General features: G+C 42.4%; 3 protein-coding genes across 5 annotated transcripts in view; 1 reads left to right on the top strand and 2 right to left on the bottom strand.

Annotated features, from left to right (window-relative positions):
• The window catches only part of GLTP (glycolipid transfer protein), a 23,562-nt gene extending 8,105 nt beyond the window's left edge, over positions 1-15,457 (bottom strand). Inside the window, exons 1-2 of the mRNA XM_060784762.2 lie at positions 15,294-15,457; positions 2,433-2,494 (exon numbers count right to left, since the gene is read on the bottom strand). Coding sequence (XP_060640745.2) covers positions 2,433-2,494; positions 15,294-15,396 — 165 coding nt within the window. The 5' untranslated portion in view covers positions 15,397-15,457. The remainder of the gene's footprint in view (positions 1-2,432; positions 2,495-15,293) is intronic.
• A 14,842-nt stretch (positions 15,458-30,299) lies between these two features.
• On the top strand, positions 30,300-59,100 carry TCHP (trichoplein keratin filament binding). Its single transcript, XM_067473603.1, has 13 exons — positions 30,300-30,407; positions 34,239-34,429; positions 37,025-37,238; positions 37,583-37,639; positions 37,719-37,787; positions 43,961-44,134; positions 44,284-44,396; positions 50,247-50,313; positions 50,686-50,861; positions 52,170-52,251; positions 56,310-56,495; positions 58,409-58,552; positions 58,699-59,100. The coding sequence occupies exons 2-13, from the start codon at positions 34,239-34,241 to the stop codon at positions 58,729-58,731; spliced, it is 1,506 nt and encodes a 501-aa protein (XP_067329704.1). The 5' UTR covers positions 30,300-30,407; the 3' UTR covers positions 58,732-59,100.
• A 2,711-nt stretch (positions 59,101-61,811) lies between these two features.
• Positions 61,812-72,089, bottom strand: part of GIT2 (GIT ArfGAP 2) — a 46,550-nt gene continuing 36,272 nt past the window's right edge. For all 3 annotated transcript variants that reach the window (XM_060784765.2, XM_060784767.2, XM_060784766.2), the window contains exons 15-19: positions 71,552-71,803; positions 71,284-71,366; positions 70,061-70,249; positions 66,878-66,941; positions 61,812-63,039 (exon numbers count right to left, since the gene is read on the bottom strand). In XM_060784765.2, coding sequence (XP_060640748.2) covers positions 62,824-63,039; positions 66,878-66,941; positions 70,061-70,249; positions 71,284-71,366; positions 71,552-71,803 — 804 coding nt within the window. In that variant the 3' untranslated portion in view covers positions 61,812-62,823. The remainder of the gene's footprint in view (positions 63,040-66,877; positions 66,942-70,060; positions 70,250-71,283; positions 71,367-71,551; positions 71,804-72,089) is intronic.

The following is a 72,089-nucleotide window of genomic DNA, read 5'->3' as shown; positions in this document are numbered from 1 at the left end:
AGCCTGAAGAAGAGAAGGCTGAGAGGAGATATGATAGCCATGTGAGAGGAAGCCACAGGGAGGAGGGAGCAAGCTTGTTTTCTGCTTCCTTGGAGACTAGGACGCGGAACAATGGCTTCAAACTACAAGAGAGATTCCATCTGAACATTAGGAAGAACTTCCTGACTGTGAGAGCCGTTCAGCAGTGGAACTCTCTGCCCCGGAGTGTGGTGGAGGCTCCTTCTTTGGAAGCTTTTAAGCAGAGGCTGGATGGCCATCTGTCAGGGTGATTTGAATGCAATATTCCTGCTTCTTGGCAGGGGGTTGGACTGGATGGCCCATGAGGTCTCTTCCAACTCTTTGATTCTATGATTCTATTCTATGATTCTATGATTCTATGCTCAATACGGATTCTTAGAGCACAATGGTCTGACCATGGAACCTCCAGAACGGAGGTTAGGGTCACTTGGATTCCATCTCCGAAGATCAGATCTAGTGTGTGTCCTGCTTGATGTGTAGGCCCAGCATTATAAAGTGAGAGTCCTAATGTTGCCATGGTCGACATTAGGTCTTCAGCTGCTGAAGAAAAGGAGCCTGCATCAGCGTGAACATTGAAATCCCCTAAGACGATGAGCCTGGGAACCTCAAGGCCCACTCCGACACAACCTCCAGCAGTTGTGATAGGCTGTCCACTGGCACGGTAGGCGCACGGTACACCAGTAGAAAGGCTATACTCTCCTGTGAATCCCACACAAGGCCAACACTTTCAATCCCAGAGATGTTCGGAGGGGGAGCCGCCCTAAGAGATAAATTATCACGTGCGAGCATTGCCACTCCACCCCACCCCCTGTCTCTCAGTCCGCATCTGATGAGTGATAACAAAATCTGGAGATGATAATTCCTGAAGGAGGACCTCATCGCCCTCCTGCAACCAGGTTTCCGTAATGCATGCTAAGTCAGCTCCACATTCATAGATAAAATCCCTGATAGTGTTGATCTTATTCCGCACTGACCTAGCATTCACCAACCCCAGAGTAGGAGGGGAGATATTTGGAGACCTGTCATCGGTGTGCCTAGGGATAGCACGCAGGTCAGAGGAGGGTCGAGTCGTCAGATGATATAATAATATAATAATATAATAATATTGTAATAATAATAATAATAAACTTTATTTATACCCCGCTACCATCTCCCCAAGGGACTCGGTGCGGCTTACATGAGGTCGAGCTCACAACACATCAATAATAAAACAATAGCAAACAAACAATACAAATCAGTTAAAATACATCTCATAAACAAAAATAAAATATAAGCAGTACAGTAACACAACAAGCATTTAAAACCTATAGCTGGGCCAAATGTAAAATTAAAATTTAAAAAAATAGTTAAAAAATAATGCTGGGCATGGACAAGGATATAACTGGGATGGAAATTTTCGGAAGGAATAGGGCGTGCAAATCAATCAATCCTAAATCAATAATAAAGTGCATTTTGATTCACAATAGGGTGTCATTGCATACACCAACCATTAGGTGGAGACATGCATAATAATATTTAATAATAATAATATAATAATATATAGGTGGCAATAAAAATAATATATAATGCAATATTATTTTAAATAATACTAAAATAAGAATAGTAATAATAATATATAATATACAATGCAATTAATATTTGATTGCTTGCATTGACGACAAGGTAGCGATATTATTATTATTATTATTATTATTATTATTATTAACAGTAATATATAATGCAATAATTCGAAATTGCTTGCATTGACCACTAGGTGATGATGATGATGATAATAATAATAATAATAGTTATCATTCAAAATAGGGTCCCATTGCTTGTGACAACCATTAGGTGGGGATATAAATAATATAATGTAATTTAATAATAATAATTCAAAATGGAATCCCATTGCTTGCAACAACCACTAGGTGGCGATAGGAATAATAATGATAATGATAATAATGATAATAATAAATTATAATATATAATATATAATGCCATATAATAATAATAATAATAATAATAATAATAATAATAATTTTGCATTGACCATTAGGTGGTGACATGAATAATAATAACAATAATACTAATAATACAGGGTTAGTCAAAATGAATAGGCCAATTCGGCTACAATTAATTTTCTTATTGGCCTATTCATTTTGACTAACCCTGTATAATAATATAATGTAATACAATAATAATAATAATTCAAAATAGGACCCCATTGTTTGCAACTACCACTAGGTGGTGATAATAATAATGTAATATAATAATAACTCCAACATATATATCTCATTTGCTGTGACATACTGTGTTTTTGTGTCAGTAAAATAATAATATTATAATAATTTGAAATAAGATCCCATTGCTTGCATTGACCACTAGGTGGCGATGATGATAACAACAACAACAATAATACTTCTTTATTTTATTACCTTAATATTTCCAGATAAATCTGCTTTGACTGGCGCATAGACAATTGGTGTTCCCAAGCAATCTATAAAAGGCAAGAGAATAATTCTGGGGTGAAGTAAAAATATAATAATGTTATAACATAAATGTTATTTTATAGTATTATTATAATATTATTATGCTTTATATAGTATACTAGCTCGGATTATTTGAAAAGGGCATTTGATGGCTGGGTTATTTGTTGTCTGGGTTCAGTGCTTTCTGAAGAAGTGTGAACTACAACTCCCATATACCAAGGTCAATCGTTGTTTGTTTTGGGAAGTTTGATAATATCCCTCCGGGGACTATAAATAAAAATTTATTATTATTATTATTTGGTCCAGATCCATCATTTGTGCGGGTCTCAGTGGTCTGTTGAAATTGGAGCTGAATTGGGTGAAGGTATTGCAGAACCCATCATCCATGGTCCACCCTCCCCGAAGCCACACCAGGATGTAAAGAGGGTCATGGGGTTCAATATGCAAAGTTTGGTCCTGGTCCGTCATTGGTGTGGGTTTCAGTGGTCTCAGGAAGTGAGTGAAGGTACTGCAAGTCCCATAATCCATTGTCCAACCTCCCTCAAACTTCAACATGACATGAGTGGGTCATGGGGGGGGGGGGGAGGGTTGTGTTCCAAGTTTGGTCCAGGTCTGTCATTTGTGGGGGTTGCAGTGGAGGGCACGAACTCAGCCAAAAATGTCATACTGAGCATCTACTCGCCAAAGGCGCAGCGGAAAAGCCAGGTTTTGAGGTTCTTTTTAAATGTTTCCAGTGAAGGGGCTTTCCTGATCTCCCCATGTAAATAGTTCCAAAGTTGGGGGCCACAGAAGAGAAGGCTCTCTCCCTTGTGCCCACAAGACGAGCTTGTGAGATTGGTAGAAGCGAAAGCACCCCTTATTTACTTATTTATTTATTTATTGAGTCATCAGCAAATAAGTCAATTATATTACATTTCTAACAGAAAAAAGCAAACAAACAGACAAAATACAAACATACAAAATACAGAATACAAAATTTGTGACTTTGGTAGTTGATTAGATGTCCTTTGACCAGTATCTGGCCACTTGGAGTGCTTCTGGTGTTGCCGCAAGGAAGTCCTCCATGGTGCATGTGGCAGGGCTCAGGTTGCATTGCAGCAGGTGGTCAGTGGTTTGCTCCTGTCCACATTCGCATGTCGAGGATTCCACTTTGTAGCCCCATTTCTGAAGGTTGGCTCCGCATCTCGTGGTGCCAGAGCGCAGTCTGTTCAGCGCCTTCCAAGTCGCCCAGTCTTCTGTGTGCCCAGGGGGGAGTCTCTCATTTGGTATCAGCCATTGGTTGAGGTTCCGGGTTCGAGCCTGCCACTTTTGGACTCTTGCTTGCTGAGGTGTTCCAGCGAGTGTCTCTGTAAATCTTAGAAAACTATTTCTAGATTTAAGTCGTTGACATGCTGGCTGATATCCGAACAGGGGATGAGCTGGAGATGTCTCTGCCTTGGTCCTTTCACTATTGGCTGCTACTTCCCAGCAGATGTCAGGTGGTGCAATACCGGCTAAGCAGTGTAATTTCTCCAGTGGTGTAGGGTGCAGACACTCCGTGATAATGTGGCATGTCTCATTAAGAGCTACATCCACTGTTTTAGTGTGGTGAGATGTGTTCCACACTGGGCATGCATACTCAGCAGCAGCGTAGCATAGCGCAAGGGCAGATGTCTTCACTGTGTCTGGTTGTGATCCCCAGGTTGTGCCAATCAGCTTTCATATGATATTGTTTCTAGTGCCCACCTTTTGCTTGATATTCAGGCAGTGCTTCTTGTAAGTAAGAGCACGGTCCAGGGTGACTCCCAGCTATTTGGGTGCGCTGCAATGCTCCAGTGGGATTCCTTCCCAGGTAATCCTCAGAGCTCAGGATGCACCCCTGACAGATGGCCATCCAGCCTCTGTTTAAAAGCTTCCAAAGAAGGATCCTCCACTACACTCCGGGGCAGAGAGTTCCACATGCATACACACATATACACACACACATACATATTAGGTATTATTACGTATTAAGGTACCCATACGGAAATGCCAGAAAAATGCCAGCGATTTGATCAAGGAGGAAGTTTACAAACAAATGGCCTCTTCGAGGAGAAGATGGGGCAGTGCTGACAGGGGATAGGGAAAAGGCAGAACTACTTAATGCCTTCTTTGCCTCGGTCTTCTCACAAAAAGAAAGTCATCTTCAGCCTCAGCAAGATGGAGTGGATGATGGATTGGAGGACATCTAACCCCAAATTGGGAAACAAGTCGTCCAGGAATACCTGGCCGCTCTAAATGAGTTCAAGTCCCCAGGGCCAGATCAACGACACCCCAGAGTATTGAAGGAACTAGCAGAAGTCATCTCGGAACCATCTTTGGGAGTTCTTGGAGAACGGGAGAAGTTCCAGCAGATTGGAGGAGGGCCAATGTGGTCCCAATCTTCAAGAAGGGAAAAAAGGATGACCCAAACAACTACCGTCAATACCAGGCAAGATTCTGGAAGAGATTGTCAAGGAAGTGGTCTGCAAACACTTAGAAACAAATGCGGTCATCGCTAATAGTCAACATGGATTTATCAAAAACAAGTCATGCCAGACTAATCTGATCTCTTTTTTCGATAGAGTTACAAGCTGGGTAGATGCGGGGAATGCCGTGGATGTAGCGTACCTGGATTTCAGTAAGGCCTTCGACAAGGTCCCCCACGACCTTTTGGCAAGGAAACTAGTCCAATGTGGGCTAGGCAAAACTACGGTGAGGTGGATCTTTAATTGGTTAAATGGACGAACCCAGAGGGTGATTCTCCCCAATGCTTCCTCTTCATCTTGGAAAGAAGTGACAAGTGGAGTGCCACAAGCAGGGTTCCGTCCTGGGCCCGGTCCTGTTCAACATCTTTATTAATGACTTAGATGAAGGGTTAGAAGGCAGGATCATCAAGTTTGCAGACAACACCAAATTGGGAGGGATAGCCAATACTCCAGAGGACAGGAGCAGGATTCGAAACAATCTTGACAGATTAGAGAGATGATTGGCCAAAACTAACAAAATGAAGATCAACAGTGGCAAATGCAAGATACTCCACTTAGGCAGAAAAAACGAAATGCAAAGATACAGAATGGGGGACAATGATGCCTGGCTCGAGAGCAGTACGCGTGAAAAAGATCTTGGAGTCCTCGTGGACAACAAGTTAAACATGAGCCAACAATGTGATGTGGCGGCAAAAAAAGCCAATGGGATTTTGGCCTGCATCAATAGGAGCATAGTGTCTAGAACTAGGGAAGTAATGCTACCCCTCTATTCCACTTTTGGAATAGTGTCCATTTCTGGGCACTACATTGTGTCCATTTCTGGGCACTACAATTCAAGAAAGATATTGACAAGCTAGAATGTGTCCAGAGGAGGGCGACTAAAATGATAAAGGGTCTGGAGAACAAGCCCTATGAGGAGCGACTTAAGGAGCTGGGCATGTTTAGCCTGAAGAAGAGAAGGCTGAGAGGAGATATGATAGCCATGTGAGAGGAAGCCACAGGGAGGAGGGAGCAAGCTTGTTTTCTGCTTCCCTGGAGACTAGGATGCAATGGAACAATGGCTTCAAACTACAAGAGAGGAGATTCCATCTGAACACGAGGAAGAACTTCCTGACTGTGAGAGCCATTCAGCAGTGGAACTCTCTGCCCCGGAGTGTGGTGGAGGCTCCTTCTTTGGAGGCTTTTAAACAGAGGCTGGATGGCCATCTGTCAGGGGTGATTTGAATGCAATATTCCTGCTTCTTGGCAGGGGGTTGGACTGGATGGCCCATGATTCTTCCAACTCTTTGATTCTATGATTCTATGAAATCTTTCCGTAGCCGGAACAGAGCACAAGCCTCCAAGATGCCAAAGATAGGACAAGCCTATATCTACCTCTATCTATGTACAATTGTCTGCCTTTTCAGTACGGCATTGAATGTTTGCTGCAGGTGTATGTTCTGTGATCCACCCTGGGTGAGACGGGTGGAATATAAATACTGTAAATAATAATAATAATAATAATAAATTGTTTCTTTCTGTCTGCAATTGCATTATAATGGCTGCCATTGTTTAAAGAAGACAAGGCGACTGATTGTTTTAATCGCAATGAATGGTAACATTTGGAGGAAGATTGGAGAAGTTACTTGGAAAAGTTACTTTTCCTTAATGGCCTTTTACTGAGGAATGAGGCTCGTCTACATGGCCTTTAGGGGAACCTTTTCCAATACATTACATTAAATAATAATACTTTTAAATTATAATATTATATTACTATATTATTACTTTAGAGGAGAATAGATTACATGTACTTTAGGGGCCCCTTTCCCAACAGATTAAATTATTGTTATTATTATTATTATTATTATTATATTACTATATTATTACTTTAGAGAAGAATAGACTAGATGGCCTTTAGGGGCCCCTTTCCCAATAGATTAAATTATTATTATATTAAATTATATAGATTATTATTATTATTATTACTTTAGAGAAGAATAGACTAGATAGTCTTTAGGGGTCCCTTTCCTAATAGATTACATTATTATTATTATTATTATATTAAAGTATCTATTATATTATATTATATTTCTTTGGAGGCCCTTCAGTCAGTATTATTATTATTATTATTATTATTATTATATATTTCTTCAGAGGACAATAGACTAGATGGCCCTTAGGGGCCCCTTTCCCAATATATTTTAATAATTATTATATTAAATTATATTATTATTATATAATATTTTTCAGAGAATAGACTTGATGGCCTTTAGAGGAGCCTTCCCCAATATATTACATTTTATTAGTTATTATTATTATTATTATTGTTATTATTATAATATACTGGCTTGGGGACCCGGCGCTGCCCGGGTTATCTGAGAAAGGATTTGTGTATTAAGGTTGGTCTTTATCAGTTATTTATATGACTCGCAGCGGTCTCAGGAAGTTAGTGAAGGAACTGTGAGTCCCATTATCTGTGGTCCATCCCCCTCCAAACTGCTTCAGGATGGAGAGTGGGTCATGGAGGTTCTGTGTGCCAAGTTTGGTCTTGATTGGTCATTAGATAAGTGTTGCAGAAGTCTTGAGAAGTGAGTGGAGGTACTTGAAGTCCCATCATCCATAGTCTGCTCTCCCCCAAACCTCACCAGAATATTGAGTTGGCTGTGGGGGCTCTCTGTGCCAAGTTTGGTCTTTATTGGTTTTTGGATGAGTGTCACTGTGGTTTCAGGAAGTGAGTGAAAGTACTGCAAATCCCATGATCCATCGTCCATCCTCCTTCAAACAGCACCGGGATGTAGAGTGGGTCATGGGGGCTCTGTGTGCCAAGTTTGGTCTTGATTGGTCATTAGATTAGGGTTGCAGCAGTCTTGGGAAGGGAGTGGAGGTACTTGAAGTCCCATCATCCATGGTATGTCCTCCTCGAAAGTGCACCAGGATGTAGAGTGGGTCATGGGGGCTCTGTGTGCCAAGTTTGGGTTTGATCAGCCATTGCCGAGGGTCTCAGTGGTCTCAGGAAGTGAGTGAAATTACTGCAAGTCCCATAATCCATTGTCAAATTCTTCCAAACCGCACCAGGATGTAGAGTGGGTCATGCGGGCTCTCTGTGTGAATTGTGATCCTGATCCATCATTGTTGGCAGTTGTAATGGTCTCAGGAAGGGACCATGTATTGCAAGTCCCATCGCCCATGGTGCATCCTCCTCCAAACCGCAGCAGGATGTAGCATGAGTCATGGAGACTCAGGGTGCCAAGTTTGGTCTTTGTTGGTAATTGGATGAGGGTTGCAGTGGTCTCAGGAATTGAGCAAAGGTACTGCAAGACCCATAATCCATGGTCCATCCCCAGCCAAACCACACCAGGGTGTAACGTGGGTCATGAGAGGTCTAGGTGACAAGTTTGGTGTAGATCACTCATTGGATGAAGGTCACAGCAGTCTCAGAAAGTGAGTGATGGTACTGCAAGTCCCATCAACCCTGGGTCCATCCTCCTCCAAACTGCAGTAGGATGTAGAGTGAGTAGGGTACTGAAAATCCCTCAGGCCCTTTCCTTTCTCTTCTCATCCACTTGAGAATGTTAGAATGTTTTTTTGTTTTGTTTTTTTTGTCGTGTCAGGAGCGACTTGAAAAACTGCAAGTTGTTTCTGCTGTGAGAGAATTGGCCGTCTGCAAGGACGTTGCCCAGGGGACGCCAGGATGTTTTGATGTTTTACCATCCTTGTGGGAGGCTTCTCTCATGTCCCCGCTTCTCTCATTAACCCTCTTTGCCACCAGGGGCTGCTGTTGAGGCTGGCCAATCAGAACCATATGCAAATTTCCTTCTCTCATGTCCCCACTTCTCTCATTAACCCTCTTCGCCACCAGGGGCTCCTGCTGAAGCTGGCCAATCAGAGACCATATGCAAATAGTACCACAGTGGCAGCCAATCAGAAAGGTGGCACATACTCCTCCACACACACACACATACAAACACTCTCTTTTATCTATATATATATATAAATGCTCTGTGCATAATGGGTACCTTAAAAACAAAAGAACCAATGAACGAAATCACACCAAATTTGGCAACAAAACATCACACAGCACAAGGAGTGACCATCACTCAAAAAATGTGATTTTGTCATTTGGGAGTTGCAGTTGCTGGGATGTATAGTTCACCTACAATCAAAGAGTATTCTGAACTCCATCAACGATGGAATTGAACCAAACTTGGCACACAGAACTCCCACGATCAACAGAAAATACTGGGTTTGTTGGGCATTGACCTTGAGTTGGGGAGTTGTAGTTCACCTACATACAGAAATCACTGTGGACTCAAACAATGATGGATCTGGACCAAACTCTACACGAATACTCAATATGCCGAAATGTGGAGTTTGGGGAAAATAGATTCTTGACATTTGGGAGTTGTAGTTGCTGGGATTTATAGTACACCTACAATCACAGAGCATTCTGAACCCCACCAATGATAGAATTGGGCCAAGCCTCTCACACAGAACCCCCATGTGGGCCACAGCAACGTGTGGCAGGGGACAGCTAGTTATATATATAGATAGAAATAGATTATTTCTTAAGAGAAGGAAAAACTAGATGACCTTTACGGACCCCTTTCCCCACTCTGTTTGGATTATTATGGACTTCCATTGAAAGACATTGGACTATCCTTCTTTGCAGCCCTTCAGACATTTATTATTATTATTATTATTATTATTATTATTATTATTATTTAATATTCCCCTTCCTAACTATAATATAATAATAATTGTAATTATTATAATTACACATTATTATTATTATTAATCTTTCAGGTTCCCTTTCCTAAATGTATATTATCATTAACATCATCATATTTATATTACTATATAAATAATTTATATATATAATTTATATATAAAATTATTAATTATATTATATTATATTACAATATAAAATTTCTTTATCTTATCACTATTATTATTGTTATATTATATATTAATAGTATTATATATTATATTATTTCTTTTTAATTATATTGTATTACATTTTATTATTATTATTATTATTACTAGCATCATATTTCTCTATATTATTATTATTATTATTATTATATTTGGCTGGCCATCTATCAGGAGGGGTTGAGTGTTGTCTTTTGCCTTTTCTGTTCTTATTTTTCTGCAAAATAAGCCATTGCCTCAGGGGTTCTTCTCGTTCCAATAATAACTGGTTCTTCTTGTTTCGCTGCTTGCAACAATTCTCTAAATGAAGATATTGGGGCAAAAAGCAACAGGCTTGAACCTGAGCCCGGCACAAAAAGATTCCCAGAAATAGTCACAGAAAAAATAAGCATAAAAATATTCTGATAAATATTTGCAAAAATATGCACAAAATAATCATAAAAAACATTTCCAGAAATATTCATTAAAATATTTACAAAAATATTTGCAAAAATATGCATAAAATAATCATCAAAATATTCACACAAAATATTCCCAGAAGAATTCCGAAAAAACAATCTTGCAAATATTCCTAGAGATATTTACAAAATAATAATCATTAAAATATTCATAAAAATGTTCGCATAAATATCCCCAGAAATATTTGCAGAAATATGCATAAAATAGCCATTAAAATATTCCCAGAAATATTCACAAAAATATTCACAGAAATATTCAAAAAATAATCATAAGAATATTTGCGTAAATATTCAGAGAAATATTTGCAGAAATATGCATAATATATTCACAAATATTCATTAAAATATTTACAAAAATAATCATAAAAATCTTCCCAGAATTATTTACAAAAAAAAATCATAAAAATATTCACAAAAATAATCATAAAAGTAATCACAGAAATATTCCCAGAAATATACATAAAATAATCACAAAATTTCTTCACAGTTTTCCTGTCTAGGATATAATTGATCAATGTATTCATTATAATGAACACACTAATTTACTAATTAGAATTAACACTATTAACACTAATTAACTCATTATAATGAATGTTAATTAATTATAATGAACACTATTTAACTACTTAGAATTATAATTAACACTGATTAACTAATTAGAATTAATACTAATTAACACTAAATAATTTTAATGAATACTAATTAACTATTAATAATGAACTAATTTTAATTAACTTAATAATGTTGATTATAATGAGTTAGTGTGAATTATAAGTATAAACATTATACATTAAAACCAATTATAATTAATGCTAATTAATTAATTAAAACTAACACTAGTTAACTAATTATAATAGACAACAATTGAGTAATTATACTTGACAAAAAATTAACTAATTATAATTAACAAAAATTAACTTGGCGTGAACTTCTCCATTTCTATTCAATTTCTCGTTATGACAGAGATAATATTTCTAATTATGACTCTTTATAATTAACACTAATCAACTTCATTTCTCCCAGTTTCTCATTATGACTGGTGATCTTGTTTCTCGTTAATCAGATGGATTAATAATTTGTCAGTTTCCGACGCCACGAAACCATAGAGATCTCCCTCCTGATGGCCTTTCTTTCTTTCCTTCCCTATTAATTACAAAGACAACAAACAATAATCTATTATTAATGGTGATTTCCTTTTTTTAGAAAGATTTCAAGAGTTAGGAGCCTCTCTAGGCATCTCTAGGTCCTACCAGCACAACTCTATGGTCAACTTCCACAAGAGTCGTGCTAGAGGACCCAGAGATGCCTAGAGAGACCATTTCCATATCTCTCTCTTGAATTGGCCATAGAATCGCACCGGAGGACCTACAAATGCCAATGGAAAGGGTTTCCTTCTAGGAATTGTGGGTTCTATGGTGTGCTTCCATTGAAAGTTGACCATAGAGCTGCGCTGGAGGACCTAGGAAGGGGGTCGAAGCACAAAAAACAAATCGATGCAATAAATAATGAAGCCATTAATAATAATAATAATAATAATAATAATAATAATATAGAAACATTCTCTCTAGTCCTCTAGTGCAAATCTATGGTTGATAAACTGAAATAAGTAAAATAATTACCGAGAGCATGGGTAATAAACGGTTAATAAACCATAAAGCAATAACTGAAATAAAAAATAAAATGAAAATAAATACTAGAATAATAATAATAAAATAACCAATTCATTAAATAAATAATGACAAATCATAACAAAATAAAATAAATCACAAAACGCTTTCTAATAATTAAATCCTAAAATCAAAATAATAAAATAATTTTAAAAACCCAATAAATAAATAAATAATCCAACAAATTAATAATAAAAAATAACATAACTAAATAATAATAATATTTTATTTATTTTAATTTATTTAAATAATGTATTTATTTATTTAATTAATTAAAGCGTTACTTAATTGGCTCGGGGGCCTCGATGGCGAAAGAGCGTGGGTAATTAAGTGGATAATTCACCGAATCTTACGGATTCCGGAGGGCAAATCCTCCTCCGCAACGAAGGTGAGGCATTAAATGAAGCAATTTACGCAATTAGGTGGTAATTAGAATTAGGCAACTTGGGCGAAAGTAACTTCTCATACAGGGTGTGGCCCATCCATATATAGATATTTCAAAACTCCCCAAATTCCCACCCGTAAAAGGCTTTCGGAAAGGCAGCGTTACAGAGAAGCGCAGGGAAAACAGTATTATTAACAAATACACTTCTATGACTACTACCCATCCCATCATCCTTAGGGAGAAGGCTTAGTTTACATATTATCGCCAGGGCAAACTACAAAGTCCATCATCCATAGGAAGAAAGAGCGTGAAGAAAGAGAGTAAATCTGCAATTTACTCTCCTGGAAACATAAACTTGCATCTAAATCTGCTCAATAACTACAAAACACATCATTCCATGGGAAGAAAAGTTTGTAAAATTATCCGTAACTACAAAACTCATTGTCCTATTGGTGGAAACATGCTTGAATATAAAGCCATAAAGTGAATACAAAACCCATCATCATATGGGAAGAAAACTTAAAGAGTTGAATATAAATGCCCTTAGTGAACTACAAAACCCATCATCCTATGGGATGACACATATGCTTTAATCTAAATGCCCCTAGTAACTACCAAACCCACCACCTATCTGAAGAAAGCTGAGGAATCGAATGTAAATGGCCTTATTAACTACCAAACCCATCACCCTATCTGAAGAAAGCTGAGGAATCGAATGTAAATGGCCTTAGTAACTACCAAACCCATCACCCTATCCGAAGAAAGCTGAGGAATCAAATGTAAATGGCCTTAGTAACTACCAAACCCATCACCCTATCCGAAGAAAGCTGAGGAATCAAATGTAAATGGCCTTAGTAACTACCAAACCCATCACCCTATCTGAAGAAAGCTGAGGAATCGAATGTAAATGGCCTTAGTAACTACCAAACCCATCACCCTATCCGAAGAAAGCTGAGGAATCAAATGTAAATGGCCTTAGTAACTACCAGACCCATCACCCTATGGGAAGATAGCTTAACTTACACTCATGGAAACTTGCATATAAAGCCATACAGTGACTACAAAGTCCATTATCCTATGGGAGGAACAGCTTATAAATGCCCTTAGTAATTACAAAGCCCATCACCCTATGGGAAGATAGCTTAACTTACACTCATGGAAACTTGCATATAAAGCCATACAGTGACTACAAAGTCCATTATCCTATGGGAGGAAAAGCTTATAAATGCCCTTAGTAACTACAAAGCCCATCACCCTATGGAAATAAATAAATATTTGAATGTACAGCCACACGGTACCTACAAACTCCATCGTCCAGAGGAAAAATGCTTTATTTACTCGCCTGCAAACACAAGAGCTGAATATGGTAACTACAAACCCCATCATCCATAGGAAGTTTATAAATATTATTGGTAAGTAGAAAACCCATCATCCTATAGGAAGAAAGCTTAACTGACTCTTCTGGAAACATAAACTTGAATCTAGATCTGTTCCATAACTACAAAACCCACAGTCCATAACAAGACAACTTAGAAATGCCCTTAGTAACGACAAACATCATAATCCTGCATGAAGAAAAGTTTATAAATGGTCTCTAAAACTACAAAAACAATCATCCTCCATGAAGAAAAGCTTATAAATGCCCTTAGTAAGTAATTACAAACCCCATCATCCAGAGGAAAAAAGCTTGATGTACTTGCCTGCAAACATAAGAGCTGAATATGGTAACTGCAAACCCCAACATCCATAGGAAAAATGCTTTATTTACTCGCCTGCAAACACAAGAGCTGAATATGGTAACTACAAACCCCATCATCCATAGGAAGTTTATAAATATTATTGATAAGTAGAAAACCCATCATCCTAAAGGAAGAAAGCTTAACTGACTCTTCTGGAAACATAAACATGAATCTAGATCTGTTCCATAACTACAAAACCCACCGTCCACAACAATAAAGCTTAGAAATGCCCTTAGTAACTACAAAAACAATCATCCTGCATGAAGAAAAGTTATTAATGCCCCGAGTAACTACAAGACCTCTCATCCATAGGGAGAAACCTTAATTGGCTCTCCTGAAAACTTTGTTGAATGAAACTACAAAACCCATCATACATAGGAAGAAATTTCTATAAATGTCCTTGGTAACTACAAAACCCATCATCCTATGGGAAGACAAGCTTAACTTAATCTCCTGGAAATTTATACGTGACTATATATCTGTTCAATAATTACAAAACCCATTATCCTATGGGAAGAAAAGCTTTATTGACTCTCCTCGAAACTTAAAAGCATTGAATGTAACTACAAAACCCATAAACCTATGGGAAGAAATCTTAATTTCCACTCTTGGAAACATATACTTGCATATAAAGCCACACAGTAACTACAAAACCCATCATTCACGGGAAAAAAGCCTATAAACATCCTGAGTAATGCCTCTGGTAACTACAAAACCCACCATCTAATTGGAAGAAAGCTTAATTTGCACTCCTGGAAACATATACTTGCATATAAAGCCACACAGTAACTACAAAACCCATCATTCACGGGAAAAAAGCCTATAAACATAATCAGTAATGCCTCTGGTAACTACAAAACCCATCATCTAATTGGAAGAAAGCTTAATTTGCACTCCTGGAAAACTTTGAAAAAGTTGGAAGCAACTACAAAACCCATCATTCTATAGAAACAAGGCTTTCTTGACTCTCCTGAAAACTTTAGTTCGTTAAAACTAACTACAAAGCCCATCACAAAGCCATTGGGAAAAGGCATCATTAGGAAAGGTAGTATGGTGAAGGTAAGTAGGAGGGAGAAGGAAGGCTCAGCTGTACAAACTGGGTGGAAGTTTCTCCATTGACTTGCATGGGCGTTTTGGAAGAATGATGGGAGTCCCGATCCTTACCAAAGAAGGGGGGCAAGTGGGCCACGGCTTCAAGGAAAGGCTGCGTGTCGATTTGCTTGTCTGCAGGCAAAGCCTTGAACTCGTGTTCCAGCAGCAGCGCCATCGCTCCAGCTTGCTTCCTTCTTTGCCAAAGGAGCCCAAGTGTCAATCACACTTCCTGGTCCCCCCTATATGCAGATGAAGAGGCGGGGCCGTAGCGAAACTCCGCCCACGATCCCTTATAAGGGGCGCCGCGTCTATCCTTCACGGATATGCAAATAACGGGGCGGGGCCATGGCGAAGCTCCGCCCGCGCTTCCTTATAAGGGAGCACTGCGTCGTTCCTTCTCGGCCCCGTCCCATATGCAAATTTTTATTTGCGAAGCTCCGCCCGCGCTTCCTTATAAGGGGGCGCTACGTCTATCCTTCTCGGCCCCGCCACGTATGCAGATAAAGGGGCGTGACTAGGACGAAGCTACGTCCCCGCTTCCTCATGAGTCTAACCTTGACAGCCCCGCCCCGTGTTATTCATTCGTTCAGCCCCGCCCCGTATGCAAATCTTTATTTGGGAAGCTCCGCCCGCCTTTGCTTATGGGGGGAGCCGCGTCTATCCTTGACAGCCCCGCCCTGTATGCAAATCTTTATTTGGGAAGCTCCGCCCCCGCTTCCTCATGAGTCTATCCATGACAGCCCCGCCCCGTATGCAAATCTTTATTTGGCAAGCTCCGCCCCCGCTTCCTCATGAGTCTATCCTTGACAGCCCCGCCCCGTATGCAAATCTTTATTTGGGAAGCTCCGCCCCCGCTTCCTCATGAGTCTATCCTTGACAGCCCCACCCCGTATGCAAATCTTTATTTGCGAAGCTCCGCCCACGCTTCTTTATAAGGGAGCACTGCTACTATCCATCTCGGCCCTGCCCAGTATGCAGATAAAGGGGCGGGACCAATGCTAAGCCCCGCCCACGTTCCCTTTCCTATGAAGATAGAGGCGAAACCCTGCTACGCTTTCTTATAAAGAGGCGCTGCGTCGTTCCTTCACGGCCCCGCCCCGTATGCAAATCTTTATTTACGAAGCTCCGCCCACGACCCTTTATAAGGAACGCCGCGTCTCTCCTCGGCCCCTCCCCTTATGCAGATAAAGGGGCGTGGCTCCGGCAAAGGCTTAGTCTCGCAATGGAAAGCAAAGGAAAACGAGGGGGGCGTGACGAAAGAGAGTAGGCGGGGCCTCGCCCCCAAACCACGCCCTCTCGTCTGATGTGCAGAGTGCAAATATAATCAATTAAATCTAACAATAAGGCATTCTTTGTTTTTGGATGGTTGGTCATATCAGTTTATTAGGAAATAGTATTAGAAAAGGCATAAGGATGTGGGAGAACTTGAATTTCCAAAAATTGTGGGTCAATCACCCTCAAACCCTGCCAGTGTTTAAAATTGGGCCTATTGCAGTGGTTCTCAACCTGGGGTCCCCAGATGTTTTTGGCCTACAACTCCCAGAAATCCCAGCCAGTTTACCAGCTGTTAGGATTTCTGGGAAGTGAAGGCCAAAAACATCTGGGGACCCCAGGTTGAGAACCACTGGCCTATTGGGTCTGTGTGCCAAGATTAGTTGTCCGTTGAGTTCAGTGCTTTCTGGATGCACGGTGAACTATAAATCCCGGGTTCCAAGGTCTTCAGGGTGCTCTCTGTATGCAGGGTGAACTACAACTCCCACAAAAGTGGGTCAGTTCCCCAAACTCCTCCAGTATGTTCTGTTAGTCATGGGGGTTCTGTGTTCAAAGTTTGGTCCTGATGTAGAACTATAATTTAGGGGTCTTTGCCAGGAGGCAGAGACCAATTAGACTCATCAAAGAGTTCTTTTTCCCTGGCGAGACAGAGAAGCATCCCATATTTTTCCCTGATTTCCCAATGAAAGGTCTCACCAAGTTGAAGGAAAGCCATCGAGGCTTTATTTGCGATTCAGCTGATAAGGATGCCGAGCTGCAATCATTCGCCAGCAGAGCATGAGGGGAGTACATCAATACAGTCATATTTATAGTGAAATCAAAGTTGCAGAGTTCAAACTCCCTGCCCCAGCTTCCCTGTTGTTCCCCGCCATGATTGGGTGATGGGTGAACAGCTGGGAGGCGGCCCTCCCACCCCCGGTGCCTCTGGACCAATCAGGAAGCTCCAGTGGTCCGTAGGACCCAATGGGGAGACCTCTGCCACCTGGTGGCAACAGCAAATCAGGAGAGAGGGAGGCGGGATGAGAGAGCACAAAGGAATCTGTGAATTAGTTTTGAAAAAAATAATGTCATGTGGCTCGCGAGACAAAAAGGAAGTCTCCAGCAGGGCTGATCTATTGTGTTCATACGTGTTGTAAATCAGCATGTGTAAAAATATCCAGATCCTTCCTGGCTGTGAGAAAGGAGAACAATTGATGGCAGCCTGAGGTTAACGCTATCAATAGGAAGTAAACAAAAAGCAGAGGGGAAGATTTCCCCTTTTTCGGGTTATATAAACCTATAAACCCACAAGAACTGAGTGATTCCAGCCATGAAAGCCTTCGACAATACATTATTATTATTATTATTAAACTTTATTTGTACCCCGCTAGCATCTCCCGAAGGACTCGATGCGGCTTACAAAGGCCAAGGCCTCAAAACACAACATAACAATACACTTAAAGCAAATTAAAAACAATTAAAGCAGTATTAAAACAACAAAAACCAAAAGCAATAAACAATACATCAAACAAGATAAAACTGGGCCGGGCCAGAGTAAAGGGTATAGGATTAAAAAGTGCTGATGTGACAGGTGATATGTAAGGATTATAGGGCAAGTGCAGTGTGCAGTAATCTTAATTCTAATAAAGTGCGTCTGGGACTTGGTATTGGAGATTTCCTAATCGGGAAAGGCACATCGGAACAGCCAGGTCTTCAAGTTCTTTCTGAAGACTGTCAAAGACTGTCAGTCTTTCTGAAGACTGCCAATGTAGGGGCCTGTCTAAGATCTTTGGGGAGAGTGTTTCACTTGAAGAGTGATAGAAACTTTGCCAAACAATTCTTTACTCTAGTGGGCCATCTCCCATGCTAGAAATAAGAATCTCCTCCTATTATCCCTGCAAGTGTGTCTTTGGCTGGAGGTTTCGGTAATCGCTAATGGCTTTTGTTTCTGAAGGCCAGGGGGTTCCCTGACATACTTCTTTGGAGGGAGAAGGGGGCAAAGGGTCAGGAATACAAGGAAACATAAAAATCATATAGAAATTATACACAGGGAAATCATATGCAGCTATCTTCCCATCCAGGACCCCAGAGGGAAATTAATAATACCAATTATAAAAAGCAGACGATAACAGGACACAGCATGAATTCATAAGTTGTCTTGAAGAAAGTTCATGGGTAGAGAGTGAGTCCTTGAAGAGAGTGAAGTCCAGGAAGGTAGCAGAAATCAAAAAGCCACCAAAAGGAGTCTATGGAATTCCACTGGGCCAAAACACAAAGCCTTGCAGCGCTGGGATGGAAGCCGGTCCCATGGTCCTTGGAAAACTGTAACTCTTTCCATTGGCTGGAGCCCAGGGACCAATCTACTCCCTGAAAGCCTCGTGGGGTCCTTGCTGTTGTTAGTGTCTTTGCATATTGACCAAGACTCAACCCCTATTGTGCAGTCTGGTGCCCTTGCCCTTTGCAGAACTATAAGTTACTATCTCTTATTTGGGGGGGGGGGGCATGCTCGACTTCACTCTCTGTATGCAGGGTGAAATACAACTCTCACAAAATTGGGTCAGTTCCCCAAACTCCTCCAGTATGTTCTGTTAGTCATAGGGGTTCTGTGTTCAAAGTTTGGTCCTAGTCTGTCATTCATGAGGGTCACAGTGAATGCGGCTGAAGGTACTGCAAATCCCTTCGTCCATGGTCCATCCTCCCGCAAACTTCAACAGGATGAGAGGCGAGTCATGGGGGCTCTGTGTGCCAAGTTTGGTCCAGGCCCGTGATTCATGGGGGTCGCAGTGGTCTCTGGAAGTGAGTGAAGGTACTGCAAATCCCATCCTCCACAGTCCATCATCTCCCAAATACCATACCGCCCACCACACAAGTGAAAGCTTTCACATGGGGGACCATTTCATTCTAGATGTTCCATTTTTCCTCTAGAATGGAAATCCCAGGGTTTTCTCTCCATTGGTGTGGAATTTGCATGACCCCACTTACAGCCTTAACCCTTTCCTACCTTTTCCTATGGCACACAGCAAACAGAAACTGAACAGGAGGTTTGGAGGGAATTGACCTTGATTTATAGGAGTTGTGGTTCACCTATATCCAAAGAGCACTGTAAACACAACCAAGGATGGCTCTGAACCACACTTGCCATGGATTATGGGATTTGCCGTTCTTTCATTCACTTCCTGAGACCACTGCAAACCCCACAAATGATGGACCTGGACCAAATGAAGTTGAGGAGGAATTTAAAAGAGTCTCGCCCTGAAGGAGAGACCCTGCGGACCCACCAAAAAGGGCTCGCTACAATGGTGAGCAAAAGAAGCCGCAATTTAAAAGATTTCCCTAAGTTCCCAAAAAAATCTCACCAAAGCTGAAGGAAGTGCCACCGAGTTGATTTTATTTCGATCCAGCTGGAAAGGATGCAAAGCCGCAATAATTCGTCATGCAAAGCATACAGGGTACAAAAAATAAAGCCTTTCTATACATAAAACAGAGCTGTCTGATTGGTTGGTGCTCTACAGCTGGGAGGAGGCTTGGCCACCTCCTGAGCGCCTTAACCAATGGGTGAGCTCACGCCACTTTAGCCTCCTGGCCAATCAGGAGAGAAGGAGGCGGAACGAGAGGGAAACAATGAGAACTGGAGTGGATTATGGAGATATGTAGTGTCCAAATGGTCGACAAGTCCTCAGGGGGCCTTCTAGCCAGCCAGCCTATTGTCTTTGATGGGTGGCAATAAGGGGCGGCTCGTCCATTACGCGAAGTAAGCGGTCGCAGAACACTTTTTTTTGCCAGGGACGCAGAGGTGCCTCTGTAAATGCCCCTCGACCACCACTTGAGGAGCGCCCCTTCAGCTCACAACAGTCCTAGCAGTCCGGGGGGAGCCTCTGCTTTCTTGCCTCGCTGCCGGGCGATCCTCTTCCCTTGAGCCTCGCCTAGCCCCTCTCGTTCCTGCTCCACCCGGCCACCGGGTGCGCAAGCAGAGCCGGCGCTCAATCGTTCTCCGCATTCGATCCCTTCCCCATGACCAGCTCCCTTTCCCGATCCCCTGGCACTCCACCCGCCTCCTCTCATCTCCCCAATCCGCAGGTGGGCCAAGGGGCGGAGCCGCCACGTCTGGCCCGCTTCAGGTCCGGAGGCGTGTCTGAAGACCCCTGCGTGCACACCAAAAGTTGCCTCTTCTCCTGACTTTCTCTTCAGCCATTGGGACCAAGCGAGAGAAAGAGAGAGAGAGAGAGAGCCCCTCCGGCTGGAGGTATCTCCCACCTCCGCTCCCTCCTTTGTTTTTGCACCTACCTTCAGGTAAGGTGGGCATCTCCACCTCTCTCTCTCTCTCTCGGTCCCAATGGCTGAGGAGAAAGTCAGGAGAAGAGGTGACTTTTGGTGCACACGGTCTTCAGGCACGCCTCCAGACCCAAAGCGGGCCAGGCAAGGGAGCAAATGCGGCAAGGTGAACTATTACTGGAATGTATGGTTCACCTACAATCAAAGAGCATTCTGAACTCCACCAATGATGGAATTGAACCAAATATGGCACACAGAACTCCCACGACAAACAGAAAATATATATCAATTATTGGTTGGGGGGGGGGGCGCCAAAATACTGTTTGTTTACCGTTGAAAATTACCTAGGGCCGCCTCAGGTGGCAATAAACGTTGAAGTCTGGCAAACCTGCCAAAATCCGGATTTTCCTGGTGCTGAGATATGGGAACAATGAGGCAATCTTGGCTGAAGTTTCGGTGGAGGAAGGTTTGAATGAGTAAACAGATCAGGACAAAGTGTGGCTCTCCGAAGGCCCTTTGTCATGTTGAGATATGATCATCAATACCAAGTGGGCACCATCCGCTGAGGGGACCGACTCTGAGCCCCAGGGTGGCTTCCCATTGTATGGTTCATGCAAATAAGTCTTTTGATAAGGTTCTTTCAACAGAGGATTTCCTTCTTTCCAGGGTCACAGAGAGTGGCTTCTTATATTTTTATACATTTTTATAAAAGGGAATAGGACAGAAGGGTCAGGCATAGGTGGCTTGAAAAGGTAAAGTTTCCAAAAAGTTTCTAAGAGGCCTTCAGAAGGGGGAAAAATCCCATAGAAGTTCAAGAAGAATTTCTTGAAGTCCCATAGAAATTCAAGAAAGTCCCATAGAAGTTCAAGGGAGTACATAAGTGTAAAGGGAGGTGGTTTCTCAGTAATAAATCTGTTACCTTCTGCTATAAATATATGAAAATAGGGCATAAAAACCTTGATTAAATGATACACACTATCTAACATGAGACGCGTCCTTGTTGTTGTTGTTAGTGTCTTGGCAAATTGACCAAGGCTTAACCCTTATTATCCAGTCTGGTGTCTTTGTCCTTAGCAAAACTATAAGTTACTATCTTTTATTGGGGGGGGGGGGGTTCATGTTCGACTTCACAAACTTGCTACACAGACTCCTCCATGACTCACTTTATGTCCTGGTGCAGTTTGGGGGAGCATGGACAACAAATGATGGGATTTGCAGTACCTTCACCAACATCCAGAGACTACTGCAACCTCATAAATGACAGACCTGGACCAAGCTTGACACACAGACTCTCCATGATGTACTGGTGAGATTTGAGAGAGGATGGTCCAGGGACCAATTGCAGTATCTTCACTCACTTCCAGAAACCACTGCGACCCTCACAAATGACAGATTTGGACCAAACTTCAAACACAGAACCCTGGTGAACAACACCATACACTGGGGGTGTTTGTGGGGGTGGGGGGCTGAGCAGCCTGTGTGAGAGTTGTAGTTCACCCTGCACCCGGAACCCTCTAAATAATGGATCTGGACCAAATGTGGCATACAGACTCAAAATGCCAAATTGTGAATACAGGTGAAGTTTGGGGGGGGGGGGGATTGCCCTTGGAATCTGAGAGTTGTAGTTCACCTGCATCCAGAGATACTGTGAGCGCCACTGACAATGAACCAGGACCAAACTTGGCACAGAGAAACCCCATGACCAACTGAAGGGGTTTGTGGGAGTTGATTTTGGGAGTTGTAGTTCACACCTATCCAGAGAGCACTGAACCCAGCCAATGTCGGATCTGGACCATAAACTGGCACACAGACCCAACATGCCCAGCTGTAAATACTAGCATGGTTTGCGGGTGGCTATCCTTGGAAGATAGGAGTTGTGGTTCACATCAGTGAACCCAGCCAACAACAGATCTGGACCACACTTGGCACACAGACCCAACATGGCCAGCTGTGCATACAGTCCTAGTTTGTGGAGGGTTGACCACGATTCTGGGAATTGTAGTTCACCCATATCCTTATATATTTTCTAATGAGAGCATTCATTAAAAAATGAAATCAAAGACTGGCTTTTTCCTAATAAATAGTATTACTAATTAACTAAATTATATTACCTTTTACCCCAAAACAAACAAGGCTTTTCTCAAATAACCAAGGCATTGTCAGGTACCCAAGGAAGTTTATAATAAAATGAAGGCAATTTCTCCACTAATTGCACTGTATGAAATATGAATCCTGCAGCCCACATTCGGATGAATAGGCCTTGAATAATTAATATTAATATTTAATAATTAAAGCCATCACAAAAACTTTAGTGTTTTCTGGATAGGGAAGAACCTGGAAGGAAAATTATAATATAATATAATAATACAATATAATATAATAATATAAAATAATAATATAATTTAAAGTCACATAATATAATAGTAATATAATAATAATATAATGCAATAAAATATACAAAATAATTGTTGTAGGCTTTCATGGCCAGAATCACTGAGTTGCTGTGAGTTTTCTGGGCTGTATGCACATGTTCCAGAAGCATTCTCTCCTGACATCTCGCCCACATCTATGGAAGGCATCCTCAGAGGTTGGGAGGGCTTTTGGGAATTATATAAAATACATAATATGATATAATATAATATAATAATATAATATAAAGTACTAATAATAATATAAAATATAAATAATAATAAAAAAGTAATATAAGGACCAGGCTGTGGCGCAGCTAGTTAGTAGCTAGCTGCATTAAATCACTACTGACCAAGAGATAATGAGTTCAAAACCAGCCCGGGTCAGAGTAAGTTCCCAATCATTAATAGTCTAGTTTGCTGTCGACCTTTGCAGCCTGAAAGACAGTTGCATCTCTCAAGTAGGAAATTTAGGTACCGCTTTATGTGAGGAGGCTAATTTAACTAATTTACGACACCATAAAAACCTTCAAGCAGCGTGTGTAAGAATGAGGAAGTACTCCATCAAGGACTTGGTGTCACAAGTGGATGGTGAAGCGGCAGCTCCCCCTGTGGCCGAAATCGAGCATACCCTCATGAAGCCAGAAAGCTGGAACGTTAAATTGCCTCTGTTTGTCTATATATGTTGTATGTCTAATGGCATTTAATGTTTGCCATGTATATGTGCATTGTAATCTGCCCTGAATCCCTTGCGGCATGAGAAGGGCAGAATATAAATACTGTAAATAAATAAGATAAGATAATAGTAATATATGATATAATACAGTAATTATATCATTAGGGAAGGCTGAGCGAAGGAAGATAGATGCTTTTGAACTGTGGTGTTGGAGGAAAGTTCTGAGAGTGTCTTGGACTGCGAGAAGATCCAACCAGTCCATCCTCCAGGAAATAAAGCCCGACTGCTCATTGGAGGGAAGGATACTAGAGACAAAGTTGAAGTACTTTGGCCACATCATGAGGAGACAGGAAAGCCTAGAGAAGACAATTACGCTGGGGAAAGTGGAAGGCAAAAGGAAGAGGGGCCGACCAAGGGCAAGATGGATAGATGGCATCCTTGAAGTGACTGGACTGACCTTGAAGGAGCTGGGGGTGATGACGGCCGACAGGGAGCTCTGGTGTGGGCTGGTCCATGAGGTCACGAAGAGTCGGAGACGACTGAACGAATGAACAACAACAACAGTAATATAATAGATTATAATTTAATATCTAAAATATATAAAATGATATAATACAAAAATATGGTATAATACAATAAAATATCGAAAAATATAATAAAACTAGCTGTACCCGCCACGCGTTGCTGTGGCCAACCTTTCCCCTATCTCCCCTTCTTTCCCTCCTTCCTTCACTCCCTGTTTCTTTCCTTCCTTCCTTCCCGTCTTTCCTTCTCTCCTTCCTTCCTTCTCTATTGCTTTCCTTCCTTCCCCCTTTTTCTTTCTCTTCTGCTGTCTCTGTTTTCTTCCTTCTCTCTTTCCTCCTTTCTTTCCCTCCCTCTTTCTCTACATCTTATCCCCTTCCTTCGCTCCCTCTTTCCTTTCTTCTTCCTTTTTCTCTTCTTCCTTCTCTCTTTTCTTCCTTCTCTTTTTCCTTCCCTCCCTCTTTCTCTACATCTTCCCCCCTTCCTTCGCTCCTTCTTTCCTTCCTTCTTTCCCTTTTTTCTTTCCTTCTCTCCTTCCTTCTCTAACTTTCCTTCCTCCCCCCTTTTTCTTTCCCTCCCTCTTTCTCTCCTTTCTTCCTTTTCTACCTCATTCCTTCCTTCCTTCTTTCTTTCCCTCCCTCTTTCTCTCCTTTCTTCCTTGACAGATTAGAAGGGGGCGTGGCTTGGAGGTAACATGAGAAGGGTAAGAGGGAGGAGGGGAGGGGGGATGGGTTTAGAAGGGGTGCCGCGCCAAGGGAGTGAGGGCGCGAGCGCGCTCGTGTGTGCCACGTGGGGGGGGTGAGGAGGGCGCGCGCGCATGTGTGTGTGTGCCGTACGGGGGGGGGGGGGTGAGGGCGCGTGCGCGTGTGTGTGCCGCGCCGGGGGGGTGAGGGGGCGCGCGCGCGTGTGTGTGCCGCGGCGGGGGGGGGGGGTGAGGGGGCGCGCGCGCGCCTGCGTGTGTGTTTGCCGTGCCGGGGGGGAGGGTGAGGGGCCATGTGTGCGCGCGCGTCGGGGAGTTTGCGCCAGTGCGCATGCTCAGTTGTTTTGCCGTTTTTTGTGGTTGTTGTTGTGTGGTTTTGATTTCTGAGTGGATTAGTTTGTACCTAGTGGGTTGTCCTTGGGGCATGGCAATTTTGGTACAGTTTTGTGGAGAGGTTTTAGAGTTTTGCTTCCCCGTTGGACGCCAGTAGGAAATTTATATATATAGATAATATGATAGTAATATAATAATATAATCTATATATTTATATCTATTCTATCTATATCTATATCTATATAATAAAAGTCAGTGTTTGGGGCAGGTTGGATCATGGATGATAGGATTTGCAGTGTTTTCAAATGCTTCAGCACCCACAGACCACCAGCCCACAACAATGAGAGATCAGGACCAAGCTTGGCACACAGAGCCCCCATGACCCACTCTACATCCTGGTGCGGTTTGAAGGAGGATGGACCATGGATTATGGGACTTGCAGTACATTCATTTACTTCTGGAGATCCCTGCGACCTACATCAATGACAGATCACGACCAAACGTGGTACACAGAACCCCCATGACCCAGTCTATATCCTGGTGAAGCTGATAGAAGCTTTAGGAGGGTCTTCCCCAAAGGGAGGGACCCTGAGACCGTACCAAAAAGGGTCCGCTACTTTGGCGAGCCAGAGAAAGCCTGATTTCAGCAATTTTGTTGAGATTAAAATTCAAAATAAGCTCACTGAAAGTCGAAGAAAGGCACCGAGGTGGTTTTATTTGCGATTCAGCTGAAAAGGATGCTAAGTAGCGATAATTCGTCTACAGAGCATACCAGTACAGAGATCAGAGGCATTTTTATAGGAATTTCCAGGTTTGAAAGTTCAAAATTCCCGCCCCCAGCCCTCCGCCCGGCTCGCCAGTGATTGGCTGATGAGATTCCAGCTGGGAGGAGGCACGGCCGGCCGCCCTGCTTCAATGCCAATCACGGAGCTCCCCCGCTTCACAGGGGCCATTGGGAAAACTTTCCACGCTTCAGCGCCTTGGCGAATCAGGAGAAGGGAGGCGGGACGAAACAGAAACAATGAGCCGGCGAATGAATCAATGGGTGCGATGCCCACCCTATTGTCCTTGAGTGGATTTGCGATGATCTTTGATTACCTTTATCCTGGTCTCCAGCCACAATCAGATAAGGCACAAAGGGTGGCTTGGGGAAATGTCTGGTTTATGAATGGAGTAAGCAAAATTGGGAAGGCGACCCCCCAAGGATCGTCTCGCTCCTATTGTGAAGATGGCCAAAGGTTTGCCAAGGACATTCCAGACTGATGGCCATAATCCTGGAACCACATGGAGATTCCAGGTCTTATTGTCCACGCCAAAGTTCTGGGATATGTGTTTCTTTGTTGCCTCTGATTGCCTTTCCAACAGCTGGCCGCTTCCTTGAGGTGACTCTCCTACTATGAAGGGGCGAGGGGTGGGGTGCCAAGGAAAAATACTTGGGAAAAGAAACAGGAATCCAGATAAATTCATGTCAACCTCCCTTCTCTCCCCCCACCTGCCAGAGAAATTGGTTAATATAATTTTATTAAGACGTGAGTCCATGGTTCATGTGGGGCAATTCATATGTAGGGAATGAGTTCATAGGAGCAAGAAAAGGGGATTAAAGAAAGCCAAAAAGTCTCAAAAAGGTGTCTGATCATTTCCACTGAGCCAAAGGATGGATTCCAGCAATGTCAAGATCAAGTTGGTCTTTTGTCCTTGGGGAACTATAACTCCTTCCAAGGACTTGGGCCTCCAGGCCAGGCTCTTCCCCGTGAGCCTTATGGGGTAACCACACCAAGTATTCGGGGGCATGGGTCTGGCGGAGGCGATGAGATGGCGGGGCGCAGCAGCGCAGAAGTAACGGAGCCAGCTTTTTGACAATCAGCTGTTCCTCGCAAAATATATTCTTAAATTGGTTATTTCCCGAGTGTAGAAGTCCAAAAGGCAAAAAGCGAGATAGCAGATAGGGTTAGAATTAAGCTAGGAAAAATATGCCACCGAAATGGGGGCGTTTGGCCATCTCGCGGATGACTCAGAGGGGAAGACTCAGTATCCGCGGTTAGAAAAGTGCAGATTCGGCCTCCCCGGAATGCCAGGAAGGCATTCCGGGCAAGCCTGCAGTCTCCTGCGGCCTGGGAAAGATTATTTTCAAGCATTTAGATAGTTCAGGCAAGGAAAGAACCAAAGTATCAAGCTAGAGGGTTAAAAGTTGCAATTTCATAAATCTTTATTTGGGGTTTTGTTACAAAGTAGGGGCTGGGTAGGAAAGTGGGAAGAGAAAGCATAGGGCTGTTTTGAGTCCTGGTTGAGCTCGCTGTTGGGGCTCATTTAATCAGTTTGGCCCAATCCTTGCTTCCAGGAACTGCGGAAATCCCTGCTGCAGGTCAATTTAATTTAAAAGCAGAGGTCTGAGCTGCGCTCGGTATCACTGGTGCTATTTGGAGGAGGAGGATAAATTGATGATGGAACTTGCAGTACTTTCACTCACTTCTTGAGATCACTGTGACCATCAACAATGACAGATCAGGACCAAACTTGACACACAGAGCCCCCATGACGCACTCTACATGCTAGTGTGATTTGGAAGACTTTGGACCATGGATAATGGGACATGCAGTATCTTCATTCACTTCTAGAGACCACTGTGACCATCAACAATGACAGATCAGGACCAAACTTGACACACAGAGCCCCCATGATGCACTCTACATGCTAGTGTGATTTGGAAGACTTTGGATCATGGATAATGGGACATGCAGTATCTTCATTCACTTCTAGAGATCACTGTGACCATCAACAATGACAGATCAGGACCAAACTTGACACACAGAGCCCCCATGACGCACTCTACATGCTAGTGTGATTTGGAAGACTTTGGACCATGGATAATGGGACATGCAGTATCTTCATTCACTTCTAGAGACCACTGTGACCATCAACAATGACAGATCAGGACCAAACTTGACACACAGAGCCCCCATGATGCCCTCTACATGCTAGTGTGATTTGGAAGACTTTGGACCATGGATAATGGGACATGCAGTATCTTCATTCACTTCTAGAGACCACTGTGACCATCAACAATGACAGATCAGGACCAAACTTGACACACAGAGCCCCCATGACGCACTCTACATGCTAGTGTGATTTGGAAGACTTTGGACCATGGATAATGGGACATGCAGTATCTTCATTCACTTCTAGAGACCACTGTGACCCAAACCAATGACAGATCTTGGCACACATAGCCACCATGACTGACTTTACATCCTGGTGCGATTTGGAGGAGGACGTACCATGGACGATGTGACTTGCATATGGGAGTTGTAGTTCATCCACACCCACTGAACCCAGCCGACATTGGATCTAGGCGAAACTTGATATCTATTAAAATATAATAGGTTTATTTATAAGTCACTTAAATACAAATGCATTGGGTTTTATTCATTTCAAAGTGCTGACTTTAGCCTAGAAAGCCCTAAACCAGTGGTTCTCAACCTCCCTAATGCTGTGATCCCTTAATACAGTCCCTCATGTTGTTGTGACCCCCAACCATAATATTGTTTTCGTTGCTACTTCATAACAGTCATTTTACTACCGTTATGTATCATAATTTAAAAATCTGATATGCAGGGTGCATTTTCATTCACTGGGCACAAATACCCAATGCACACAAATGTGAATGCTAGTGGGGTTGGGGGAGGATTGATTTTGTAATTTGGGAGTTGTAGTTGCTGGGATTTATAGTTCACTTATAATCAAAGAGTATTCTAAACTCCACCAATGATTTGAACCAAACTTGGCTCCCATGACCAATGGAAAACACTGGAGGGGTTTGATGGGCATTGACCTTGAGTTTGGGAGTTGTAGTTCACCTATATCCAGAGAGCACTGCGGACTCATGCCATGGTGGATCTGGACCAAACTTGGCATGAATACTCAATATGCCCAAATGTGAACACTGGTGGAGTCTGGGGAAAATAGATCTTGACATTTGGGAGTTGTAGTTGCTGGGATTTATAGTTCATTACAATCAAAGAATATTCTGAACTCAACCAACGATAGAATTGGCTCAAACTTCCCACATGGAATCCCCATGACCATCACAAAATGCTGTGTTTTCTTATAGTCTTTGGCGACCCCTCTGACACCCCCTCGCGACCCCCTTAGGGGTCCTGACCCCCAGGTTGAGAAACACTGCCCTAAACGGTTCCGGTCCAGCTTCCCTGTCCAAACGTATCTCTCCTTATGAACCATCTAGGAATTTAAGATCGTTTGGGGAGGCCCTGCTCTCGATCCCGCCTTCTTTGCAGCTGCGGCTGGCGGGGACGAGAGACAGGGCCTTCTCAGTGGTGGCCCCTCGGCTGTGGAACTCCCTCCCTAGGGATATTAGATTGGCCCCCTCCCTCCTGACCTTCAAAAAAAATGAAAACATGGCTTTGTGAACAAACCTTTGGGAATGCAGTGCAATAGATAAACACGGAATTATGTAAGACTGAAACATGGAACGGCTTAGACGAAAGTGAGCTTAAGTGGAAGATATTGCTTATTATGTTTTTAATTGTTTTTGTATGGATTTTATAATTTTTTTTTTGTATTTTGTGAATTGTTATGGCATCGTCTTGCTGCCAATTTGTAAGCCGCCTTGAGTTGCCTTCAGGCTTGAGAAAGGCGGGATTAGAAATATCGTAAGCAAATAAATAAACAAATTTCACGCATAAGGGGAAAAACAACAACACTCCTATTAAGTGCTTTCCAATGGGAACCCGGAAGTGTAGGATGGGAGATCGCTTCCAATTATACTGAAGCCCTTTGTCGTTCTCAGTTCGCTTCGTGCTAGTGGATGGAAGGAAGGAAAGCGGTTCTTAAAGCGAGTGGCCACGCCCCCTTCGCGCGAAGGGAGAACAAGGAAAGGTTTCTCTCCCTCGTCGGCTTCCGTAGCTCCCAACCGGAAGTGTTGCTATGGCGACGCCAGAAGTGGGGAAACCGTTAAAAATGGCGATGAAGGAGGAGGAAAGACGGTAAAGCAGCAAGTTCCGAAAAAGGTACTTAATTATAAAAATATATATATTTAATTAAAATTGTTAATTAGTAACTGATAATTAATATATGTATGTGTATAACATAATAATCTCTAAAGGGTCTCCTGTATAATAATAATAATAATATAATAAAATATGATAATATAATTTTTAAAGTAATACAATAATAATATAAAATAACTATAATATAATATAATGTGATAATAAAATTTAAAGTAATTAATGTAATAGAATAATACAGTATAACATAATAATAGAATATATTATCTATATAAATAAATAAATGTAATGTTAGTTCGTGCTACCATCAGAACTCCAAAACCACTGGGGGAATTGACACCAAATTTGGACACAAGACACCTAACAGTCCAATTTATGTCCTCCACTAAAAAAAAATGATTTTGTCATTTGGGAATTGTCGTTGCTGGGATTTATAGTTCACCTACAATCAAAGAGCATTCTGAACTCCACCAATGATGGAATTGGGCCAAACTTGGCACACAGGGCTCCCATGACCAACAGAGAAAACTGGAAGGGTTTGGTGGACATTGACCTTGAGTTTGGGAATTATAGTTCACCCACATCCAGAGAGCACTGTGGACTCAAACAATGATGGATCTGGACCAAACTTGGCACGAATATTCCATATGCCCAAATATGAACACAGATGGAGTTTAAGGGAAATAGACCTTGACATTTGGGAGTTGTAGTTGCTGGGATTTATAGTTCACCTACAATCAAAGAGCATTCTGAACTCCACCAATGATGGAATTCAACCAAACATGGCATACAGGACTTCCATGACCAACAGAACACACTGGAAGGGTTTGGTGGGCATTGACCTTGAGTTTGGGAGTTGTAGTTCACCTACATCCAGAGAGCACTGTGGACTCAAACAATGATGGATCTGGACCAAACTTGACACAAAAATTCCATATGCCTAAATATGAACACAGATGGAGTTTGGAGGAAATAGACCTTGACATTTGGGATTTGTAGTTACTGGGATTTATAGTTCACTACAATTAAAGAGCATTCTGAAACCCACAAATGACAGAAATGGGGCAAACTTCCCACACAGAACCGCCATGACCAACAGAAAATACTTAAGGCCATCCAGTCCAACTCTCTTCACCAGACCATGAAAATGTAATCAGAGCCCTCCTGACAAAGAGCCATCCAGTCATAAATATAGATAGATAGATAGATAGATAGATATGATTCTCTCTCACACACATAGATATAGTATCACAGATTTTAAAGAGACCCGTAAAGAAGGACAATGATATGTTGCATGTTCCAGGGAGAGCAAATCAGACACTCTCCACATCACACCTTGAGTTTGGGAGTTGTAGTTCACGTACATCCAGAGAGCACTGTGGACTCAAACAATGAGGGATCTGGACCAAACTTGGCACAAACACTCAGTACGCCCAAATATGAACACAGATGGCGTTTGGGGGGAATAGACCTTGACATTTGGGGGTTGTAGTCACTGGCATTCACAGTTCACCTACAATCAATGAGCATTCTGAACCCCACGAACAGCAGAATTGGGGCAAACTTTCCACACAGAACCCCCATAACCAACAGAAAATACTTAAGACCATCCAATCCAACTCGCTTCATCAGGGCAAGAAAGTGTAATCAAAGTCCTCCTGACAAAGAGCCATCCAGCCATAAATATAGATAGATAGATAGATAGATAGATAGATAGATATGATTCACACACACACAGATATAGTATCATAGATTTGAAAGGGACCCTTAAAGAAGGACTATGATATGTTGCATATTCCAGAGTAGGCAAACCAGACACTCTCCACATCAACACTGACAAAGAAATAGCAAGAAATACTGTTTACCCACAAGCATAAAGAAATTACATATATTAGAAACCAACACTTTCCCATTACTTTATTTTCCAGATCAACAGACTGGGCCACAGCAACACGTGGTAGGGGACAGCTAGTAAATATAAGTGTGTGTGAATTGTATCTATCTGTTAATATCTGTGATTGGATGGCTCTTTGTCAGGAGGGCTTTGATTACGTTTTCTTGCTCTGGTGAAGAGAGTTGGTGGTCGGGACCCCTGGGGGGTGTCGCGAGGGGGTGTCAGAAGGATCACCAAAAACCACCAGAAAACACAGTATTTTCTATTGATCATGGGGGTTCTGTGTGGGAGGTTTGGTCCAATTCTATTGTTGGAGGGGTTCAGAATGTGCTTTGATTGTAGGTGAACTATAAATCCCAGTAACAACAACTCCCAAATGTTAAGATCTATTTCCCCCAAACTCCATCTGTGTTCATATTTGGCATATGGAGTATTCGTGCCAAGTTTGGTCTAAATCCCACCAACTACAACTCCCAAATAGCAAAAGCAATTTTTTTTAGTGATGGTCACTCCTTGGGTTAGTAGATGTCTTGTGGCCAAATTTGACGGAAATTCGTCCAGCGGATTTTGAGTTATGATGTCACTCAAAACAAACAGAGCATTAATATAGATAGATAGATAATAATATATAATATATAATAATAATATACAATAATAATATATAATAAAAGGAGCCCCACTGCCCGGATTCCAACGGCCAACCTTTCAGTCAGCACAGCAGGTTAAACAGTTGAGCTGCTGAACTTGCTGACTGAAAGATTAGCCATTGGAATCCGGGCAGTGGGGTGAGCTCTCGCTGTTAGCCCCAGCTTCTGCCGACCTAGCAGTTCTGGACCACATTTGGCACAGAGTCCCAACATTGCCTGGTTTTGGGGAAGATTGACCCACGATTCTGGGAATTGCAGTTCACCCACATCATTATATATTTCCTAATGGGAGCATTGATGAAAAAATAAATCAAAGACTGTTTTTTTCCTAATAAATAGTGTTACTAATTAACTAAATGATATGACATAACACTCCAAAACAACCAATTTTTAAAGCTAGTATTATAATATATAACAATAATAAAGTATCATAGACCTTATTATTATTACTAGCCGTCCCCTACCACACGTTGCTGTGGCCCAGTCTAGTGATCTGGAAAATAAAGTAATGAGGAAGTGTTGGTTTCTAATATATGTAATGTCTTGATGCTTGTGGGTAAACAGTATTTCTTCTTGTTTCTTTGTCAGTGTTGATGTGGAGAGTGTCTGGTTTGCCTACTCTGGAATATGCAACATATCATAGTCCTTCTTTAGGGATCCCTTTCAAATCTATGATATTATCTCTCTCTCTCTCTGTGAATTATATCTATCTATCTATATTTATGACTGGATGGCTCTTTGTCAGGAGGGCTCTGATGACATTTTTTTGCACTGGTGAAGAGAGTTGGACTGGATGGCCTTAAGTATTTTCTGTTGGTCATGGGGGTTCTGGGTGGGAAAGTTGCCCCAATTCTGTCGTTTGTGGGATTCAGAATGCTCTGATTGTAGGTCAACTATAAATCCCAGCAACTACAACTCCCAAATGACCAAATCAATTTTTTTGAATGAAGGACATACATTGGGTTGTTAGGTGTATGCTGTCCAAATTTGGTGTCAATTGGCCCTCTGGTTTTTGAGCTCTGTTAATCCCACAGACGAACATTACGTTTTTATTTATATGGATGTCAATAGGTACTGATCTGGCGGGAAGGTAACGGCGCTCCATGCAGTCATGCCAACGGCCACATGACCTTGGAGGCGTCTACAGACAACGCTGGCTCTTCGGCTTAGAAATGGAGATGACTACTGACCCCCAGAGTCGGACACGATTAGACATAAGGTCAAGGGAAAACCTTTCTCTTTACTATAATAATAATAATGTATAATAATGATGATGCCCTGCTTCCCCTATAGATGGCGCTACCTTCCTATTCCTCGCCCTGGTTCGCTGGCCTGGAGCGTCGTCAGCAGTGGCTTGTGCATCGGCGGGAGGAGGAGAGCCGCTCCCGGCAGCAGTGGGAACTGGCCAGCCGCTACTTCCGCCACAGCCGGGTCTGTGCTGCCAAGCAGGAGCAGTGGGCCTCCAGGAAGTCCTTCCAGATGAGGTAAGGGATCAAGCACCAGTAATATTATTATGATTATTATTATTATATAGTATCATAGACCATATTTTAATTATAATATATTATTATAATATAGGATCATAGGCCACATTTTAATATGATGATGATGATGATGATGATGATGATATTATCATAGACCATATTTAAATAACGAGTTTTGGGACCCAGCAGTGCTCGGATGATTTGAAAAAGGCATTGTTTGTTTTGGGGTGTTAGGTCATATCAGTTTGGTAATTTGTAGCTCTATGTCTTAGAAAATAGCCAGTTTTTCCTGTTGTTTTTTTTTTAATGAATGCTCCTATTAGAAAATGCATAAGGATGTGAATGAACTGCAATTCCCAAAATTGTGGGACAATCACCTCAAACGCCACCAGTATTCACAATTGGCCATGTTGGGTCTGTGCGCCAAGTTTGGTTCAGATCTGACATGAACTGCTTTCAGTGCTCTGAATAAGGATGAAATGCAACTCCCAGATCCAAGGTCAATCACCCCAAACTCCACCTGTATGCACAGTTGTCCATGTTGCGTCTGTGTGCCAAGTTTGGTCCCGATCCACCATCGGCTGGTTTCAGGGCTCTCTAGGTAAAGGTGAACTACTACTCCCAGATCCAAAGTCAATCACTCCCAAGACCCGCCTGCATGTATGTACACTTGGCTATGTTGGGTCTATGTGCCAAGTTTTCTTCCGATATGACAAAGGCTGGGTTCAATGCTTTCAGGATAAGGGTGAACTACAACTCCCAAAATTGGTCATGGGTCTTCTCTGTGTCAAGTTTAGTCCCAGTCCATTGTCAGTGGGGGTAACAGTTTCTCTGAATGTAGGTGAACTATAACTCCCATCAAGGTCAATTGTCCCCAAACATCTCTAGCATGTTATGGTAATGGGAAGTCTGTGTGTCAAGTTTGGTCCAGGCCTGTCATTTGTAGGGTTCGCAGTGGTCTCAGGAACTGAGTGAAAGTGCTACAAATCCCATCATCCGTGGCAAGTTTGGTGCAGATCCATCATTGGTTGGGCGTAGGGAAACTACAAATCTTATAAATCATGGTGAATTCTCCCCAAACCTCTTGTTAAGTTGCTAATCAATTCCTCTGTTTGCTGTATGCCATAGGAAAGGGTTAAGGGAGAGGCAGTGGGTTCGGTCATGCAAATTCTTCACCAATGGAGAGAAAGAAACACTGAGATGTCTGTGGTGGAAGAAACACATGAAATCTAGAATGAAATTGTCCTCGTCTGAAAGCCTTCACTTGGCTGGTGGGCAGAATGGTGTTTGTCGAGGACATTGGCAGGGCTCTTAGACATGTTCATGGTGCTCACTATAACCTGCAGTGTCATTGAAGGGAGGGCCATTGGTGTCTCCTTAGGAGTGGGAGGTATAGGTGTTTGTGGAGGCGGGAGCTTTTCTGTGAAAGTGGACACCGCTGCCACATACACACATATAGATTTTCACTTTTATTTTGTGTGTGTGTGTGTGTATATATATGTATTCAAATACATATACATATATAATAATATCATAGTTAAAAGTAAAGGTTTCCCCTAGACATTATGTCGGAACCCAATTTGGCTTCCACAGACCACTGTGACCACCACGCATGATTGACTTAGACCAAACTAGCTACACAGACTCTCCATGATGCACTTTTTGTCCCGGTGTGGGTTGGGGGAGGATGGACCGGAGACCATGGGATTTGCACTTCCAGAAACCACTACAACCCCCACAAATGATGAACCTGGAATAAATTTGGCACACAGACATTTCATGCCCTGGTGAAGCTTAGGGGAGGATGGACTACAGACCCCGTGACCTCCCATGAATGATGGGCCTGGACCAGACTTGGGACACAAAACCCCTATGACCAACAGAACACACTGGAGGGGCTTGGGAAATTAACCCACCTATGTGGGCATTATAGTTCACTTTGCACCCAGAGCACTCTGAACCCCACCAATGATGGATCTGGACCAAACATGGCACACAGCACCCTGGTGACCAACACAACATATGGATCTGGAGTAAACTTCCCACACAGACCCAACATGCTCAACTGTGAATACAGGCAGAGTTTGGGGGTTGTACCTGCATCCAGAGAAATTGTGCCCCCCACCGCACCAGGACCAAATTTTGCACAATAAAGCTCAATGACCAACTGAACATACTGCAGGGGTTTGGGGGGGAATTAACTTGATTTTGGGAGGGGTGGTTCACCTCCCAAATACTCAACCCCGCTGACTACGGACTTGGATCACACTTGGCACACAGACCCAACATGGCTGAATGTAAATACTGGCAGGATTTGGGGGTTACAGCCCTTGGCATATGGGAGTTGTAATTCACTCTTCCCCAGAGAGCACTGAAGCCAGCCAACAATTATTTAGTATTATTATTATTATTATTATTATTATTATTATTATATATCATAGACCATATTTTAGTTTTATTAAAATGTTATTATATTATAATGCAGGATAATAGACATACCATTTGAGCCATTCTATAATAAATAATAATAGCAATAATGATAATAGTTTGTGTTATTAGCCGACTAATAGTGACCACTTCCTGTCCTGTCCACAGCATGAGCGCTTTTGACCAACGCGAGAAGAAGGAGGAGCAGGAAGCCCTTCTGGAGCGACGGAAGCGCCAGCTGCGGGACTTCCTGCGGGAGGAACAGGAAGTGCTGGCCGAGGAGCTGCGGGCCCTTCGCCTCCATGCTCAGGAGGAAGGAGTGGAGGCCCAGCGCAGGAAGGGGCAGCAACTCAAGGGCAACCGTGAGCAGCGCACAAAACAGGTCCATATTCATGTACAAATATTTGCAAAAAAATATTCGCAGAAATATTCACATTTTTTGCAGAAATGTCTACATTAAAATATTTGTAGAAATATTCATAAAAATATCTGCAGAAATATTCACCAAAAAACATAAAAATATTTGCAGAAATATTAATGAAATATTCATATTAAAATAGTTGCAGAAAGATTTACACAAAAATTCTTCATAGAAATATTTGTAAAAAAAATCACAAAATATTTTGAATATAAAAATATTCACAAATAATTGTAAAAATATCTGCAGAAATATTCACATAAAAATATTTGCAGAAATATGCACACTTAAAATATTTCCAATTGCAGGTTGCTGAAGAGCGTCTCTATGAATGTTGGAGGAAGAACAGCGCAAGGCTGCGGGAGGTGAGAACCAATCCCTCCCAAATCTTGGCCATCTAACTTTGAAAACAGAGGTCAATAATCGAAATCCATATTCCTGCAGGTGGAATCCGAACTGCACCGGAAGCACGTGGTGGAAGCCTGGGCGGACCAGAAGGCACAGAAGATAGAGGTAATAATAATAATAATAATAGAATATTGGAATATTCCCAGAAATAGTGACAAAAATATTGCATAAAATATTCACGGAAATAATCATCGAAATATTTGTAGAAATATTCACAAAAATAATCATGAAAATATGCATAAAATGATTCATAAAAAATATTCACAGAAATATTCACGGAAATAATCATCAATATATTTGCAGAAATATTCATGAAGTTATGCACAAAATGTTTCACAAAAAAACCACAAAATGATTCACAAAAATATTGACATAACTATATTATCCCACCTTCTTCTGAGCTATTTCCCCCACCACATGAGCGAGAAGGAGGCGAGTATACATATAATACCTTATATTCTGGTGTATAAGACTACTTTTTAACCCAAGAAAATCTTCTCAAAAGAGGGTTCGTCTTATAAATGGGTTCGTCGTATACGCGAGTGTAGTCTTATACACGGGAGTAGTCTTATACGCGGGAGTAGTCTTATACACGGGAGTCTTATAGAGCGGGTGCTGAAACCTCCAATCGGATTGGAGAATCTGTGGTTGCCGCATATCGTGGGGGAACTCAAAAATGGCAATGGCCGCATCCCTGCTGTATGCAGCAACTGTATGAAAACATTACGGGCAATTGTCGGAACCCAGATGCCTTAAAGAGCCAGACACAGGAGTATGTCCAAAACAGTAGTTTATTAAAGCAAAGTAAACAGGACTCGGAGACATTTGCTTTAGTGCCTCTGGTCAAAAAGGTTTGCAGCAATTTGCAGCTTGAAAAACAAACTTAGGAAATAAACCAGATTAAACAGGCAAAAAATCCAGATTTTGGTGTGTCTTCCAAAACACACCAAAATTACATAGTTCAAAGATAATAAGCAAACAAAGAGCCGTGAAGAGAAGCCGTCGTCCAGAAGCAGTCAAAGAAATCCCAGTTGAAAGTTCCAAAGTCCAAAAGCAGCGTCATCGTCGTCAAAAACAGTCCGAAGTCAAGGAGAGGGGAAATCCGCACTTACGAGAATCCATGCCGGTCGGTACATGACGAAAGCAGCAATCTGCAGATCCAGGACCCAATCCTGACAAGAAAGTGGCAGCGGCAGCGGCAGCGACAAGACCCAAGTCACGAAACCAACACTTTGCCTACTGCAAAGTTCTATCATTCCAGTGCCTTCATTTATCTTACAGCTCATCATCCGATGATGAGCTGCCCTCCACCCCGTCCTCATCACTATCAGCTGGCTTAGCCTCTACAGCTGAACGCCAACGCCCATCCCTTCAACTCTTCCACCTCTTGTCAAGACTTAGGTCTCCCCATGAATCCATAGTATCACCAGATTGCCAATCCCCACCACCAGAAAACCCCGCAAAAGAGTCACTAGACGTTGGTTGAGTACACATATTCCGAATCTCTTGCACCTTGGTCCAATACAGTGGTTCCTCTTCATCCCCATCACTCCCAGACCCATCATTCCCAGAAAACCCATGAAATCCTCTTCCTCTGTGGGAGCAGTAAGTATGTCCTGGATCTTCTTTCTCTGACGTTCCTTGTCTGACTCCTGCTCTCGAGTAAACCTCTTAGTTCCCCTATTCCCATCTGAATCTCCTTCCTCTTCCTCACTCATTTCACTCTCGGGGAAACCTTCAAAGGATTCTTCATCAGTGGGTGACATAAGTATATCCCGGATTCTCTTCCTTTGCTGCTCCTCATCTAACACCTGGGCGCCTCGTTTCCCTCCTTTATCATTCCTACTACCAGTTGCAGCATTGCCAACAGACTACTACAACAGTGACGTTGTACAAGTACAGTAGAAGAAAATCCATTCATCAGGATTTCTGGACTTAATGGGGTCCCGATGGTGAGGTGAAGGGGCACCTCACCGGGAAGGTGCCTGCGGTATGGAAAAAAGAGATAGAGTGGCTCTGGGCCCAGAAAAACACAACTCTTTTACCTGTCTGGCCCGCCCTGTCTTACCATACTTCCTCCTCTGCCTCTCAGATCTTGCTCCTGAAGACTGCAGTGAAGCGGTGCAGGTGCGCATGTGCGAGATCTGAGAGGCAGAGAAGGATGTACAGTAATAGGAAAATTACCATATTGAAATCAAATCTGATGCTTTTAAAATTTTTATTTGGTGTGCGTTGGAAGAGGGATAGTCTTATACGGCGAGTATATCCCAAACTCTATATTTTAACTGGAAATGTTGGGGGTCGTCTGATACGCCCAGTCGTCTTATATGCCAGAATATAAGGTAATAATATAATATCTATACACATTATGAAAGTCAAAAAAGTCAAAATGTGTATGTGTGTATGTGGCGGAGGTGTCCAGTTACACAGACACAGTGTTGAAGAGCCACCAAAAGTCCTTCTTCAAAAGGACATTGCAGGTCCACCACCCAAGGAATGCTTTCATTTGGGGGCCATTTCATCATAGATGGTCTGTTTTTCCTCCAGAATGGACATTTCAGGGTTCTCTTCTCTCTCTCTCCATTGATGTGCAATTTGCATGACCCCTGCCTCTCCTTTAACCCTTTCCTACCCTTTCCTATGGCACACAGCAAACAGGAATTGATCAGAAACTGAACAAGAGGTTTGGAGGGAATTGACCTTGATTTGTATGAATTGTACTTCACCTACACCCAGAGAGCACTGTGAACCCAACCAAGGATGGATCTGGACCACACTTGCCACGGATGTGCAGTGCCTTCAGTCACTTTCTGAGACCACTGCGACCCCCCCAAAGAATGATGGACCTGGATCAAACTTGGGACCTACTGAACATATTAGAGGGGTTTGAGGAACTGACCCACCCATGTGGGAGTTATAGTTCACCCTGCACCCAGAGCACTCTGAACCCCATCAATGATGAATCTTAACCACATTTCGAACCCTGAACCCTGGTGAACAAGAGAACATACTGGAGTTGTTTGTGGGGGGATCGACCTAATCACGTGGGTACACTCTGCATCCACTCTCTCTGAACCTCATCTAATGACGGATCTGGACCAAACTTTGAATGCCGAACCCTGGTAATCAACACAAAATACTCTTAAGAGTTTGGGGGAAGACTAACCCGCCCACGTGGGAGTTGTAGTTTACCCTGCACCCAGAGAGCATTCTGAAGCCCCCAATAATGGATTTGAACCAAACGTGGCATACAGACCCAACATGCCCAACTGTATTCACAGGCAGAGTTTGGGAGTGATTGCCGTGGGAATCTGGGAGTTGTAGTTCCGCTGCATCCAGAGCAACTGTGACCCCCCCACCGACAATGGACAGGGAACAAACTTGGTAGAGAGAAGCCCCATGACCAAGTGAATATACTGCTGGAGTTTGTGGGAATTGACCTTGATTTTGGGATGTAGTTCACCTGCATTCAGACAGATCTGAACCCATCTGGGCGAAACTTGGCACAAAGACCCAACATGGCCAACTGTAAATACCAACAGGATTTGGGGGTGACTGCCTTTGGAGATGAGTGTTGTAGTTCACCCTTATCCAGAGAGCACTAAACGCAGCTGATGACAGATTTGTACACAGAACAAAGGAAGTGAGAAACGAAAACAAACTTGCAGCTGGCTAGTGTTATCTCAAAGTTTCACACAGCTAGACACAGCTAGACATACCAGGGTCACAGGTCACATTCTCACAGCTTGTTGCTTAGCTGTTTTTAACCCTACTACATAAACACTCATCCTGGTAATACAATCCTATTCACATTTCTACTACATGAAATTACATTTAAACACACATCATACATTAAAATACACACTAACAATTCCCCCTCTTTAAATGTAATTTCTTGTCCTTACTATACATACATTGTCTTGTCTTAACTACTTATTATACACACATTGTTTTAATTGCTTATAACAACTTAACTTCTATAAGTTATATAGAACTTCTATATGCGACCACTTGCTCAGCTGGTTCGAGGTTTTGGGCTTGAGTGTTACCAGTACGCCAATGACACTCAGCTGGTGCTGAAGATGGAAGGCCGACTGGGCTATGTACCCATTTGTTTCCATCAGTGCCTCGAGGCCGTTACTGGATGGCTGCGTGCCAGCAGGTTGAGGGTGAATCCAGCAAAAACAGAGATCCTATGGCTGGGTCGACCGGGCAGTGGGGATATCCAGCTGCCTACCCTGGATGGCGAGGCGCTACACCCGTCACCATTGGTAAAGAGTCTGGGAGTCCTTTTGGACCCTCTGCTGACGATGGAGGCCCAGGTCTCCGCCGTGAGCAGAACCGCCTTCTTTCATCTGCGGCAGGCTAGACGGCTGGCCCCCTCCCTGTCCAGGGACGACCTAGCTACGGTGATCCAGGCTACGGTCATCTCAAGACTGGACTACTGTAACGCCCTCTACATTGGCCTTCCATTGTCGGTGATCTGGAAGCTCAAGTTGGTACAGAATGCAGCTGCTCGGCTTCTTCCGGGAATTCCAATGAGATGCCACATAACTAACACCAATCTTACTGCAGCTGCATTGGTTACCAATTGAGCACCGGATCACTTTCAAAGTGATGGTACTCATCTTTAAGGCCTTGCATGGTCTGGACCGATGTACCTGAGGGGCCGCCTCACCCCCTACCAACCCCAGAGATCCCTCCATTCTGAGGACCAAGATCTATTGGAAATTCCCAGTGTCAAGACCTTGCGTCTAACAGCAACCAGACGCAGAGCCTTTACAGCAGTGGCACCATCACTCTGGAATACTCTGCCACCTGAAGTCCGTGCCTTGCGGGACTTATCAGCTTTCCGCAGGACATGTAAGACATACCTGTTTCGACAGACCTTTGTTGTTGATATTGCTGTTTTTAAATTGTTTTAAATTGTTTTTAAATTGTGTTAGATTTTAGCCATTCTTGTAAGCCGCTCTGAGCCCCAGGGGAGTGGCGGCATATAAGTTCAAAGGCCTTCCATCTTCAGCACCAGCTGAGTGTCATCGGCGTACTGGTAACGCTCAAGCCCAAAACCTCGAACCAGCTGAGCAAGTGGTTGCATATAGATGTTAAACAACAGAGGGGAGAGAATGGCCCCCTGAGGAACCCCACAAGATAGAGGGGACCTCTCAGAGACCAGGCCTCTCCTCTCCACTCGCTGTCCACTATTGTGAAGAAAGGAGGACAGCCAGTTTAAAGCTGTCCCCCTGACTCCAGCAACAGCGAGGCGGTGGGTCAAAAGATTGTGGTCGACTGTGTCAAATGCTGCTGTGAGATCCAATAACACAAGCAGCGCTGACCCGCCCTGGTCAAGCTGGCATCGAAGGTGATCTGTAATGGAGACCAGCACAGTCTCTGTCCCATGCCCCGCATGGAAGCTGGACTGGAAGGGATCTAGTCTGGCTGTGTCGTCTAGGAATTGCTGCATCTGCTCCACTGCTGCCCTCTCAATCACCTTGCCCCGGAACGAGAGATTTGAAACTGGGCGGTAACTGGAGGGAACCGAAGAATCTAAGTCCGGTTTCTTCAGCAGGGGAGAGACCACCGCCTCTTTTAAACCCTCTGGAAAAACTCCTTGCTCAAGGGAGCTGTTTATAATCTTCAACAGAGGGTCACGTAATCCCTCCAAGCAGGATTTCACCAACCAAGAGGGACACGGATCGAGGGAGCAAGTGGTCGGTCTAGCTGCAGCTATAAGCCTATCGACAGCCTCTGCGTCCAGCGGGATGAACCGGTCAAGGATGGGCCCAGCAAGTGGCCACGGAGTCTCAAGTTCTCTCACTGTATCAATTGTGGGGGAGAGGTCCCAGCGAAGTAGCGAGATCTTGTCTGCAAAATAGCTCTGAAAAACCTCGGCTGAAGGGGCCTGATCACCACTTTTTGGGAAGGCGTATGACTGTCTTTCAACGTACACATTTTCATTTCATTCAAAAATTGCATCCTCTTTTCTGCAACCCCTTCTTCATGCTTAAATTGACTAATTTCCATCCACTCAATGTCTTTTGCTCTCAAGAATTGCTTAAGTTTATCACTACAGATTTCAGCTCCTTTATCAATTATAAGAGTTCCCAATTTCTTTTCATACACATTTTCAACCATGTTAAGCCAATTAGACAATTTCTTGTAAGTGACTGAAGTGACTGAACATTTAACAACAAAAATATAGTAATTGTGTTAATAATAATGTATAATACTGTCATAATAATATAACATCCAGCTTTTTTATTCTCCCCCGAAACAAGCGAGAAACAGCCGAGAAGAAAGAGACAATTCGTGCCGAAAACACCTATGAAGCGGCGCGGCGGGAAGCACTGCAGCGCATCAAGGAGAAGGAAGAGCAGCAGAAGGAGGAAGCTAGGAAGCGCGCTGAGGCCCTGCGGCAACAAATGGAAGAGTTGATGCAACGTGAGGAGGAGGTAGCTATCTGTCTATTAACTGGTGAATTATGTGCTTTTAATGCGCCGCAGCATCGCGTCATCAGCTTGCAGCTATCTATCAGACTTTTAATGCGCTGTAGCGTCATAATGCTCTCTAATCACTGTTTTGCTTATTTCACCCAATGAAGGCGAAAAGACTAAAGGAGGAAGAGGAAGCGTTGTTGAAGCAGAAGTGGGAAGTGGAAGCGTTGGAAGCGGAGAGGAAGTCCCGGGAGGAAGGGAGGAAGAAGGATGAACTCCGGTATGTGTGTATATGTATAACATTATATTATAATATAATATATAAATTATATATTGTAAATTATATATTATGATACATATAAATTATATATTATAATATATATAACGGAATATAAATTACAAATTATACATATCAGAATATATATTATAATATAATATCACAGCCCCGGTGGCGCAGTGGGTTAAAGCGCTGAGCTGCTGAGCTTGTTGACTGAAAGATTGCAGGTTCAAATTCGGGGAGCGGTGTGAGCTTCCACTGTCAGCCCCAGCTTCCGCCATCCTATCAGTTTGAAAACATGCAAATGTGTGTAGATCAATAGGGAAGGTAACGGCGCTCCATGCAGTCATGCTGGCCACATGACCTTGGAGGTGTCTACAGACAATGCTGTCTCTTTGGCTTAGAAATGGAGATGAGCACCACACCCCACAGATGGTCATGACTGGACTTTATGTCGGGAAAAACTTTACCTTTACCTATAATATAATATATAATAGAATAATACATAATATATATATACATTATAAATTATGATATATAATATAATAGAATATATACTAAAATATATCAATATGAATTGTATTTCAAAATAATATAATATATAATAGAATATATATTAGAATTATATCATAATAATTATTAGTTCAAAATAATATAATATATATTATAATTTATACTGTGATATTATATATCATATCACAGTATAAATTATAATATATATTATTATAATATATATGGTACGAGGGTTGAATGAAAAGTAATGCCTCCACCTTCATTACTTGGGTTTGGATTTATTTTAATAAATCAAATCCAGAATAATCCTTAGAATGTGCTCTTTAGCTACCACTATTCACTTTTTCACATAATCATCAGACAATTGGATACATTTCTCCCAGTTTTCTGAAGCTGTCACGAAAGAAGCCAACACTCTGTTTCTGCAACTAATGTCTCACAGTACTCTCAACATCTTCATCAAAAGCATAATGATGTCCCCGCAGATCTTCTTTCATTATTGGGAACAGATGGAAGTCAGACAGTGCTAAATCTGGACTGTATGGAGGAAGTTATACGGTAGTGAGATCCAGTCTCTGAAGTTTCAAGTCTGTGCGCTTTCATTTCAGGCGTCAGCATCCTAGCTACCCATCATGCACAGATCTTCCGATAGCCAAGCAAAGCAATAATGTGGCCTACACGTTCTTATGAAATGCCGATTATGCTTGACATTTCTCTCTGAGTGATATGACGATCATCCTGAATCAATCTGTCAACCTTTTGCTTGTGAAACTTTGTGGTTGCGGTCACAGGACGTCCAACTCTTTCTCATGCAAGTCAGATGTTCCCACCTCAACATCTTTAAACTTACAAAATAAAGAAAAGGGAGATCTGCCAAAGTCTATGATAAATATGAAACAAAAGCTAAATCTGGTAGACATATGGAGAACTAGAAATGAGACTAGGAAGGATTATACATACTATTCAGCCAGACACCAAAATTGGTCGAGAATAGACATGATTTGGATATCAACATCACTACAAATAAATGTAACAAAAATACAAATCTTGCCAAGAATTGACTCCGATCATTGCCCGATGTGCATAGAGATTAAAATAACAGAAAAAACAAAAAGATGGAGACTCGATGAAAATCTTCTGAAAAGAGAGGAAGATATTGACAGAAATAAAAGATTACTAAAAGAGTATTTTGATATAAATAATAAACCAGGAACACAATTATTTACATTATGGGAGGCAAGTAAAGTCATAATGAGAGGAAATTTCATACAACAAAAAGTGATAAAGAACAAAATAAAAGCACATAGGATAAATGTGATATTAAGAGAAATTGGAAAGGAGGAAGGAAAATTAAAAGCAGACCCTAAAAATAAAGAGGCAAAACAAATGCTAGAACAATTGCACAAACAAAGAGACTATCTAGAAACAGAAGAAAGAGAAAAAGAGTTAAAATACATGAGGCAAGATTACTTTATGAAAGCAAATAAACCGGGACGCTGGTTGGCAAATAAAATAAAAAGAAAAGAGGCAACATTTATCACAAAACTAAAAGATAAAGAAAAGATTATGACTCAAGAAGAGGAAATAAAGAAACAATTCTACGAATTCTATAAGAACTTATATCAAGACGAACAAATTGGAGAGGAAGAGATTTACCAATATTTAACCAACCACAAGATCCAAAGGATCACAGAGGAACAAAGGGGGAACCTGAATAAGGAAATATCAGAGCAGGAAATCAAGGAAGCGATAAAGAAATTGAAACCAAACAAAGCACCAGGACCAGATGGAATACCGGCAACGTATTATAAGACCTTTCAACAGGAACTGACACCATACCTAAAAGAAATTATGAATAAAATAAGAATTTATAAGGAGATACCGGAATCCTGGAAACAAGCAAATATATGTTTAATACACAAAGGAAATTCGGACCCAGAAGAAGTAAAAAATTACAGGCCAATATCATTATTAAATGTTGATTACAAGATCTTTAGTATTATAATGGCAGAAAGACTTAAGAATTTACTCAGTGAATATATAAAAGAAGAACAAATAGACACCAAAGAGAAAATGTTAGAACAATTGTGGATCTGATTGAATATTATGATATTAAACATCAAAATAAAGTAATGCTACTTGCCCTAGATGCAGAGAAGGCCTTCGATAATGTGAATTGGAACTTCTTCAAAATTATAATGAGAGAAATGGATTTGGGATTCTATTTTCAAAATGCAATAGAAGCAATATATGAAAAACAGGAGGCAAAAATATTAGTGAATGGGAAGGAAACAGAGAACATAGAAATAAAGAAAGCAACAAGGCAGGGATGCCTTCTCTCACCATTGATTTTTATACTCACCTTAGAAATACTATTAAATAAGAGAAGAGAAGAGAAAAATCTACTAGGCGCAAAGATACAAGGACAGGAATATAAAGTTCGGGCATATGCTAATGATGTAATATGTGTCATTGAAGAACCAAAAAACAAATTGGGAGATTGGATAAGAAAGAATTTGGCAAGGTCTCGGGCTTCAAAATGAATACGGAAAAAACAAAAGCAATAACAAAAAACATCGGAAAAAAGAGCAAGAAGAAATAAGAGAAAAATGGAATGTACAAATAGTCTCGAAACTAAAATATCTTGGGATAACACTGACCCCTAAAAACTTGCAACTACTACAAAACAACTATATAGAAAAATGGAAGGAGATTAAAAAAGAAATGGAAAGATGGAAAAATATAAACCTATCATTGCTTGGGCGAATCGTGACAGTGAAAATGACGGTGCTTCCAAAATTGATGTTTTTATTTCAAAATCTGCCAATTATAAGGAATATGAAAATTTTAAAGGATTGAAAGAAAGACATCAAAAAATTTATTTGGAGTAACAAAAAAACGAGAATTCATCATGACAACATGATAGAAAGAAAGGAAAAAGGTGGACTGGCAACACCGGATTTAGGACTGTACCTAGAGGCAAATGCACTGATATGGGCCAAAGATTGTGCAAAATTAGAGAAAAAGAGGCTACTAATATTGGAAGGGATAGAATTAAGGGAAGGTTGGCACACTTATATTTGGTATAAAGGGGATATTTTTTTAAAAAAATCGGTAATCATTTCATAAGATCATCAATTTTGAAAGTCTGGGAAAAATACAAAAATAAATTATACAATAACACACCTTTGTGGGTGTCATCTTTGGAAGCTGGCCAAAGACGCTGGATGGGGTGGCATGAATTCCCAAAATATAAGGACTTGTTAAAAAAAAGAAAGAGGAGAAATGATACTAAAATCACAACAGGAATTAAACACGACAGATCAAAAAAATCTCTTAGTTAGAATATTGGACAATTGAGAAAAATATAAAAGTGATAAGAAGATAGGCTTCAATCAGGAAAGAAAATTTTGGGACAAGATAATGGAATCAGGAAATAATTTAATAACAAAGATATATTAAAAAAAACTACTAGAATTGGAGTTGGAAGCAAAAGGAGAAAAGAGCTATAGAAAAAGATGGGATGAAAATATTAGGAGAACCATCAAACAAGAAGAATGGGGAAAAATTTGGGGAGAAAAATTAAAATACAGTTATGCAATTGACCTAAGGGAGAATGGAGTGAAGACAGCCTACCGTTGGTACATGACACTTGAAAAGGTTAGGGAGTAGCTACAACAATACCAGCACAAGCTGCTGGAAGTGTAAAGAAAAGGAAGGCTCATACTTTCATTTGTGGTGGACCTGTGGTAAAGCTAAAGAATACTGGAAAGGATTACAGAAAGAACTACAAGAAATTTTAAATATAAAGATCCCATGGAAGGCAGAATGATTCCTGTTAGGAATTCATGATTTAGAATTAGAGAAAAACACTGTGGGATATGCAGTAGCTTCACCTGATTTACCTCCCACAGACCACTGTTACCCACACAATTGACGGACCTGGACCAAACTTGCCACACAGACCCCATGACCCACTTTACATCTTGGTGCAGATTGGGGAAGGATGGACCACAGATGATAGAAATTGTAGTATTTTCACCCACTTCCAGAAACCAATGCAACCTGAACAAATGATGCACCTGGACCAGATTTGACACACAAACTCCCTATGATGTACTAACTGTCCTGGTGAGGGTTGGGAGAGGATAGACCGCAGATGGGATTCGCCCACTTCCACAGACTACAGTGACCTCCAGAAATGACAGACCAAACTTGGGACACAAAATCCCCATGAGCAACAGAACATACTGGAGGGGTTTGGGAACTGCCCCACCTGTGTGGGAGTTATAGTACACCTTGCAACCCGAGCACTCTGAAACCCATTAATGACAAATCTGGACCAAACTTCGAACACAGAATCCTGGTGACCAACAGAAAATACTGGAGTTGTTTGTGGGGAGATGACCTACCCACATGGTAGTTATAGTCAACCCCGCACCAAGAGCACTCTGAACCCCACCAGTGACAGATCTGAACCAAACTTTGAACACAGAACCCTGGTGACCAATAGAACATACTGGAGGGCTTTGGGGAACTGACCCACCCATGTGGGAGTTATAGTTCACTCTACAACTAGAGGACTTTGAATCCCATCAATGACGAATCTGGACCACACTTTGAACACAGAACCCTGGTGACCAACAGAACATACTGGAGATATTTGTGGGGGGACCGACCAACCCATATGAGACTGTAGTTCACCCTACATCCAGAGCACCCTGAACTCCATCAATTATGGATCTGGACCAAACTTCAAACCGTTGGTGGGGACGAAGGGGAGGGCCTTCCTTCTCAGTGGTGACCACACCCCTGACTTTGGAACTCCCTCCCCAGGGGGGAATAGGCAAGCTCCCACATTGCGCTCCTTTTGTAGGGATCTGAAAACCTAGATGTTCCAGCTAGCTTTTGAGAATAGTGAGTCCCTAGCCATATATGTCCAGTCCCTAGGTCATGAGATAGTACTCTGTTTTGCACTTCATCCACTGCCCCCGGCCCTATGATTTGCTATTTGCACTATCCATGCCCAGCCCTTCTCTAGCTTGGCTAGGTTCATCTTAGAAATCCCGTTATTGGTTCATGTTAAATGTGATGTGATAGGAGCTCCAGTGTTTTATTTTGTCATGTTTGCTCTGTATTTTTGTCTTGGTTGCTGTATTTTATGATGCTCCTATTTTAATGTGTTTTGCTTTTCCCACATTTAAACCGCCCTGAGTTCCTTTGGGGAGATGGTGGTGGGGTATCAAAATAAAGTTATTAGTCATATATATATACACAAACACACACACACAAACATCTTCATTTTTGGGAAGCTACATTTCACTTCTTCCTGTTTCCCAGGCGCTTCCTGAAGGACCAGTTCCAGGCCCAGATGAAGAGGCGGGCTGAGCAAGTCAGGGAAGAGCTGGTAACTCTATTTCCTCCTCTCTTTTCCTCCCTCCCTCCCCCCTCCCTCCTTTTTTTATCATATACACTTCCTCCTCTTCCTCTCTTTCCTTTCCTTCCTTTCTCTATTTCCTATCCTATCTCTTCCAGGAAGAGGAACATTATAATCATCATCATCATCATCATCACCATTATTACAAGAGACCCAGAGGGATATATTATTATTATTATTATTATTATTATTATTATTAGTAGTAGTAGTAGTATATTGTATATTCTTATATTATTTATTTATTTAATATATTATTATTCTATTGTATTATTATTACAATACTCAGAGGGATATATTTTTATTATTATTATTATTATTATTATTATTATTATTATATTCCAGGAAGCAGACCGTCGGCTGCTGTGTGCACTGTCGGAGAAAGAGGAGGAGGAAGCACGGAGGAGAAAGTCTGCCCGGAAGCAGGAAGCGCAAGCTGCCGTTTCCTGGATGAAGGAAGTTCTGGAAAAACAGGAATGCCTTGAAAGGGAACGGCAGGCCGAGGCCGAGGCCCTCTTCCGGTCAGAATATATCTATATCTATACACTTAATAAAAGTAAAAATATGTGTATGTGTGTATGTATGTGGCAGAGGTATCCACTTACACAGAGAGCCTCTAAACTCCACAAACAGGCTATAGTTCCAAGTGCTGAGAAGCTTCCAAAGCCACTCCCTCCACTGACATTGCAGGTTATAGTGAGCACCATGAACATGTCTCCCAACCCCTGCCAATGTCCTCCCCAAACACTATGGCCCACCACCCAAGGGATGCTTTCATTCAGGGACCTTTTCATCCTAGATTTTCTGTTCTTTCTCCAGAAATGGACATTCTTTTCTCTCTCCAGATTTGCATGACTCTGTCCACTGCCTCTAACTTAACCTTTTCCTACCCATTCCTATGGCACACAGCAAACAGGAATTGATCAGCAACTGAACGAGAGGTTTGGGAAGAATTCTCCATGATTTAGAGGAGTTGTAGTTCACCTACATCCAGAGAGCACTGTGAACCCAACCAATGATGGATCTGGACCACACGTGCCATGGATGATGGGATTTACAGTACCTTCACTCAGTTCCAGAGACCACTGCAACCCCTACGAATGATGGGCCTGGACCAAACTTGCCACACAGACCCTCCATGACTCACTTTACGTCCTGGTCCGGTTTGGGGGAAGGATAGACCACAGATGATGGGATTTGCAGTATCTTCACCTGATTTGCCTCCCACAACTCACTGCGACCTCCATGAATGACGGACCTGGACCAAATTTGGCAGACATACTCACTATGATCAAGATAACATACTGGAGATGTTTGGGGGAAATTTACCTTCATGGGAGTTATAGTTCACCTGCATCCAGAGAAACTGTGAACACTACTGACAATGGACTATGACAAAACTTGGCACAGAGCAGCCCCATGGCCAACTGAACATACTGGAGAGGTTTGGGGGAATGGACCTTGATGTTGGGTGTCATAGCTCACCCTTATCTAGAGAGCCCTGAACCCAGATGACGTCAGATCTGGACCACACTTGGCACACAGACCCAACATGACCAACTTTGAATACTGGTGGGGTTTGGGGTGACTGGCCCATGATTTTTGGAATTGTAGTTCACCCACATCCTTATGCATTTTCTAATGGGAGCATTAGAATAATAAATAGCAGTAAACATTACCAAATTGATATTACCAAACTTCACAAAACAGAGAATGCCTTTCTCAAATAATCTCAGCACCGCCGAGTCTCCAAGCTAGTAATTTATATACATAATAATAATAATAATAATAATAATAATAATAATAATAATTGTCCTTTTCCATTGCAGAGAGGAAGCCAAGGTGGTCTGGGAGAAGCGAGAGGCAGAGTGGGAGAAGGAGCGCAACGCCCGCAATAGGCTCATGGCAGAGGTCAGTGAGAATGGATGGATAGAAAGAATAGATAGATGGATAGATGGATAAATAGATAGATAAATGGATAGATAGACAAATAGATCAATCGAGATGGAAGGATAGATTGATGGCTAGATTTTTTTTGTCATGTCAGGAGCGACTTGAGAAATTGCAAGTCGCTTCTGGTGTGAGAAAATTGGCCGTCTGCAAGGACGTTGCCCAGGGAACGCCCAGATGATTTGATGTTTTTATCATCCTTGTGGGAGGCTTCTTTCATGTCCCCGCATGAGGAGCTGGAGCTGATAGAGGGAGCTCATCTGCCTCTCTCCGGATTCGAACCTGCGACCTGTCGGTCTTCAGTCCTGCCAGCACAGGGGTTTAACCCTCTGCGCCACTGGGGGCTCCCATAGCTAGATAGATGAATAGATAGATCGATGAATGGATGGATGGATAAATAGCTAGATGGATGGATAGATTTATAGCGAGTTGGATAGATGGATGGATAGATTGCTTGCTTGCTAGATAGATAGTCGGAGAGAAAGATAGTTGGCGTGATAGATAGATGGACAGATAGATGAATGGAGATATGGATGAAGAGATAGATAGGATAGATACATATATGTATATATATGCATGTATCTTAGGGCCCCCTGGGGGTGCAGTAGGTTAAACTGCAGAGCTGCTGAACTTGCTGATCAAAAGGTTGCCAGGGAGCGGTGTGAGCTCCCACTGTTAACCCCAGCTTCTGCCAACCTAGCAGTTTGAAAACATGCAAATGTGAGTAGATCAATAGGTACTGCACTGGTGGGAAGGTAATGGTGCTCAGTGTAGTCATGCCGACCACATGACCTTGGAGGCATCTATGGACAATGTTGGCTCTTTGGCTTAGAAATGGAGATGAGCACCAGAGTCCCAGAGTCAGACACGACTAAGCTTGATGTCAGCGGAAAACCTTTACCTTTACTTACTATATATCTTTCTGTCTGTCCATCTCTTCATCTATCTATCCATCTATGTATGTATTGGGACCTGAAGATGGGCTTCTCTTAGGTCCATCACTCTATCTATCCACGTAACTATCTATCTCTCTATCTCTCTATCTCTCTATCTATCTATCTATCTATCTATCTATCGGGACCTGAAAGTACGCCTCTCTTAGGTCCATCATTCTCTCATCTATCTCTCTTTCTGTCTATCTATCCATCCATCCATTCATGTCTATATACGTCTCTTATCAGGACATGAAGATAGGCCTCTCTCAGGTCCATCTATCTATTTATCTATTTCTCTATTAATCTTTCTATCTATCTATTACGCATGTGCAATCAAACTGGTTCTCAACTGTGTTCAAAAGTAGGAGGCGCTGGTGATTCAATTCTAAAGTCACTTCCGAATTTTTTTTTAAATTGGAAGCTTTCCGAAACTTCCGAATTGATCCGTTAATGGTGGATCCGATTGCACAATAGGGGAAAAAACCAGCAAAAGTCTGGAAAACTTCAGAGGCTTCTCTCTCCCTCATTTTTGAGCTATCCTGATGAAACTTGCTACAGTGGTGGAAGACACCCTCCGCTGTTAGCATACCAAATTTCAAGATGTTCAGATAATCCACTGATATTTAAGAATTCTTAAAAAAAGAATTTCGGCAGGGCGTTTGGGGTGCAGTAGATTGAAGAATCAACAGGAAGAGTATTTTAAAGTTCAAAACACAACCCGAAGCAGAAGGGAGGCAGTTGAACCCCCCCAAAATACTTTGGTGCCTTTTCCTGACTTTGGAAAGGCACCAGCGTGTTGGGGTGCAGGAACTTGAGGAAATATTAAAGTGCAAGAATGTTATAATGTTCAGAACACAACAGGAAACAGAAGGGAGGCAACTGAACCCCAAGAAAAAAGAACTGTGGTGCCTGCCTTTTCCCTGGCTTTGGAAAGGCACCAGGCTGTTGAGGTTCAGGAGTTTTTGGAAAGAATAGATAAACGTGATCAGAAAAATAGTTTCCCAAACCCATCAATGAAAGGCTTTCTCTCTTGTTTCATTCACACAGTCACTTTATTAATTTCTCTCCCTCCCCTCCTCCCAAACTTTTTCTTCTTTCTCTGTCCAGCCATTATGCACCTCTGTTAAAGTCAGCCTTGGGGAACCATCTGAGGCAGTTAATGCTCCAGCCCTCTCAGGTGGCTCCAGTATACCATTGCCCCCGCCTGGGCGTTCCTGAGGCTTTTTCTTTTGCCGAAACAGTTAGTCCTGGAAGGACCAAAAAGCGGGGAGCAGACCCATTTGCCAGCTCCTGCAGGGTCTGAAGCTCAGCTAGGCCAGTAGGTTGCCCCTCAGATGTGGCGGGCTTTGGGGAGCTCTGCCCCTGACCCACAAAAGGAGCCACAGTTGGCTGCACTGAAGCTGTAGAAGCCCCTGCCTTATCCAACAGCTCTAGAGAGCCTTTACTACCACGAGGGGGATTTAGGGCCCTAGCCCTTTTTGATTTCTTTTTCACGCCAAAGGCTTCGGGGGCCATTACAGTCAAGTCTTTTTCCCCTGAGAGGAGCGAGGTAGCCATTGGATGTTTAGTGAGGAGGGAGCGCTCGTAGAGTGCGGTCTTCAGCCTCAACACTCTATGCCAGTGGTTCTCAACCTGGGGTCCCCAGATGTTTTTGGCCTTCAACTCCCAGAAATCCTAACAGCTGGTAAACTGGCTGGGATTTCTGGGAGTTGTAGGCCAAAAACATCTGGGGACCCCAGGCTGAGAACCACTGCTCTATGCTTTCTTGTCTGAGGTGTAAATGTTTACACCTCAGACAAGAAAGCATAGAGAGTGTTGGGCAAGACAGGGTCAGATGCCCGTCCCCCAAGCAAAGAAGGCATAATGAGTGGCCACCATTGTCAGAATAACTGGCTGAACACGATGTACAGCATTTAAAAGCTGAGATAGCCGCCATAACTCCAGAAATGACAAAGCCAGGGGGAGAGAGTTAATAGTTAGCCAAATTCAGTCCAGGTCAAGGAAAGGAGATATTTGAAGCAACGATAGGCAGCCCATGTCAAAAAACAAGGCAGCCCAAATCACTAGTCGAAGAGAAGGTTCTTTTGCTGCTGACAGAGCGGCGGATCAAAAGAACTGAGGGCACAGGCTACTAATACTGAGAGAGGAAGATGGGCGGAGCTTCCACCAAAATGTTTTTTATAAAATGTCTAGAAGGTTCTGAAAGCTGCTCTGCGCAGGCGCAGAGATTACCATATGTGCGAATTCACAGGCGATCATTCGGGAAACTATGGTTACAGGGAAGCAACCTATATTTTCTCTCTCTCCCTTCCTCCCAAACTTTTCCTTCTTTCTTCTTTCTCTCTCTTTCTCTCCTCTCTCTCTCTCTCTCCCTCTCCCAAAAAACTTCTCTTCCTTCTCCCTTCTCCAAACCTCCTCCTTTGGCTCCATTCCTTTCCACCCACCCAACATCAGCAGCAAAAAAGGTCCCAACCTCCCTCGTCCCTTCCCTGGCTGGAATGAGCCTTCCAGCCATGTGGTTGGGTTTATAAGCAGCAATGGCTGCCAGACACTGGATAACTCCCCTTCCCAAAACATAAGCCCTGATTGGCTGGGAAGCAAGCAGCTTAGGATTTATCATAGTTCCAAATCGACTTCCAAATCATTGAAATCAATGGCCCAAATCGATTTGAAACGATAGGGGACTTCCGATGTGTGGGTATGTGTCGGAAGTCCCTTTGGAAGTCAAAAACCTCTGACTTTACTTATGACTTCTGCGACTTCAGAACAGAATCGCCTATGCCTACTATCTATCCACTGGGACCTGAAGGTAGGCATCCCTTAGGTCCATCACACTATCATCTAGCCATCTATCTATTCATCTATCTATTCATCTATCTATTCATCTATCTATCTATCTATCTATCTATCTATCTATCTATCTATCTCTTCATCTATCTATTAGAACCTGAAGGTAGGCCTCTCTTAGGTTCATTACTCTATCATCTATCTCTCCATCTATCTATTCATATAGCTATCCATCCAGCTCTTCAGCTATGCTTTCATCTATCCATCCATCAATGTATCATATCTATCCGATTGCAGGTGCTGTGTGAGCGACGTGCACAGATCGAGGAGCGTGTGTCGCTGAACCGTGAGGCCCAGCGGCAGGCGTTGCAAAGGCGCCAAGAGATCATTGAAGAGATGGAGGAAGAGCGGAGGAAGAGGAAGGAGGAAGAGGAGGAGGAGGAGGCAGGGAAGACTGCCCGGAGGGAGGAGATACAGGCACAGGTCGGAGTCATAATAATATATAATATTCTATAATAATAATTATTGATTATTATTAACTTTATTTGTACCCCGCTAACATCTCCCGAAGGACTCAGTGCGGCTTACAAAGGCCAAGGCCCTCAATAAAACAACAGCATAACAAATACAACAATAAAACTCATAAAGCAAACCAATAAACATTAAAGCAATAACAGTAAAACATTAAAACAATACATAATAACACATTTAAAACTAGGGCCGGGCCAAATGTAATGAATAAAATTAAAAGTGCTGGACATGACAGGTGAAATGTAAGGGTTTTAGGGTAGGTGCGATGTGCAGGCAATCTTAGATCTCTAGTAAAGTGCATTTGGGACATGATGCTGGGAGTTTCCTATTCTGGAAAGGCACACTGGAACAGCCAGGTCTTCAAGCTCTTCCTAAAGACCGCCAACATTGGGGCTTGTCTGATATCCTTGGGGGGAGAGTTCCAGAGTCGGGGGGCTACCACAGAGAAGGCCCTGTCCCTCATCCCCACTAAACACGCTTGCGACGCAGGTGGGATCGTGAGCAGGGCCTCTCCAGATGAACGGAGGGATCGTGTGGGTTCATATACGGAGATGCGGTCACGCAGGTAGGTGGGTCCCAAACTGTTTAGGGCTTTGTAGGTGAGCACCTGCACCTTGAATTGGAACCGGAAAATGAACGGCAGCCAATGGAGCTCCTTAAACAGGAGGGTTGACCTCTCTCTGTAAGGAGCACCAGTTAACAACCTGGCCGCCGCCCATTGTACCTGTTAAAATTTCCGAGCCATTTTCAAGGGCAGTTCCACGTAGAGCGCATTACAGTAGTCCAATCTAGAGGTGACCAAGGCATGGACCACCCCGGCCAGATCAGCCTTTACGAGGTACTTTATTATTATTATATAATTATTATTATTATATAATGATTATAATATGTATGTATGTATGTATGTATGTATGTATTTATTTACTACACTTATATACCGCCCCTCTCAGCCCACAGGCGACTCAGAGCGGTTTACAGTCAATATCAAAGACATAAAATACACTCAGTTCTTGTGGGTTTTTTCGGGCTATATGGCCATGTTCTAGAGGCATTTCTCCTGACGTTTCACCTGCATCTATGGCAAGCATCCTCAGAGGTGAGGTCCTCACCTCTGAGGATGCTTGCCATAGATGCAGGCGAAACGTCAGGAGAAATGCCTCTAGAACATGGCCATATAGCCCGAAAAAACCCACAAGAACTGAGTGATTCCAGCCATGAAAGCCTTCGACAATACATAAAATACAATTTAAAAACAATCAATTTAAATATAAAACCAAGTAAAACAATCAATATCAATAAAAACATGTATCAATTTGAGTCTCCTAGTTAAAAGCGTTACCCAATAACATTGTCAAGTTGTTCCGTTTTTCTCCATGTTTGTTATATTGTGTCTGCAAACGCTTGCTCAATGAGCCATGTCTTGACCTGCTTTTAAATGTTAAAAAGGAGGGGGCCGATCTAATATCCCTGGGGAGGGCATTCCATAGCCGAGGGGCCACCACTGAGAAGGCCCTGTCTCTCGTCCCCGCCAGCCGTACTTGTGACAAAGGCGGGATCGTGAGCAAGGCCTCTCCAGACATTTTAAAGTCCTCCAATAATAATAATAATAGGAGGGGGAACCTGAAAGGTTTCATCCTGCATCCAGTCTGTTCTAAGAAATATAATAATAATAATAATAATAATAATAATAATAATAATACAAGATAACAAGATAATGTAATGGATCTAATAGTATTATTAAAAATAATATAATGTAATATATAATACTATAATAATGACAACAACAATAATATAGTTAGGAAGGGGGAACCTGAAAGGTCCTCTACAGAAATGTATTATTATTAATATGATGATTCTCCTTACAGGTGATGGAACGCCAGCACAAACTGGCATCAGAGCGCCTCCAGGAAGAGGAAGAGGAGGCTGAAGGGCGTCTTGAAGAAGAGCAAAAGGCCAAAATGGAGGCTGACGAGGCCCGACGAATGGCCAAGCGTGGATTCCAGCACAGAGTGAGCCCAGCATAATAATAATAATAATAATAATAATAATAATAATAATAATAATAATTTATTTACTTTCCTTTATGTCATTCCTTTTTTAAAATCTATTTTTATTTAGTTTTATTTATTTTCTTACTGTTTTATTTATTATATAGAGCTACGGCTTACCCAGAACGGCCTGGAACTGAAATCTCGAGAGATTGATCCGTTTCCTGGTGGTCATTTTGGTTTTTGTTTCCGTGACAAGACATCGGCCATTTTGTCTTTGTCTTTTCATTTCCATGTCGACAAGAGGAGGAGCTGGTGGCCATTTTGCTTTCCTGGCTACCATTTCGTTTTCTGCTTTTTTCATTTACATGAAAGAAGGAACCAGTGGCCGTTTTGTTTTTTATCTTTTCATTTCCATGTTGACAACAGGAGGAGGAGACAGACATTTTGGTTTTGTTATTGTTATAATTTTAATTGTGAAATCAAGTTAACAAAAGAAATCCCGATAACCAAGAACGGTTTCATTCAGAAAATGTAATTCACATTCAATAAAAATTGGATTTTATATATATTATGTATTTTATTCTATATTTATAGTATAATTTGATTTTATATATAAAAAGGTAAAGGTTTTCCCTGACATAAAGTCCAGTCGTATCCGACTCTGGGGTGTGGTGCTCATCTCCATTTCTAAGCCGAAGACACCTCCAAGGGTCACGTGGCTGTATGACTGCCTTAGTGGCGCAGTGGGTTAAACCACTGAGCTGCTGAGCTTGTTGACTGAAAGGTTGCAGGTTCAAATCTGGGGAGTGGCGTGAGCTTCTGCTGTCAGCCCCAGCTTCTGCCATCCTAGCAGTTCGAAAACATGCAAATGTGAGTTGGTACTGCTTCAGAGTAACGGCGGTATATATATATATATATATATATATATATATATATATATATATGCACACACACACACACACACACACACATATATATATATATATATATATATATATATGCACACACACATACACACACACACTAGCTGTCCCCTGCCACGCGTTGCTGTGGCCCAGTATGGTGATCTGGAAAATAAAGTAATGAGAAAGTGTTGGTTTCTAATATATGTAATTCCTTTATGCTTGTGAGTAAACACTATTTCTTGTTGTTTCTTTGTCAGTGTTGATGTGGAGAGTGTCTGGTTTGCCTACTCTGGACTATGCAACATATCATAGTCCTTCTTTAATGGTCTCTTTCAAATCTATGATACTTTATCTGTGTGTGTGTGTGTGTGAGAATCATATCTATCTATCTATATTTATGACTGGATGGCTCTTTGTCAGGAGGGCTCTGATTACATTTTCTTGCCCTGGTGAAGAGTTGGACTGGATGGCCTTAAGTATTTTCTGTTGGTCATGGCGGTTCTGTGTGGGAAGTTTGCCCCATTTCTGTTGTTTGTGGGTTTCAGAATGCTCTTTAATTGTAGTGAACTATAAATTCCAGTAACTACAAATCCCAAATGTCAAGGTCTATTTCCTCCAAACTCCATCTGTGTTCATATTTAGGCATATGGAATTTTTGTGTCAAGTTTGGTCCAGATCCATCATTGTTTGAGTCCACAGTGCTCTCTGGATGTAGGTGAACTACAACTCCCAAACTCAAGGTCAATGCCCACCAAACCCTTCCAGTGTTCTGTTGGTCATGGAAGTCCTGTATGCCATGTTTGGTTGAATTCCATCATTGGTGGAGTTCAGAATGCTCTTTGATTGTAGGTGAACTATAAATCCCAGTGACTGCAACTCCCAAATGTAAAGGTCTGTTTCCCCCAAACTCCATCTGTGTTCATATTTGGGCATATGGAATATTTGTGTCACGTTTGGTCAAGATCCATCATTGTTTGAGTCCACAGTGCTCTCTGGATGTAGGTGAACTACAACTCCCAAACTCAAGCTCAATGCCAACCAAACCCTTCCAGTATTTTCTGTTAGTCATGGGAGTTCTATGTGCCAAGTTTGGTTCAATTCCATCGTCGATGGGAGTTCAGAATGCTCTTTGATTGTAGGCGAACTATAAATCCCAGCAACTACAACTCCCAAATGACAAAATCATAATTTTTCAAGTGATGGTCACTCCTTGTGTTGTGAGACATTTTGTTGCCAAATTTGGTGTGATTTCGTTCATTGGTTCTTTGGTTTTTAAGGTACTCATTATGCAGACCATATATATATATATATATATATATATATATATATATATATATAGTATATACTATATATATAGTATATACTATATACTATATATATATAGTTTTGTATTATATAGATATGCCATTATATGTGAAGGTACAGCAAAATCCCATTGTCTGTTACCCATCCTCCCCCAACCCTCACCAGGACAGAAAGTGCATCATGGGGAGACTGTATGTCAAATGTGGTCCAGGTGCATCATTTGTTCAGGTTGCAGTAGTTTCTGGAAGTGAGTGAAGATACTGCAATCTCCATTGTCCCTAGTCCATTCTCCCTCAAACAGCACCAAAATATAAAGTGGGTCATGGGGGGGGGGGGGTCATCTGTGTGGCAAGTTTGGTCCAGGCCAGTCATTCACGTGGATCGCAGCAGTCCCTGAATGTGGATGAAGATGGAGAGAGAAAGGAACCCTGGGATGTCCATTCTGGAGGAAGAACAGAACATCTAGGATGAAATTGCCCTCAAATTAAAGCCTTCACTTGGATGGTGGGCAGTACGGTGTTTGGGGAGGACATTGTCAGGGGTTGGGAGACATTTTCATGGTGACCGCTGTAACCTGTAATTTCCTTGGAGGGAGGGCTTTTGGTGGCTCTTCAGCACTGTGGGTTAAAGCTGTTTGTGAAGATGGCAGACTGTGTGCAAGTGGACACATCCACCACATACACATTTTCACTTTTCACACTTATGTGTATGTTGTTGTTCATTCGTCTCCGACTCTTCGTGACCTCATGGACCAGCCCATGCCAGAGCTCCCTGTCGGCCGTCACCACCCCCAGCTCCTTCAAGGTCAGTCCAGTCACTTCAAGGATGCCATCCATCCATCTTGCCCTTGGTCGGCCCCTCTTCCTTTTGCCTTCCACTTTCCCCAGCATAATTGTCTTCTCTAGGCTTTGCTGTCTTCTCGTGATATATGATATTATGTGTATAGGTAATAGGTAATTCTATATATGTATTATATGTTTTGTTTTTTGTTGATTTTCACCCCCCAAAATAGTATAACAATTTTCAAATGAAAAAGAAATTACAATGCTTAAAAACATCAGACAATATTATGGCACTTTAAAAAGTCTTATTTTTAATATATATAATATATACATAAATATCAAAATGGGATAAAACACACAGATTCACACCAAAAATATATGTAAAAATTAGGACTAAATAACTGTAAAAATTCAAGAAAGAAATCAAGCTTTGTGGAAAGACGGCCATCTTGGTTTTCCTCTGAAGAAATTGCCACATATATGAAGATGACAACCATCTTGGTTTTCCTCCATAGAGATTGCCATATACATGAAAATTGTGGATATCTTGTTGTTGTTTTTTTGTGAAACCGTCAATAATAGCAAATCCTATCAAAAGCAAATCCTATTTCCATATATTTTTCCAATTAAAAAACATTCACACTGGACAGGAAAAGGCAGTGGGTTAAGCAAAATCCTGGTAGAATAATCATTATTTTTTGTGTTCCTAGAAAAAAAACATGCAAATAATAATACTGAGGTTTCTTAGAATATTCCTGAAACATTCCTGTAAAAAACACACACACACACACCAAACAAGTTCATGATATTTTGTTCTGGAAGGGAAGGAAACAAAGATGGCCACCATCGCTGCCACGGAGATGAGTAAATTCCAAATCAAGGAAGCATAATTTCCAAATCAAAGAAGGTCGTTGTCATAGTGGAGATGATGCTTCACTTCCGAATCAAAGATGGCAGTCGTGAGGTTGATGCATCGCTTCCTAATAAAAGATTGTCGCCATTGTGAGGATACATAATTTCCAAATCAAAGATGGCCGTCATTGTGGAGATGAGGCATCACTTTTGAATCAAAGATGGCCATCATGGGGATGAAGCCACCGAGATGATGCATTTCTGAATCAAAGATGGCTATGATGCTTCAGTTAGGAATCAAAGATGGCTGCTGGGATAACGCACTACTTTCGAATCAAAGATGGAAACCACCGTCGCACTTCTGAAACAAAGATGGTGGCCATGATCGTGGGGATGATGCATTGCTTCCGAATCAAAGATGAACACATCACTTCCTGATCTTTGTTCAGTTGTTGTTCTCTTTGGTGGTGATGGTGACGAGCTGCTTGGCGGCCTTGGCGATGTCGTAGGCGCACTGGATGACCTGCTGGGTGACCAACTGGACGTCGGCAGTGGGAGGGGCCTCCGGGGGGAGGAGGGCTTTGGCACACTCAGACAACAGCCGGAAGGCGCTCGCAGTCAGCAGGCGCAGCGAGGACCGGACCAGCTCTGAACGAGGCTTCTGCAAAATGGGAAATGAGTGGTCAGTCGAGGAAAGAGATGTCAACCATAGAAGTGATTCTGCTTCATAGAATCCAATAGAGGAGGGAAAAGGTAGCCCTCTAAAGGTCGGCTAGACCATATATTTATATCTATATATAATGACACAGAGATTTCTAAAGAGGACGCTAATATATTCGTAGATCCCATAATGTGATTCTAGGTTGAGAGAGAAATACAGCGACCATGAAGGGACCTCCCTAGAACTCTGCAATTCAATTCTATGCAATTCTATGGTCAAAATATGTCCGTAATAACAATAATACTAATAATAATACTAATAATAACAGACCATGGATGATGGGACTTCAAGTACCTCCACTCAATTCCCAAGACTGCTACAACCCTCATCTAATGACCGATCAAGACCAAACTTGGCACACAGAGCCCCCATGACCCACTCTACATCCTGGTGCACTTTCAAGGAGGACAGACCATGGATGATGGGACTTCAAGTACCTCCACTCACATCCCAAGACTGCTGCAACCCTAATCTAATGACCAATCAGGACCAAACTTGGCACACAGAGCCCCCATGACCCACCCTACATACCGGTGCTGCTTGGAGGATGATGGACCATGGATGATGGGACTTGCAGTACTTTCAGTCACTTCCTGAAACCACAGCGACACTCATCCAAATACCAATAAAGACCAAACTTGGCACAGAGAGCCCCCATGGCCAACTCAATATTCTGGTGAGGGTTTGGGGACTACAGACTATGGATGATGGGACTTCATGTACCTCCCCTCGCTTCCCAAGACTTCTGCAACACTCATCTAATGACCAATCAAGACCAAACTTGGCACACAGAGCCCCCATAACCCAATCTTCATCCTGGTGCAGTTTGGAGGAGTATGGACCACAGATGATGGGACTCACAGAACTTTCACTAACTTCCTGAGACCACTGCGGGCCATATAAATAACTGATAAAAGACCAACCTTGATACACAATGCCTTTCTCAAATAACCCGGGCAGCGCCAGGTCCCCAAGCTAGTAATATTAATATAACAACAACAACAACATGAGACAAGATGGCCTTTAGGGTAGATCCCGTAATAATAATAATGATGATAATAATAATATCAATAATAATATTAATAAGTAATAATAATATAATATAATACTGATATTGTACGATGCTAATAATATAATATACTGTATGAATATATAGATTGTAAGCTGCTCTGAGTCCCTTTGGGGTGAGAAGGGCGGCATATAAATGCCGTAAATATATAAATAAATAAAAACCTTTTAAGGCAGGGGCCCTCAAAATAAGGCCCAGGGGCCAGATACGGCCCTCCAAGGTCATTTACCCGGCCCTCACTCAGGGTCAACCTATGTCTGAAACAACTTGAAAGCATGCACCAAAAGCAATCCTATCTCAGCCAAAAGCAGGCCCACACTTCCCATTGAAATACTAATAAGTTTATATTTGTTAAAATAGTTCTTAATTTTAATTACTGTATTGTTTTAAGTGTTTTTTGCACTACAAATAAGATATGTGCAGTGTGCATAGGAAATCATTCATTTTCTTTCAGGAAGGGAGATGGTGGTGGTGGGCAGGCAGCAGGAGGGAAGATGGCTGAGTCCGGTTTCACGTGCACCGGGGAGGAGGGAGGGGCAGGGCTGGTGCTGGACAGAACAATCCGGCATTAGGCCTGGGGGAGGGGAGCCTTTGCAATACATGGAGAGGAAGAGACCAAGAAGCCAATGGATTGGGGGGCGGGGGGCGGTGTTGCACACATGCACTCTGTGATCTCGTACTTTTTAGTATTTTAGTTATTTTCACTGATTTTTGGGTTATCTTTTTTAGATTGTTGGTCATACTTTGGGGCATGAGGCATTTTGAGGCTAAATTTGCTTTTTACTTATTATTATTATTATTATTATTATTATTAAACTTTATTTGTACCCCGCTAGCATCTCCCGAAGGACTCGATGCGGCTTACAAAGGCCAAGGGCTCAACACACAATATACAATACAAAACCTACTAAAGCAAATTAAAACAATTAAAGCAATATAAACACAGGTAATAAACAATACACATGACGGATAGAAGCTTTTTATGTATTAAGATAGTAGTAATATGAGACTGGATAGCCTTAGGGCAATCCAATAATAATAATAATAATAATAATAATAATAATAATAATAATAATAACAACTGCAAAGTCTGCAATAATTCCCCAAGATTAAAGACTCTGGCACAGGTCAGTCAAGGTGGTTCCAGCGGTGATCGGTTCACTCGGTGCAGTACCTAAAGACCTTGGCCTGCACTTACAACACAATCGGCGCTGACAATTGCTGCCAGCTGCAAGAAGGCCACCTTACTGGGATCTGCAGGCATTATTTGCCGATACATCACACAGTCCTAGACACTTGGGAAGTGTCCGAGGTGTGACCCAATACAATGGCCAGCAGAGTGATCTTGTCTACTGTGGACTCATCTTGTTGTGTTTCAAATAATAATGATAATAGAATCATAGAGATGGAAGAGACCTCATGGGCCATCCAGTCTAACCCCTGCCAAGAAGCAGGAAAATTGCATTCAAATCACCCCTGACAAATGGCCATCCAGCCTCTGTTTAAAAGCTTCCAAAGAAGGACCCTCCACCACACTCCGGGGCAGAGAGTTCCACTGCTGAACAGCTCTCACAGTCAGGAAGTTCTTCCTCGTGTTCAGATGGAATCTCCTCTCTTGTAGTTTGAAGTCATTGTTCCATGTCCTAGTCTCCAGGGCAGCAGAAAACAAGCTTGCTCCCTCCTCCCTGTGACTTCCTCTCACATATTTATACATGGCTATCATGTCTCCTCTCAGCCTTCTCCTCTGAAGGCTAAACATGCCCAGCTCCTTAAGCCGCTCCTCATAGGGCTTGTTCTCCAGACCCTTGATCATTTTAGTCGCCCTCCTCTGGACACATTCCAGCTTGTCAATATCTCCCTTCAATTGTGGTGCCCAGAACTGGACGCAGAATTAAACATGTGGTCTAACCAAGGCAGAATAGAGGGGTAGCATGACTTCCCTGGATCTAGACACTATACTCCTATTGATGCAGGCCAAAAATCCCATTGGCTTTTGTTGCCGCTGCATGGCATTGTTGGCGCACGTTTCACTTGTTGTCCATGAGGACTCCAAGGCCTTTTTCACACATCCTGCTGTTGAGCCAGGCATCATCCTCCATTCTGTATCTTTGCACTTCAGTTTTTTCTGCCTGAGTGGAGTATCTTGCATTTGTCACTGTTCAACTTCATAGTGTTAGTTTTGGCCCATCTCTAATCTGTGAAGATCGTTTTGAATTCTGCTCCTGTCTTCTGGGGTATTGGTTATCCATCCCAATTTGGTGTTGTCTGCAAACTTGATGATCATGCCTTCTAACCCTTGTGAGACTAGATAGCCTTTAGGGTATATCCAATAATAATAATAATAATAATAATAATAATAATAATAATAAATTTAATAAATATAATATTAATGATAATGAATATTATGGGATCATCCTAAAGACCATCCAGTCGTCTTCTTCTTCTTCTAATAATAATAATAATAATAATAATAATAATAATAATTATTATTATTATTATTATAAGAGGGCGGCCATTTGTGTTTACAGTCAACCCATAACTGGGCCTCCCTATTCTGTCCCAATACAGGTGATTCAATTTTGGCAACAGGGCAGCCATCTTGGGAAATCACGCTATTAGCCTCAACATCGTGTTCATTTTACAGTACAGTCGTAACCCTGTTTATGGAATAATTAAGATTTCCCGAATACGAGCAACAGACAGACTCACTTTTGGGAAAAGGGCGGCCATTTCCGTCACTGCCACGTGGATCCTTTCTGAACACGGGACGTAGCTGTTGAGGGCGAGACAAATGAAATTTCCCCAAGATTAAACTCGGCAACCACAAAGGGACCTCCCACAATAAAGGCACACCATTCATACAACCAAAAGCTGGCAAAGTGAATGGGACCTCGACAACCAAGACTTTGGAGCTTTGGAGTCCTCGTTAGCATCAATATTAATTTGAGTTAGTGGGTTTTTGCATAGGAAGCCAAGAATAAGCAAAAAAGGTCATTTCATGCCAAAAACTGTATGTTATCTGTGAGCAGGCCATGGAAACCGTGCAGAATGAAAAACTTATCTCTTTTTTAAGACGACTAATGGAAAATGCAGCCTGAAGGACTGCTCTGGGATGCTAAGCAGGGCCGGCCCCAGTTAGTATTTGGATGGGTGACCAAGCCAGAAAAGAAGGGAAACACAATCAAAGAAAGAGAGAGAAAAAGAGGGACACATTGCCTGGAAGGCAGGGGCAGAGGCCAGAGTACCAGGACGTGGGGTCCTGCAGCGGCGGGCAGACGGTCAGCGGCGAAAGGGAGGTCCGATGGCCACCAAAACATCGCCGGACCTTGGGTGGCCTGGTTGCCCAGAAAAAGGGAAAGAGATATGAGGAGAGGAGGAAAAAAGGGAAAGAAAATAAGATGTTTCCTCCACTTGTTATGAGCAACTCGATTTTGGGAAGAGGGTGGCCATATTGGGAAGTACGTGATCAATCACACTATTGAATGTAGAGTTCAATTTACGGCAAATTTGTAAGACCCTTTAAGGAATAATTCATCTTTGTTAAGATTTCCCAGAATATGAGCGACGGATTGTTGTGGCTCAGCAAGTGGCTGGGAGATTTCTCTGATGTTTCAGAGGACAATGGAATTGACGAGTTTCAGAGTGAAGTCTGTTAGTGATCAGAGAGAATTGCAGGCCGAGGAGACCACTGTTTGGGATTCCTGTGCTCATTCCCAAGCAACAGAAAGATTTCAATTCCCTTGTCAAACAGCCTTTGGTCAATGAGGAGTTTTCCCGTGAAGTCAGATTAGACTTGAGGATGGAGTGAGTGAAAGATAGACTAATTAGACGTTATGAGAGAATTTGTGAGAAGTCCAGGTGCATTTGGCATGATCTCATGGCTTCTTGGTTGGGCTTGGGCTTAAAGACAACGTTGCCATAAGGATGGCTTTCCTGTCTCGGCTCTCAAGTTCATGATTCAAGTTCCCTTTGCCTTGGAAAAAAATTCTGCTTTCATGCTACTGGATTTATGTCTGAGATTTTACCTCCTGTACTTTGCCATTTTTGGATTGCTGTAGTTTTGTACATGGATTGCTGCTATTTTGCATTTCTTTCTCTACTGCATTTTTGGGAAATATCCTTTTTTCTCTTTGTACATGCTTTTCCTAATAAACCTTTGGAGATAGTACTACTGGACTCTGGTGTGGTGCTGGGTGACAAGGTGTCTAAAGTGCAACACAGACTCACTTTTTGTAATCATTTTCGATTACAAGCGACTCAATGTAGAAAAGACTATTTTGTGCTTACGGTAAAAACTCCTATCTCGTTTTTAGGATTAATCGAGAAGGGATCTTGGCCTCCTGTTTTGTTCCCAACAAGTGACTATTTTGGGAAGATGGCGGCCATTTTGTGTTTATGGCAGGATTAATCGACAGGGATCTTGGCCTCCCATTCTGTCCTGATTACAAGCGACTCAGTTTTGGGAAGAGGATGGTCATTTTGTGCTAACGATAAAACCCATATCCCGCTTATAGGATTAATCGACAAGGGATCTTGGCCTCCTGTTTTGTTCCCAACAATGAGTGGCTATTTTGTGGGGTTCCTCAGGGGGCCATTCTCTCCCCTCTGTTGTTTAGCATCTATATGCGACCACTTGCTCAGCTGGTTTGAGGTTTTGGGCTTGAGTGTTATCAGTACGCCGATGACACTCAGCTGGTGCTGAAGATGGAAGGCCGACCGGACTCTGTACCCGATTGTTTCCATCAGTGCCTCGAGGTTGTTACTGGATGGCTGCGTGCCAGCAGGTTGAGGGTGAATCCAGCAAAGACGGAGATCCTATGGCTGGGTCAACTGAGCAGTGGGAATACCCAGCTGCCTACCCTGGATGGCGAGGCGCTACGCCCGTCATCACTGGTAAAGAGTCTGGGAATCCTTTTGGACCCTCTGCTGACGATGGAGGCCCAGGTCTCCGTCGTTAGCAGAACTGCTTTTTTTCATCTGCGGCAGGCTAGACGGCTGGCCCCCTACCTGTCCAGGGACGACCTAGCTACGGTGATCCAGGCCACGGTCATCTCAAGACTGGACTACTGTAATGCCCTCTACATTGGCCTTCCTCTGTCGGTGATCCGGAAGCTCAAGCTGGTGCAAAATGCAGCTGCTCGGCTTCTTGCGGGAATTTTGATGAGATGCCACATAACACCAATCTTACTACAGCTGCATTGGTTACCAATTGAGCACCGGATCACTTTCAAAGTGGTGGTACTCACCTTTAAGGCCTTGCGTGGTCTGGGGCCGATGTACCTGAGGGACCGCCTCACCCCCTACCAACCCCAGAGATCCCTCCGTTCTGAAGACCAAGATTTGTTGGAAATTCCCAGTGTCAAGACCTTGCGTCTAACAGCAACCAGACGCAGAGCCTTCACAGCAGTGGCACCATCACTCTGGAATACTCTGCCACCTGAAGTCCGTGCCTTGCAGGATTTATCAGCTTTCCGCAGGGCATGTAAGACATATCTATTTTGACAGGCCTTTGATCTCTGATTGTTTTTAAATTGTTTTTAAATTGTGTTAGATTTTAGTCGTTCTTGTAAGCCGCTCCGAGCCCCAGGGGAGTGGCGGCATATAAGTTCGAACAATAAATAAATATTTTGGGAAGAGGGCAGCCATTTTGTGTTTACAACAGGATTAACTGACAGGGATCTTGGCCTCCCTATTCTGTTTCCAACAAGTGACTCTATTGTAATGAAGAAACAAAAGTTAGCAGGAGTTAAGTGCTAGCATACGTTGAGTGGAAACGGAGTGTTTCTTATACAAACAAATAATGCAAGACACAAATGCAAAATCGACAGGCAAGCCATTGAAGGCTGTTTCTTTCTGTATCTCTGGTTAGAATAATCTCCCAATGGTGCTCACCTGTCGTGCTTGTTTTCCTGTGCGGCTCGCAGCAGCTCCTGGATATTCTTGGTAATCTGCTCCGTTTTGCGGATGACGTCTTCGGTGCTGGGTAGACTGGCACTGGGAATCGGATCGGGGTCCTTGCCCTCTGAGAACGAACCCTCACCGTGGCGGAAAGCACTGCGCTGCCGGGATTTTCTACTGAGCCTGGAACCAGGTATAAGGAAATCTCATAAGATATTGTTCTGTTATTGTGTTATCAACAAAAACAAGATAAACAATTTTATCTTGTTTTTGTTGATTTTATTTTATTGTGTTATGTTTTAAACTGTATATCAGACTTGTCCCTTTGTAAGCTGCCCCGAGTCCCTTCAGGAGATGGAGGCGGGGTATTAAAAAAAGTTATTATAAGACAGACTTCACCATTTGATATATATTTCGACGACCTGTCATTTACAGCATTTATGATATGTAATACTTCAATGACCCGGCATTTACGATCTGTAATATTTCGATAACCCAACATTTATGATATATAATACTTCAACTACCTGGCATTTACGATATATATTTCAACAACCTGGCACTTACAAGAATTTCAATACATATTTTGACGACTTGGCATTTCCAATAATGTATCAATGAAACAGCATTTATGATATATAATATTTTGATGACCCTGCATTTACAGCATTTATGATATACAATATTTCAACGACCCCATATTTAAGGCTGACCTGCCTGTTTCCTCTGAAGAGACTGCCATAATTCAAGATGGCAGCCATTATGCTTTGTGACCATCTTGGTTTTTCCTCGGAAGACTGCCCTATTTGAAGATGGTGGCCATATTTCTTTGCTCTGAAGAGACTGTTATACCTCAAACATGGCTGCCATCGTTAATTTTTCCCAATAAGGCTGAAGGGGTTGCTACATTTGAACAAGGACACCATCTTGGTTTGCTTCAAATCTGTCAATAATAGCAAATCCTATTGAAAGGGAAGACTTTCTTTTTGAGAATAACCATAGAGTTGGACCGGGGACCTAGAAAATGCCTAGAGGACACATGTTGCTGTATGCAGATAAATGAAACAGTGGATAATATATTTCACTATTTCCACACTGGACCGGGAAAAAGGCAGTGGGTTAGGATTAGGCCACCATCACGGTGGAGGTGACACATCACTTCTGAATCAAAGATGGCCGCTGCTGCAAAGCAAAGGGAAGAAGCCTTGATCACTCACCCCGTCTCATCCAGCTCCAGAGCCGGGACTGCGTTGTCATAATCGCCCTCTGGGAGACTGCTTTGCTTTTCCAGTTTAGTTGCCTAAAAGCAGAAGAGGGATAGAGCCCGTAATTACTTCTGCCAGTGCTTTTAATACCCCTTTCATTCCCAGCTCTGGAGACATGGATCCCATTTGGAGTAGCCAGATATTACTGCACCACCCTGCTCTCCTATATTGTACCCTTCTGGTCTGGATGAAAACTATACTGGGCCCACCGTACACTCACATGGGAAGGAAAAGGCTGAAGCCGGGAGGAAATGAATGGCTCTTCAGGGTCAAGGGGCAAGTAGGCTTTGGGGGCCGACCCCGTCTCGTACATGGACATTGGCCGGTTGCCGCTCAACCCCCCGCGGGTGGAAGAAGGGTGCCGTATCAAGGAAACATTTCCGCCAGGGTCTGGGTGATCCGAACAAAGGGCTGTCGTGTATGGGTTGGCTTGTCGGCGGAGGGTTGTATTCTCACTCTGCAACGTCTGGAGCTGCAAGGAGGAAGAAGGTATCAATCACCACTCAGAAAACAATTATTAGCCGGATGAACGAGGATGACAATGACTCCGTACTACAGGCTACAGGTAGATCCATAGAGAGGATAGATGGATGGATGGATGGATGGATGGAGGGATGGATGGAGGGATAGATAGATAGATAGATGACTTGCTGGATAGATAGATCCATAGAGAGAGAGGATAAACAGATAAATTGATGGATAAACAGATCCATAGAGAAAGGATGGATGGATCTAACCATTCAGATAGATAGAGACAG

This window comes from Anolis sagrei, chromosome X (genome assembly GCF_037176765.1).
Source record: "Anolis sagrei isolate rAnoSag1 chromosome X, rAnoSag1.mat, whole genome shotgun sequence".
Classification (NCBI taxonomy): Eukaryota; Metazoa; Chordata; class Lepidosauria; order Squamata; family Dactyloidae; genus Anolis; species Anolis sagrei.
Note: the sequence above shows the minus strand (reverse complement) of the source record. Positions and strands in the feature narration are given on the sequence as shown.

What these genes read in the sequence shown, in the direction of transcription:
- TCHP (XM_067473603.1), top strand. Translation starts at nt 34,239, where the DNA reads ATGGCGCTACCTTCCTATTCCTCGCCCTGGTTCGCTGGCCTGGAGCGT. An exon ending in AGAAGGCACAGAAGATAGAG is followed by an intron (nt 37,788 to 43,960) that starts GTAATAATAATA and finishes CCCCGAAACAAG; the next exon opens with CGAGAAACAGCCGAGAAGAA. An exon ending in GCAATAGGCTCATGGCAGAG is followed by an intron (nt 52,252 to 56,309) that starts GTCAGTGAGAAT and finishes ATCCGATTGCAG; the next exon opens with GTGCTGTGTGAGCGACGTGC.